At 46.2% G+C, this 69,447-nt stretch overlaps 4 protein-coding genes, 1 long non-coding RNA gene and 3 other non-coding genes across 17 annotated transcripts; 7 read left to right on the forward strand and 1 right to left on the reverse strand.

Moving 5' to 3' along the window:
* The first annotated feature begins 5,682 nt into the window (after positions 1-5,682).
* Positions 5,683-13,094, forward strand: LOC136518658 (uncharacterized). 10 transcript variants are annotated; one of them, XR_010774586.1, is made up of 11 exons: positions 5,683-6,064; positions 6,926-6,990; positions 7,123-7,184; positions 7,279-7,494; positions 10,223-10,354; positions 10,756-10,908; positions 10,990-11,627; positions 11,708-11,828; positions 11,930-11,971; positions 12,142-12,439; positions 12,754-13,094. It is a non-coding gene; the product is annotated as an uncharacterized lncRNA (long non-coding RNA). The 10 variants fall into 10 exon arrangements; XR_010774588.1 differs by having other exon boundaries at positions 7,296-7,494; XR_010774587.1 differs by having other exon boundaries at positions 5,683-6,990; positions 7,123-7,494; positions 12,142-12,253; positions 12,350-12,439.
* A 3,047-nt stretch (positions 13,095-16,141) lies between these two features.
* On the reverse strand, positions 16,142-22,251 carry LOC136517406 (protein STICHEL-like 4). The gene is made up of 6 exons (XM_066510961.1): positions 20,283-22,251; positions 19,295-19,514; positions 18,481-19,026; positions 17,745-18,387; positions 17,335-17,395; positions 16,142-16,464 (listed from the first exon to the last, which is right to left on the reverse strand). Exons 1-6 carry the CDS (start codon positions 21,960-21,962, stop codon positions 16,372-16,374), a joined length of 3,243 nt encoding a protein of 1,080 aa, XP_066367058.1. The 5' UTR covers positions 21,963-22,251; the 3' UTR covers positions 16,142-16,371.
* An 11,880-nt stretch (positions 22,252-34,131) lies between these two features.
* On the forward strand, positions 34,132-37,948 carry LOC136517062 (ER lumen protein-retaining receptor A-like). The gene is made up of 6 exons (XM_066510576.1): positions 34,132-34,350; positions 34,430-34,695; positions 36,274-36,389; positions 37,284-37,357; positions 37,443-37,506; positions 37,605-37,948. Exons 1-6 carry the CDS (start codon positions 34,260-34,262, stop codon positions 37,639-37,641), a joined length of 648 nt encoding a protein of 215 aa, XP_066366673.1. The 5' UTR covers positions 34,132-34,259; the 3' UTR covers positions 37,642-37,948.
* Positions 37,949-39,324: 1,376 nt separating this feature from the next.
* Positions 39,325-44,883, forward strand: LOC136516751 (enoyl-CoA delta isomerase 2, peroxisomal-like). The gene is made up of 2 exons (XM_066510235.1): positions 39,325-40,412; positions 44,661-44,883. The coding sequence occupies exon 1, from the start codon at positions 39,666-39,668 to the stop codon at positions 40,392-40,394; it is 729 nt and encodes a 242-aa protein (XP_066366332.1). The 5' UTR covers positions 39,325-39,665; the 3' UTR covers positions 40,395-40,412; positions 44,661-44,883.
* A 647-nt stretch (positions 44,884-45,530) lies between these two features.
* Positions 45,531-49,231, forward strand: LOC136516750 (protein LIKE COV 1-like). The gene is made up of 7 exons (XM_066510234.1): positions 45,531-45,882; positions 46,508-46,560; positions 47,418-47,527; positions 48,069-48,236; positions 48,308-48,405; positions 48,690-48,816; positions 48,928-49,231. Exons 1-7 carry the CDS (start codon positions 45,709-45,711, stop codon positions 49,023-49,025), a joined length of 828 nt encoding a protein of 275 aa, XP_066366331.1. The 5' UTR covers positions 45,531-45,708; the 3' UTR covers positions 49,026-49,231.
* Positions 49,232-51,634: 2,403 nt separating this feature from the next.
* On the forward strand, positions 51,635-51,731 carry LOC136519273 (small nucleolar RNA Z43). The gene has a single exon (XR_010774826.1). It is a non-coding gene; the product is annotated as a small nucleolar RNA Z43 (small nucleolar RNA).
* A 256-nt stretch (positions 51,732-51,987) lies between these two features.
* LOC136519277 (small nucleolar RNA U83) lies at positions 51,988-52,065 on the forward strand. The gene has a single exon (XR_010774828.1). It is a non-coding gene; the product is annotated as a small nucleolar RNA U83 (small nucleolar RNA).
* A 108-nt stretch (positions 52,066-52,173) lies between these two features.
* LOC136519249 (small nucleolar RNA snR60/Z15/Z230/Z193/J17) lies at positions 52,174-52,275 on the forward strand. The gene has a single exon (XR_010774804.1). It is a non-coding gene; the product is annotated as a small nucleolar RNA snR60/Z15/Z230/Z193/J17 (small nucleolar RNA).
* Positions 52,276-69,447: the final 17,172 nt, after the last annotated feature.

Consider the following 69,447-nt stretch of genomic DNA (forward strand, 5'->3'; position numbering starts at 1 on the left):
CCCGGCTCGTCGCGCTCGACCACCATGGTAGTGGAGACCACCCGATTGGTTGCCGCAATGTAAAGTAGAAGAGTTTCATCTTCTCTAGGAGCAGTGAGGATCGGTGGTGATGTAAGGTATTGTTTTAGCTGCATGAAGGCAGCGTCTACTTCATCCGACCACTCAAACTTCTCGGATGCTTTGAGTAGTTTGAAAAATGGTAGTCCTTTTTCTCTCAATCTTGATATGAAACGGCTGAGAGCAGCCATGCATCCAGTAAGCTTCTGGACATCCTTCACCTTTTTAGGGGGCTTTATGTCTAAGACAGCTTTGACTTTCTTTGGATTAGGGCGTATGCCATCGTAACTGACGACGTTGCCTAGCAATATACCAGAAGGAACACCAAAGATGCACTTCTTTGGGTTTAACTTCCATTGGAATGTATTGAGGGCTACAAAGGTGTGTTCTAGGTTGTCAACAAAGATATGTGCTTCCTTGGTTTTGACAACTACATCATCCACATAGGCCTCTACAAGGTCGTCTTTTATCTTGTCTGTGAGGCAGGCCTGAATGGCGCATTGGTATGTAGCCCCGACGTTCTTGAGCCCGAACGATATAGTCATGTAGCAGTAGGCACCAAAGGGCGTGATGAAAGACGTCTTGATCTGATCGTCCTTTTTTAGAGCGATCTGGTGATAACCAGAGTAGCAATCAAGAAAGGAAAGGAGCTCGCAACCGGCGGTTGAATCTACGACCTCGTCTATGCGAGGTAAGCCGAAGGGGTCCTTAGGGCAGTGTTTGTTGAGATCAGTGTAATCAATGCACATTCTCCATTCATTATTCTTTTTGCATACAAGAACCGGGTTGGCTAACCACTCCGGATGATACACTTCTTTGATAAATTCGGCTGCCAAAAGCCATGTAACTTCTACCCTAATCGCCTCCTTTTTATCGCGAGCGAACCATCGTAGCTTCTGCTTGATAGGTTTGGCCTTGCTGTTGACATTCAAGGAGTGCTCGATCAAGTTCCGAGGTACATCGGGCATGTTGGCAGGTTTCCATGCAAACACATCCACGTTGCTCCTCAAGAACCTGACGAGCGTGTCTTCCTATTTGGAATCCAGGTTGGCCCCGATAAGGGCCGTTTTGCTGGAATCACCGTCGACCAGCTGGATCACCTTGTGCTCCTTGGACTTGATGTTCTTGCGTGGTGCCTCGAGCTCTAGGATCTCTAGGTGGTCGGCTAAGGTCTTCTTAGCGTTGAGCATGGTCTCGGCCATGCGAATAGAGAGGTCGTGGGCCTCTGCTATTTTGAAACTGTCGTCTTTGCAGGTGTAAGCTATGTACATGTTACCTCGAAGGGTTAGGACTCCTTTCTTGGTAGGCATCTTGAGCACCAGATACCTGTAATGAGGTATGGCCATGAACTTGGTGAGCGACGGTCGACCAAGAATAGCATGGTAGGTGCCATCGAAGTCAACGACCACGAAGTTGACGTAGTCGGTGCGGAAGTGGTCCGGGGTCCCAAACTGCACAGGTAGCGTAATCTGCCCGAGAGGTGTAGAGCTTTGTCCAGGGAGAACACCCCAGAACTATGCCTCATACGGCTTGAGATCCGCCTGAGCTATTTTCAGGGTGGGCAGGCTGTTCTTGAACAGTATATCGATGGAGCTGCCACCGTCGATCAGTACCCTGTCGAACTGAACCTTGTTGATACAAGGATCGAGGACTAGGGGAAAACACCCTGCCTTAGGTATTGTGGCCCATTGGTCCTTTCTGCTGAAGTAGATTTCGTGGTGAGACCACGGAGGGAGCCACGGATCGGTGAGAAGGTTGTCGGTGTTTGCCACGTTCAAGCAAGCGTGGATGAGCAGCTTGCGTTCTCATTTGGTCTCGATGGACACTTTGCTGCCGATGATGGTGTGCACGCGATCAGTTGGCTTGACGTATTTATGACGAGGGTCTGCATCATCATCGTCGTTATCCTCATCGCGCTGTTCCCCTGCGTCGTTAGGCTTATCGGACGTATCTAGAGCCTGATGACGCGTGTAGATAGTCTTGAGGATGTGGCAATTCTCCATGGTATGGTTTGACTTAGGATGGAGCTGGTAGGGCCCCTTCAACACTTTGGCGTAGTCGTCTTCGTAGTTACGACGTCTGCTCCCCTTTTTAACGGTATTAACCTCGCCGTCGTCTTCCCGAGCACGCTTGCTCCTGTAATCGTCACGGCGGTTACGCCACTGATTACATTGGTCACGGTGGTCGCGGGAGTCGTTGCGCTGGTTGCGACGGTCAAAATTGTTGTTCTGACCATGATTGCCGCGGTAATCATCGCGGTGTGGGGGTGGTCGGAGCGTGGAACCCTTGCTGCTTCTTCAACAATTATCTTTTTAGCGTCGTCGGCATCCGCATATTTCTTAGCGGTGGACAAGAGCGCAGTGACTGATTTAGGTCTCTTGCGGAGGAGCTTGTCCCTTAGGGCGTCATGGAAGCGGAGGCCAGTGACGAAAGCCTCGATTGCCTCATTGTCGGAGATTGATGGGACCTTGATGCGCATCTCCGAGAAGCGCCGGACGTACTCGCGTAGTGGCTCATCCTTTTGATCTCGAATCCGTTGCAGATCGTATTTGTTGCCTGGCTGTTCACAAGTAGCAATGAAGTTGTCGATGAAGGCTTGCTTGAGCTCCTGCCAAGAGTCAAAGTAGTTCGCCGGCAAGCTGACCAGCCATTGGTGACCTGCATGGCCAACAGCAACTGGGAAATAGTTAGACATGCCATGTTCGTCAGCCATGGCTGATCTGCATGCAGTCTCATAGAGCATGACCCATAATTCAGGGTTTTCCTTGCCGTCGTACTTCTGAAGTTTCTCGAGCTTGAAATTCTTGGACCATATGACTTGGCGAAGGTGTGGAGTAAACTACTTCAAACCCGGCGGGCCATGGGCAGTGTCATATTCCATACGGCGATAACTTTCATGGGATGCTCGATCGTCGGCTCTCTGGTTGATGTGAGCGCGTAGATCACGTCCACCGAGGTAATGGCGGAGATCGTTATTGCCATCACGGCAATCTCGGTTGCCATCTGGATTAGCCCTGCGACCGTGGTTATCACGGTGAATGTCGTGATTGTCTCGGCGGTTATCGTCCCGAACGTCATGGCGATTGCCGTCCTGGCGGCAGTTGTCATCCTGGCCACCATCGTGGCCATCGTTTCCGCCTTGACGGTTGTCTGATGGGTCGTTGTTGCATGAGCCACGTTGGTTGAGTGGCTGTGAGTGACTTGGGTGCTGGCGGCTGTGGCTTGACTCGACTGAGATGGATGGAGCTCGAGCTTGGTTTACAATCTCCGCAGTCTGGGCCATAGCAGCCGTCAGATAGGCTTGTATTTCATCGCGAACTGCTTGGGTTTCCGAGGTGTTGGGTAGCCGTTGCATTGTCGCCATGGCGACGGCTACGTTGGCACTTGGGGTCTTGAAGACCTATTTGTCCCCCACCCTGTCGAAAGCATCGTTGAGGTCACGTGGCTGGACCCTTATGCGTCGTGCCTCCTGGTCTGCTTCAGCTTCTATTTGTCGGCGATTAAACCGGTCAATATTGCATGCTTCGCGTGTAGTCCTTTCTTGTTCTGTTTCACCAACTGCTAGGGGCTCGTCATTGCTGACAACATGGATCAAATCCCTTCGTCTTGGCGGGAAAGACGAAAATTGTGAGAAGCCCAGGGCGTGGTCTGGGAGATCTAGATCGTATTTGATGCCTTCATCTTCGTGATGCTGAAGCTTGGTGTGGACAGATGCATTAGATGCGATGCCAGATGAGGAGCTGGAGTCACCCTCTTGGACTGTATGGACGGATCCTTCTTGATAATCTTCAATCCGGACCATGTTGACGAAGTTGCATGGCTTCGGGCGAGGTCGGTGTATAGGACACAGATCCAAGCGGCGTTGTAGGTTATACGCGTAGCTGGAGGCAGCGTTTCACAGGCCGTAGGGCTAGACCTAGTGGTTCTCCATTGAGGCTTCATACTCGGAGAGTCAGAGACCCGTCGCGAAGGCTGGCCAGCGACGAGCGGAGCGCCCCTCAGGAGTAGATATGACCACGAGATCTGTACCAAGTCGTGTAGGATGACTGGTCCGAGCTGGTCGGGTAGATCTATTGTGGGGAGCGGTTACCTACTCATTAGGTTGACTTTGAATCGTACTTACCAGAGCTAGGGTTTCAGCGAGTTTGGTGCCGACCCAATCGATGGAGTCGAGCAGGTCGGTGTTGTCGATCTGCTTCCCTTTGTAGCGGGGAAGCGGATGACGGATTGTCGGCGTGGCTGAAGATGATGTAGGCGTGGTCAGAGCTAGATGTACCGTGGTCGGAGCCAGATCCATCGTGGTCGGAGCCGTATCTATCGTGGTCGGAGCCGTATCTGTCGTGGTCGGAGCCGTAGCTGATGCAGGTGAAGTAGTGGTCGGCGCAGACTGAATCCACGCCTCCTCCATGGTCATGGCGATGAAGTCGTCGGAGCCGGTGGTCCAGGTGATCTGGCCAACGATGAACGTGAGGCCGTTCGGCGTAGCCATGGAGCCGGAGATGATGACCATCTTGTTTGCTTGAAGAGCAGTACGCACACCCCCTACCTGGCGTGCCACTGTCGACGAAATATGGTCGGCAGTCTACCTAGGGGTATGCCCAAAGTAGTAGATTGTCAGCAGACAGATGCGCAAGCCACAAACAAGACGGTGACGCAAGACAGACATGAGGTTTTATCCAGGTTCGGCCGCCAAGAAGGCGTAATACCTACATCCTGCGTCTGATTTGTATTGCTGTATGTCAATGAGAGATGTTTTTTAGAGGGATCCCCTGCCCGCCTTATATAGTCCGGGGGGCAGGGTTACAGATCTGAAAACTAATCCTAGCCAGTTACAATTGTCATACGTGGCCGGATAAGGATTCCTATTCTAACCGACCAGGATCTTGCTTGATCGCCAAATCCGCCTTGACTCCTTGTGCGGGACTCCGATCAGGTTGGCTGGGCCGCACGTCGTCTTTTGGTGGACCGGACCCACCGATCCGGGCCGGCCCAAGCTTAGCCATAAGGGTATAGGGGTTAATACCCCCACAGTGCGTTAGTCGCACGCACCGTCTAAACAAGCCTTTACCATATATGTCAGCTTGAAGTATTTCAAGGATGATAAAAATCATTGTTTCAAGGAAGTGCTTAAGCTTTCGAGGAAGCGAATTAGGTTTAGGCCCTACTTGAAAGAGTTCATCTTCACAAAACGGCTTTGGCTTCTAGGGAATATTATGCGTTGTAGTAAGGTATCGCTTTTCTCCTCTTTCATTATTGAACTAGGAACCGATAAAACCACCACCGTAGGAGCCAGAGCCAAAAGAAACCTTGCCAAACAGAGTCTTAGGCAAAAGAAACCTTACCTACAAAGAGATTAAAATTCAAAATATCATAAAAAGTATCGCATGACGGATCAATGTTTGTCTTGTATTATATTGTAGAAAACATTTTTTGTTAATTACTCAATACTATAGGTTGGTGCTATAGAATATTGTATATGATTATCGTTCTATTTTTCTAGACCATTAGGGGCTTAGGGCCAATTTTGGTGTTTAGAATAGGGCCTTAACTTTTGCCTGCACGGCCCTGATGTTAGTATATCTTACCATGAAGAGGTATGCAATCAAATTCGAGACTGAGGTTAAAACTTCCCTGTGCAAACAAACATCATCACGACCACTATCAAATTCTGATGGATTATTAATCACTTTTCCTATACTACAGTCGCCTGATCTGTGTGAGTTCAGGCGACGCGATCGCACGCGCAGCCTCAAGGTCTCTGTTGGGTTGCATTCGATCCGGATGTGATTCAATTCAATAGAAATGAGACCCGTTACCCGGTCCTAATTGTGCCCACTGCCGACACCTCTTCGAATTCTTTTTTGTTTTCCTCAAACCGTGCGCCCTTCAGACACGAAAGGAATCCGAGGCGACTTCACCCAGGTCGTGGCGACAGGGCGATTTTTCCGGTGATTTGCCACATCGTCGCCGTGGCGAAGCGATTTTACCGGCGAAATCCCCATCTCTGGTGACGCTCTATGTTCTGTGGGGTGGCTGCATCTCCTTCCTCCGTGTTCATCGTTGCTGAATCACTTGTTGCTTGTGTGTACTCGATCCCATTTCCTGATTGGGTGTTGATTTCGTCTTCGATTGGTTGAAATCATAAGCAAAGGATACAGACGGAGTGGTGGAGAGGTGTGCTAATTTTTTTAGTGGTATTGGCCGGATGAGTGGTGGAGATGGAGAGGTGTGTTGGTGATGTATGCTTTGTGCAATCCATTCAACATTTTTTGGAGGCAAATGTTGGAGGTCATGCTTTGATTTCCTTCTTGCCCTTTGCAGTTAGATGTGCAAGTTGTATTATTAAATGCAGTGAATTACCCCTTCTGTTTGTGCCTCACTATGGGTGATTAGGCGTCAAGTATTGGAGTTGGCTGCGGCAACCAACAATTTAAAATTTTACCATAAATTTGCTTTTGATTATCGTTCACGTGAAAAGGGATGGCTGAACACTATATCTTTGGGTCAGTTCTGATGACCTGAGCCTGCATAAAGAATGTAAAAGATTCATGTACATTTCTTCCTTACCTGATATTTGTAAAAATATTTGAGGTGTTCTGCCTGTACACAACTCAGGCAGATGCCATGGATATAGATTGTCTTATAGCACAAGTTTCTGATAAGGTCCCTTCATAAGAAATTCATATTAGTTCATGAAATAAATTTGAGATTTCTATTGTTTTACTTTGCTCTTTCAGTTTTTTGTTGCCTTCGAGGAATCTGTTGTGGTTCTGATATTTTGTAGGATTAATAACAATATTCAAAAACTGTATGCACCTATATGGTTGAGTTCTTTCTTTGCTACGTTGCTCATAAACCTTAGTTTCAGGGATCACTTTACGCAGGAGACATATCTCATTCAAAAACTGTATGCACCTATATTGCCACGATGAGGTGAGGATGCTGTACAAATTTTCTTGCAGTCAGTGTTCATTTCAATCTCCTTTGAAAAATTCTAGCGTAGTTCGAGCTGCTCTGTTTATTGTCCTGTAGCTGTCTGACACAGACCTGCCTGTATTCTTTCAGCAACAATTTGGCTTGCGTGTTTGCAGCTCTCTCACCAGATGTTTCAGATAGCAGCGTCTTGGGTTTAGTACTTGTTCATCTGAATTATTTCAGTTTGCATTGATAGCTAGTGTCCTGTTAATTCCAATGTGCAACGGTTCCTTCTTTGGTTACTAGGAACTGCAACATTTCAGCTGCGCGGTGTTCCAGATATTCAATTCAGACAGAGACTGAAATAGCTATTGGGCAGTGTACTTGATTAGTCCGATAGGAAACCATGTGGTGCCGGCTCTTGCTTTCAGTCCACCGGGTTGAGTAAGACAACCGCAGCAACAATTTTGGCTCAGTTGGGAAGTAGTAGGACAGAGACAGCAGCTGCACTTCGACAATCAGGTAAGGAGGTAAGCAGTGCGTCTACAGCTGGCTGCTATTTCTGTTTGCTTGCACAGGCAGTCTGTTCAATGTTCAGATTAGAATCTTCAGAGTAGCAGCTCTGTGAGTTAAGTACTGCACCATGAGTTTTCGTTGTGACTGAAATCATTTTCTTGTCTTCTTGTCTACGGAGTAAGCACTAGTTCTTTTTGCCTTGATTTGCAACAACGTGCTGCCACTTTGTGTACAGTCACCATCATGCTATAGTGAAAAGAATTACCTGCTAATGATTACTACTTGAGCAAATTTGTTTGCATTAGGAGATTTACACGGCTGCTACTGTGAAAGTTTAGTGTGTTCAAAATTGAAAAACAGTGCGCAAAGTTTTTCTTGTGATCTTTAACTTCTTCCTGCATTTTCGCATGCTAATTAGAATTTTTTTGTTATCTGGTTAATTAGTGATTAATTAATTTGTTTGGGTTATAATTTGGGATATAGGCCTTAATTTCTCGCAAAGAATTGTAAAGGCTCCCATTCACCTATATAGTTTCAAGGATTAATAACAATATTCAAAAACTGTATGCACCTATATTAGCATGTTAAGTCCATGTAAGGCGCCTGTAGCTTGTCCCTCCCTGTGACAATATATAGCTTGATCCTCCTGTGACATTATAACATGCAAATTTTTGCATTCATCATTACAATAAAACTATAATATTTTGGTGTTGCCCACATATTTTGGGAACTCACATTCATTTCTTTTCTTTGTTGTTCTTGTCCATAGCAGTTGTAGGTCACTAGTGCTGTGGAACTCTCCTGTTCATGACAAACAAACAAATCAAACACAAATATCATTAGTTGCAATGAGTACTAGTGTAAATTGCAAGTATGTAGCACCGCAATTGTTGTTGTCATAATATGCAATAAGTTGATTTGTGCTAACACATCTTAAACTTTGTTAATTGTGATTTATAGCAACACACCTCTTTTTTATCCTTGTCCTTTCGTAGAAAAAAATTGTTTCTCGTGATTTGTGCTAACACACATTTTCATCTGTTTATTGTGATTTGTGCCTGCCCACACCAAGTTTTTGCCCTTGTCCTTTCAGAGAAAAAAATGCCTCTTGTGATTTGGGCTAGCTCACATTTTCCTTTGTTTATTGTGATTTGTGCTTGCCCAAGCCAAGTTTTTGTCCTTGTCTTTTCATAGAAAAAAAATTGTCTCTTGTGATTTGTGCTAACACTTTATGAACTTTGTTAATTCTGATTTATGAGAGTGAATCAGTAACTAGAGTTATGGCAGGAGACTTTGAAGTCCAAAGGTTTTAGACTCAGTAGAACTAAAACTGAGTATATGAGATGTGACTTCGGCACTACTACTCGGGAGGAGGAAGATATTAGTTTGGAAGGTCAGGTAGTGCCTAGGAAGGATACCTTTCGATATTTAGGATCAATGCTACAGAGAGACGGGGATATTGATGAAGATGTTAGCCATAGAATCAAAGCATGGTGGATGAAGTGGCGCCAAGCATCTGGTGTCCTTTGTGACAAAAGGGTACCACAGAAGCTAAAAGGCAAGTTTTATAGAACGGCGATTAGACCAACTATGTTGTATGGTGCAGAATGTTGGCCTACGAAAAAACAACATGTTCAACAGATAAGTGTCGTGGAAATGCGTATGTTGCGTTGGATTTGCGGTCATACAAGAAGGGATTGAGTTTGGAACGATGATATACATGATAGATTAGGGGTAGCACCATTTGAAGAAAAGCTTGTCCAACACCGGTTAAGATGGTTTAGACATGTCCAACGGAGATCTCCAGAGGCACCGGTGCCTAGTGGAATCCTAAGCCAGGATAGTAACGTGAAGAGAGGCAGAGGAAGATCGAAGTTGACTTGGGTAGAGGCAATAAAAGGAGACTTGAAATGATGGAATATACCCAAAGACTTAGCCTTAGATAGGAGTGCTTAGAAAACAATTGTTCACGTGCCTGAACCTTGATTGCTTTTGCTGAGTTTCAACTCTAACCTACCCCAACTTGTTTAGGACTTAAATGCTTTGTTGTTGTTGTTGTTGTGGTGGTGGTGGTGGTGCGAACACACATCTCATTTTTGTCATTGTCCTTACATAGAAAAAAATTGTTTATTATGATTTGTGCTAACACAAATTGAAGTTTATTTTTTGTGATTTGTGCTAGCACACACCATTTTTTGTTCATGTCATTTCATAGAAAAAAAATTGTCTCTTATGATTTGTGCTAACACACCCTTGCTCTGGATGATAGGGTTGATAATGGATTGTGGTTTCTCAATGACATTAGAAAATGATGATTGGTTAGGACGATGCACGTGAGCTGTACAATTGTTTTGATTTTTTTTCCTACGGAAGCTAAGTATTTTCCAATCTTTTTTCCTGTGTTAAGAATGTTTTTCTCTGAGCGCATAGAACAAATCAATAAATGTGTTAGCTGTTTACAGAACACCTATAGTCCTATATTTGTTTTATCTTTTGATATGTACCTATGTTATCAGTGATCACTTCACAAAATCACACATGCTGTAGATGTAGGAGCTTAACAATTTTGGTTTGCTATACTTATACTCTCTCTGTCTCCTACTTGATCAGTTGCTTGCTTTTGTTTTTACTCTGTACAATTCTGCATGCGTTGATGTTTGCAGGAAGTCTGTACAATTCTGCCTGCGTTGATGTTTGCAGGAAGTTGCTTTGATGTCACTGAATCTTTGTGCAGGTCGTTGCTGCCAGAATAATGGACTTCTCACAACAAGGCCCAAGGCCAGTGTGCATCATTTCAGCAACTGGAGTTGTTTCTACAACAATCCTTCTCCAAGATTCAGAGTCTGGTAGTGTGGGTACATATGAGGTATGTTGTTGATGGTTATCATTTGCCTAAAAACTACTTCATGTATGTGTTCTGTTCTTCTCTTGTTGCATATTTGAATACAAATGTTTGCCCACTGTCCAAATTAAACAAAAGGTTTAATGGTAGCATTTGCCTGGATAGTTGGATTGCTTACATGTTACAACTGAAGTATTGCTATCAAAGGTCAGAAAAAAAATCATAAAAGGAGGTATTTGTTTCCACACTTTCTCTTAGTTAGTTAAGTATGCTAAGGACGTCTGCTTTCAGTCCAAGGTTGGGGTTATATCCTTGTTTGAGGCTGCAGTACAGGCCATACTATACAAGATAATTTCTATTTTTTCATGGAATTGTTCATGTATACTTTGATTATTTTGTTCTTATTTAGTTTTGTACCCCTGAAGGGTGGGCCTGGTCCAAGCGGTAGAGTCTTACCGCCTATGACCGGAAGGTCCCGGGTTCGAGTCGCGGTCTCCTCGCATTGCATAGGCGAGGGTAAGGCTTGCCACTGACACCCTTCCTCAGACCCCATACAGAGCGGGAGCTCTCTGCACTGGGTACGTCCTTTTTTTAGTTTTGTACTCCTGTGCTTTATTGTTGATTTGGCAGGGTCGATTTGAGATCCTATGCCTTTCCAGATCGTACTTGGTGCTAGATGATGGTGGCACATGGACCCGAAGCAGAGGAATCAACAAGACCTCTTCTTGTTGTGTTGGTGTTGGTGCAGTACTATAGAAATAAGATGCATCGATAGTATACTACTGAATTTTGAAGTGCTATGTTCCTATTAATATCTGCCATTGATGAAAACCAAACAAATAAAACATTGATTACAAAATTGCAATGAGCAATAATGGAAATTGCTACTATCAGGCACCGCAATTGTAGTTCTGAGCATATGCAATATGTTGGTGTTGAACCATTTTGCCTCATGTTCTCGTTTTTCTGCTAGTTGATCTATATATTCTGCACGTATACACTATTTGCCTATTTAACTTTTAATTTGTGTTCTTTTTATGTATAAATGTTTGAACCTTGTGTATTTTGTCAACAAGCACAGTGGTTCTACAATCTACCATGCTCACAATTGTTTCTGTTCTAGAGCTCACCTTCTAGGGCGGCAAAAGGGGCTATATGACTTAAGCTTCACATTCTCCTTCCTGTTCACCTGTGAGATGCCTGGGCTATGATCCAATGTGCAATGCCCGTGGTATGGATGTAGAACCAAGTTGCCCAGAACAAGACACATAAGCTCATCCTGAACTACATTAATCAGGTGTGCTTAACTAACATTTAGTGCAGGGCGTTTCTGTACCACTTAGTACTCTACTTTGCTTAACTATTTCATTATGACAGCTTTGCGAGCGTCTATCTAGTCCCATGGGAGAATCAGCCATGGTCTGTGCCAGTCTTTGGGTCCATGCCTGACATTGTGTTCACTATTGGAGGCAAGAAGTTCAAGCTCAGACCAAAGCAGGTGTGATCCCTTCTCCGTTATCACACTCTGAGCTCTTGATCATGTGATTTCAAATAAATGTTCCTATACACAACTCTTAAGTCTTACCTCTATTTTTGCAGACTATGTGAGGGTGGTGAACTATTGCACCAAATTTTGGCCAAGTAAGGAGACAGGATGTCCATCTCTTTGTTTCTTGTATCTCAGTCTTTGTCATTAAAATTCTAGATTTTTGTGCTGTAAAATCATATTGCTTTATTTTGTTTGTCTGCTTCGTTTGATTTGTAGTTGCTGGTATAAGGTTCATTACTAAATGGTGTGTTCCTTTGGACAGAAAGAATAGTCGTTATAGTGAGAAAGATGCTGCAGCAGTTGTGCGCCAAATGCTGAAAGTGGCTGCAGAGTGTCATCTGCCTGGGTTAGTTCACCGAGATATGAAGCCTGAGGTAGAAATCAAACACTTTCAATCTCTTTGCACTCAGTAAGCATTTGGTGATATTTCACTGCTTCCTCTGAATCTGTCTGGAACCTGATATGACAAGTGTGCGATTCACAAAGCAATTCTTTCCAAGAAGGCTGGTATTATCAACTATCTTTTAGTGAACTCAGCAAATCCATTCATCCAAGATAAAGTGAGTACAAATCTTGTTTAGCATGCTTGTAAATAGTTTGTACAGAGCCTAATGCAAGCAAATTTTGTTTGGGCCTGTCTTCGTTACTTTAAGTTCCTTGGTGCCTTGTAAACAGCTTAATTGTTGAGACACAATGTAGTTTTGCCAAACAGAAGTAATTGCACTTTTAAGTACATAAAGTTGCACTAATTCAAATGTGCAATTTCCTTATCAATGAAGACATATTTCTATTGTTGCATTGTTTCCTTCACAGATGCTTTTGACTTCATTTTTATTATGTAATTTCTAATATGGTTTCCCTTGTATAACTACAGAGTGTTCATCAGAACCCTAAACCCAATCATGAAGCATAGACATATAGCAATGCAGACCAAATCCCTTTACACATTTTGAAGAACCAAGTTAGAGAAGTTTACAGAACAAAGGAGATGAAGTGAACACATGACAAAAAACAATAGATTAGTACCTTTTTCTTTGACAGATCTTGTCCAATCTTGTGTAATTTTCACTGATTTTTGCTCTCTTTCTCTTGTTATGTGCTTTCCCGATCTGTACTTTATTGGATCTGTTTCTTTTTTGTTGGAGGATGCAGTGACATATTTGTGCTTGTACGGCTGTTTTATTGGGCTAATAGTTGCATTCTGGCTCAAATGAGCACCCACTTCATGTAGCAGTATTCGGTTTATGCTCCCTGTAAAGTTTGACGGGCCTGGCAGGATCTAATGTTCCTAACAGTTTTTTCGCGGACCCGTTATGAGTGCGATGTACAGAAACAACTGTTAATAGATTTGGACCGTTCAAAACAATCTGATGCCCAGAAACCGTCGCCTGAATAGAACCAATATTTCAGGCATATGAAATATAGCAAATCCCATTATTAATCTATCTCGACAAATATGAAAAGCACAGAATTTAAAACATAGATGATGGGTTTATTTATGCTTCCGACATGAGAAATAAAGTAGAACTGTGTTAACAAAAAAAATGTAGATATATATAAGCAAATAGAGTAAATAAGTATGTCCGCTGAAATAGCGCAGCAATACCCATGGAAAGGATCTGCATACATGCTTTCCTTTGAGCAGGGGCATGGGATAACCAAAGCGGAAGTAGATTTATATGACCTGTCCAAAACCACGAGACCAGCTGCCAGACATCACGATCAAGTGACAAGAATCTTGTGGATGGATTGCATGCACCGCGTAAGACTCTGCAGACTCTATGGGTGCAAACGGTTTGGTGGTATGCTTCAGGATCCACTCATGTCCACCGACCACGGACCACCGTAGTCCTCAAGAGCCCAAATCGATAGACGACAATCATCTGCATCCCTGAGCACAGCATAGAAGCAGCCCTAAGACAGCCCGATGAACTCAAAATTCCACGGAGCAGGGATCGTTCTCCATGTCTTGCCGTCCATGTCCACCGTGACTATCGAAGGTGAAGAACCAGAGGTTGTCAGGTGCGAAGTGCCATTAAAGAAGGCGGCTCTTGTCTGCGGGGGGGGGGGGGGGGGGGGGGGGGGGGGGTGTTACTTCTGGGTCGAATCTCCACATCGGTTCTTTGTCCGGCAAATAGATCCAGTTTTCGGTAGTAGGGTTGTAGACGAAATAGCGAGATCCATGTCCATTGTGAAAATAGTGGTGGCTATCGAATAGGAGAAGACCATTGCAGTTGTCGACGATGCCAATCCCTACGCTTTCGAGTGGCAAGAAAGAGAAGAGAGGGCCCTCCATGAGCGGAAATCTTCTTCCCAATGCTGACGAAGCGGAAGTGGGCGGCAAAGTGTCTGCCAAAGAAGAGGCCGGAAAGAGTCTGGCGGATCATCACCTGCTCGCTCGATCATTTACGTGGCTTATAAGTCGGCTGATGTTGTTTTGGTGTGAGAGAAAAACACCGTATCATGACGGATAAACGTGGCTGATATGATCGAGCAAACAGGGTGATGCATATAGGGACAAGAGCAGAGGGCAAGCCATGACCGGGAGACACTTGAAGCCGCAGAGCGACCTGTAGAGAACCCGCGCAAGAGTCTCCGAGATGTGATCGTCGGTGAGCGGCGGCCCTGGCGCCCACCGCGGCGGCTGCAGCGGATGTTGCGAGCCGAGACGGATGATGGTATATATATGGAGAGAGTTTAATTACATGATTGGGCCAAGCCCGTGCACAAGTCGTAATCCTAACAAACTCTGTCGTCGTGATATATACTCAACTATCCAGTGAGTACAATGAGCAATTCTGCACAGCAAGTCAGCAGCACAAGTCCGACTACCTGCTGCACAGATAGCATGTACTGCTAATCCGCCGTTTGTGTTTTTGCAGAGTGTGCGTGCCGCACACAAATCACAGCAACTTAGGCTGGGTAGGGTGTGCTTACAAGAGGAGCACAACACGTACTGCTAATCAAACAGACAAGCACAAGCACAGGGGCCAAGGCCACACAAGCTACCGACTTCTTCAGGGCAAATTGCAAATTACTGCATACAGACATCTAAAAGACATTCAGAACAATAAATCTGTAGATGTAAGAAAATGCATAGAGTAACCAAATTTTGCTCATGGAAAATAAATAGAGTACCAAAGTAGGTTCATTCCAATAGTTAGGCAGTAGAGTACAGGTACACATCGAAACTCGGAAGGCTTGCATACATCCAGTTCACTTATATATCTCTGTGATGTGATGGTAACTTTAATGCCCTTCTAACGGCCAATCTGAGAAGCAAGGCACGTAAGGGTGTGCGGATAGATTGCTCTCTCCAAGAGTCCAGATAGAGAGACGAGGTGGGTGGAGGAGGACAAGGCGTGCGGTGGCTGAGTGTGAATATAAAGACCACCCATGAGCCACGGACAAGGCGGGGCCACATGTGTGTCGTGCGTCAAGCCTACGCACTGCCTAAGCAAGCCTTTACCATATATGTCATCTTTAAGTATTTCGAGGATGATAAAAAATCATTGTTTTCATTAATTAACCGAGCTGGCTTATTAATTAAAAATTCAAATGAGTCGAGCTCGAGTCGAACCACTAACGAGCGAGTCGAGCAAGCTAACGAGTTACGAGTTTTTCGTCAGGGCTATGCTTGAGGCAAGCAACTGAGGACTAGACTTAAGAGGTACACATTGTTACATATTTTCGACCATAGGCAAGGCGCTCGCTCTCAACCAGACGCCGACGCCCTTGCCCCGTGGTGGGAAACAGCTCACTGAGTGCCTCACGTTTGACAGAAGAGAGTGGCGAACGGATGGTTTCGTGGAATCTAACCGATGTACCGGCAAGCGACTGTTGCGTTGGAGCTTGTGCTATGCACTATAGTAAGGAGTCAATTTTTCACGCTCTTCCAGAAATGGACTAAAACTGATAAAACCATAATTCTTACTTCACCAGGCTCCTCCATAGGAGCCGGAACCAAAAGAAACCTTGCTAAACAAAGTCTTCAGCAAAAGAAACCTTGCCTACAAACAAATCAAAATTCAAAATCACATAAAAAGTATCGCATGACAGAACAATGTTAGGCCTTGGAGGTCTGCTATTATATATGATTATTATTGGTCCCAACAAAAACTATACCATGTTTTTTTAGAGAATATATATATGACGTAATTCGCCCTATGTATAAGAAAATACAGTGGCGCCTCGGAACGCTTGCTGGTGCTCGCAGCCGCAAGCATCGTAGTCTCCCATGCCCTATTTTTATCAACGACAACAGAGGATCAATAGGCCTTGGCTTGGCTTCGGATTAACGAATTATGGAGCAATTATTTCTGGTGTTTCACTGGAAAGAATGGGCTATGGTGTTTATCTGTCTCCACAATGTTACACAATATGTACTACAGAATGACACCTCTAGGTCGCTGCTACAATTACAGAGAATAAATTGTGGACGCCCTACTAAGTTAGCTACACGTAAAATCTGGGGCGATTGACTCCTAATGTTTCATCTTGGAGATCTCACTGAAATACACCTTCCGCACAAGGCGAGCCTTGATAAAGCTCGGGATCTTCGTGTCCTCATCTTCAGTGCAGACAGCTGCAGGGGAAATGATTGTGCCGGTCAGCAAGAGTGGAAAATGTCAGCACAAACACAAGAAAGGAAAATTATATGTCACGCAAGGGGTCCGACACCCTATTTAGCTAAAAGATCATGTTGTAATGTTTCAAAAAATCATCAAAAAATCATGTATGTATTACGCCTAAAGTTAAGTGTAGCCACAACAATTCAGTTTGAAATTCATCTTTGATGTTGAGATTAAAAAAAAAAAGTGTTACTGTCAGCATACGATGAACAGTGCCAGGTTGACTGCTTGTCTATTTTGTTTCTTGACATCTAGGATGAATTGCAAACTGAATTGTCGCAGCTTATTTAACTTTATGTGTGCTACATCCATGATTTTTATGATATTTTTACATTGCAACATGGTATTTTAGCTAACAAGGACGCTAGCGTCCCTGGGCACTAAAAATCTGCACTCCACAAGAAAAACATGTTGACAATGTTTACAAATAATCCATGACATACAACGTTTGCAGTCTAACTAAAAGAGATACAACTCTTTACAGTTACTGCAGTCTAACGAAAAAATTATCTTGACTATTTGGCACAGGTTTTTCATATGTATCAGAAGATCGACAATAGAGAAAGAATATACATGAACAATGAATACAATAATACTCTTCAAGAACAGTTAGTGCAGCAGGGACCAGCCAACAAGTATCAAACCACCCCGCATTTTTTTTGGCCATATAGCCAATTAACCATGTGACTTGTGACCATATTTTTTCATTTTATTATCATGGCACCCGATTAAGATATGATAAACGACACCTGGTCACTGGTTCTTTAAGGAGAGGAAAATAATAAAAAGATATGTTGGCCTGAGGATGGCTACAAAATCATTACCTTCCGTCTAGAAGTGCTTGAAGCTTTCCAACAAAGCAAACTGGATCTAGGCTCCAATCTCCTGCAAACAGATCAACATTCAAAAATTTCGTCAGAAGTCATCTTCTGATGATTGAAAACTATGTTGCTTCACATACATAATTTGGGTGCAGAATAGTAGTACTTGATAGTATTCCACATGGCATGGATATGTTTGCACATACAATGACTCTTGTGACATTATTCCACATAGCATGGATCAAAGTTAGGCCTCACTGGTCTAATACTTAATTACTGACTGTGTGGTATTTGTGGCCATTTTCATTTGCAAACTTGCATTACACACGTACTAGATACCAACCACAAGTGCAGTGGATGGATATCTATACCTACAAATAGCATAAGAGAGTTGAACAAACATGAATACTTACAAATTATCTTGCTCCAGCTTTTCTGCAATTGATATAGCTTTGTGTCTAGACCAGACACCTTGTTGGGAACAAGCATCTGCCTGGTTAATAACATGAGCAAGAGATACCTTGCCTCTCACAATGTTCTTTTGTCGACCATCTCCATTATTCACCATTTTTCCTCCTTGAGAAATTTCTTGATTCTGTGATGACAAACCTTCTCCCGAGACAGTCTCTTGTCTTCTGTTTGCCATAACAATGCCACTATCTGGTTCAGCACGCCAATCCATTTGAGATCCAATTTCAATAATTTCGCCTTCAGTCAATATATGTGGATCAGATTGCATCCAGCGTGTCTGATTTGAGCTACCAACCTGGACCACACTATCTTTCTGAAGCCTTCTAGTTAAGTTCTCGCCTCCCGAAGAAACTGAACTATGTTTAGTAAAAGACCTCCTTAATACCATATTTGAGGAACCATCCTCAGGGTAGGGAGTAATAACTGGAGCATGGCCTGCTGCCAGATCATCCTTTGATTCATATCGGATTTCAAGTATTATGGTAGAAGAAAGAACAGATTCAAATGCCTGCAGAATTTGGCCCCTATACTTCTCGGCTTTAGACTTATTTACTCGAGAGCTGAATATTAATTGTACAGTTGGAGCTGCATGACGACATGAAAGCAAATGTCAGAAGACATCTTTGAAATGTTACAGTCATAGAGGGCTAACTTTTTTAGTCAGTCTTAGTGTCTTACCTGTGCCTAGGCTGACGGATATCAGTCGACCCTCTCTAGCTAACAATCTTCTTAATGAATCTGACTGAACATTCTCTAGCACAGCCTGCCAAATCATTTCACTGTCAGTTTTGCCATACCTAGATCCTTCATTTACTCTGGTAGCACCTGTTGGCAACACATGGCTGTCTGGAGTATGTTCCCCAGGTCTCCTTCCAGCATGGCAATTGTTTGCCATGTTGTTGCTGGAACCAGCCACTAGATTAGCATCTCTGTACTGCTGATTTCCAAGGTCAGATGCTCTTGCCAAGCCATGGGCACCAGCATATATATCACTACGATCCATAGCAGAGTTCCTTGCTATGTCTCCCTCGGGGCGGGTAAACAGACCCTGATTAAGACTTGTACTCGGGGATGAACTCGGCAATACATATTGTTTATCAGGTGCAAGCTGAAGAAGAGCAGCTGTAAGCCATGTCATCTTGTCATTAGAGACCCTCAACTGTTTTTCAGCTTCAGAGAGTGTTTTCAAGGCTTGGCGTAGCTTTTCCATATCATCCTTTGATACTGAAATCAGAATATAAATCTTTTCACAATGATGTGGGGGATACAAATATTTACACTGGAAAGACTGATTGTAAGAAAGGAGAAACTTGATAGACAAAACTAGTGCAGCAGTGTTACTAACACTGTATTTCACTCTTGTTGCGAAGAAGAGATTTAACTAAACAGGTAAATTGGGGAAATATATTCTTAAACAAATAAACAATCTATTAGTAGTACTAGAAAAGGTTGGAGTATGAATTTGTTAATGAGCAATAGCAATGTTGCTTACAGGTTGGACGTTTGAAGAATTTTCTCCGAACTCTTTCTCGTGTGAATATATAGGTGCCAGCAAGGATGTCAGTGATTATTGTAGCAAGTTGAGACATCAGGGCCAGTGGCTCAACACCTGTTTCTGTGATATCTCGCAAGGTTTTCACTGTGTTCACTGTGTCAGCAGATAGTGCTAAATCAAGCAAATCAACCAATTTATCATCAGAAACCAAGCCAACCTGTGGAAAAGGAAACAATGTATTGCTTGCTGCTGTCAGGTAAATTTCAAATGAAGAATTCAAGATTGCATTATAATGCTTCCTGTTGTGACCCTGGTTTTTCTTCTATACGGGTGAGAACCCTTTATATAATCTTAAATGCATTCCTGGCAGTTATTCTGAAAATTGAAGAAAGACAGTTTTTTTCACTTTTGGGCCATTTGGATCCTTTCATTTTGGAGGAATAGGAATCTACTTAATGGACTAGACTATTTGGCTAGGAATTTGACATTCCACAACTTTCCAAAGTTCAGATATAAGCCTATCTTAAATTCATAGGGTGGAAGATGGAAATTGATTATATAGATCACCGTGCTAGGTTTCTACTCTACAACTTATAGCACGCTCTTTGGCTCGCTCTCCTAAAACAGAAATGCAGCACATAGGTATCTCCCTCATATGATCATTAGCTTAATTGAGCTGCGCCTAAATTATGATTATTAGAATGGATTTCAATTCCAAGGACCCAAACATGGCCTTAGTAAATTTGTCAAAATAGTCATGCACTCAAGCATGTCAAGCGGGTATGTGGGCCAATACCTCAAGTACATTCAAAACTATATCAAGCTATAGTTACCCCTAATTAAAGATTGTTGGGTTGTTTAGTAATTTAAAGTTCTTCCATGTTATAAATGTTTAGCAATGAAGAAAAAAAAAGAATTTCAGGGAACAAAGAAGTATACCAAGCTATAGTTACCCCTAATTAAATACTGTTGTTGGATAACTTACAAGTTCTTGAACAACTGACATCGAAATTCTCTGCCCAAGCAAGCTGAGTTGATCGAGAGTCATCTCGGCATCCCTCAGTGACCCATCTGACCGGGAAGCAATAAGTTTCAATGCATCTCTATCAACATCCAGGCCTTCACTAGTAGAAATCCATTGCAAAGTGTTGATAATGTCGCACTCCTTTAGTTTGGGGAAAAAGAACTTTTGGCACCTTGACACGATTATATGAGGGAGATCAAGATTGGGGCTGATGAGAACAAAAACCACACGCCTAGGTGCACGTTCGACGACCTTGGATATGACACTCCATGTATCAGGCGGCAATGTGTTGCAGTCATCAATTATAAACACCCTGTGCTGGGATGGCACCGGCGAGAGCATCACATTGTCAAGGATATCCACAATGCTATCAAGGTCTATATTACCAACTGGACCAATCTCCAACAAGCTCCTACTCTTGCCCAGATTGTGTGCAATACAAGAGGCACATGAATCACAGGGCCTCGGGTGCTCAGCTGAATGGCAATTCAAAGCCTTTGCAAATACCCTGGCACACGAGGTCTTGCCTGTGCCATGTGGCCCATAGAAGACATACACCAGCCCAATCTTCTTCCTCAGAATGGCATTGGACAGCGCCTGCACGACCAAGCTCTGCCCGACGACGTCTTTGAAAGTCCTTGGAGCATACTTCTGTGTCAAGCTCCGGTGTCTGACACGGTGCGAGCCCCGTGACTTCTGCCCCGACCGTGCCTCGGACGCGAGGTCAGAATCCAGCTCGCTACTCTTGGAGAAAATCCCGAGCTCCCCAGAGAAGCTACTAGAAATGTCGACGGCGTTGCGTATGCCGTCGACAAGCAGAGGCAGAGAGTCGGAGTCTGAACTGCTCGAGGAAGTGAGCCTCGCGGTGACCGGGAAATGCGGGTGCGAACGCGACCCGTTGGCGTGACCGCACGAGGCGGCGGAGGTGGCGGCTTCGGACCTCCGCGCCGCCGACGTCGACTTGGGGTCCGACAGGCCGCACGAGAGGCTCCGGCCGGCCATGTCGAGGATGGACTTGCCGCGGTGGTGGATGCGCGACCAGTTCCACGGGATGCCGCACACGTTGCGCGACTCCTGCGACACCTGCTGATGCTGCTGCATCAGCTCGTCGCCGTCGGCTGCTCCGCCGGCGCCGAAGAGGTACCTATTGCCGCAGACGGCCTCCTGGGAGCTGGAGTTGACGGAGACGCGGGGCGCGGCGGCGCGGCGATCTAAGGCGGCCGCGGGTTGCGCGGCGCCGGCGTGGCGGGCGGCCCCTCGCTTGAACCGGCGCCGGGGCCGGCGGCCCGGCTTGGGCTGCGGGTTCTCCGTGAGCTGGTCGAGGAGCGTCTTGAGAGCGCCGCCGCCGCGGGGGTGGTCGGGGTCGTCGGCGTCCGGGTCGGCGGCGACCCTGTTGTTGTTGTTGGAGGGGGCCGAGTCGACGGAGCGGCGGGTGGAGGGGTCCCGCAGCGAGCGCGAACGCTGCAGGGCCAGGAGGTCCCGCATCAGCGCGGCCGACGCCGACGCCGAGGACCCCGTCGGGCTGCGCCTCCGCCCGGACACGCCGTGCGGGCCGTGGTGGTGGCGCAGGTGGATGCAGTTGGTCAGGTGCGCATGGCCGCGGAGGTGGTCCCCGCCGCCGCCGCCTGCTGGCGCCGGCATTGCGCTGGTTCAAACTCTCCCTCCGCCCCTCCCTCCGTCTCCGGCTAAACCGTCATCTCGGTTGGGGACCCGTGTCGGGTAATCGTTTCGCGACAGGCGAGGGGGGAGAGGCGAGGAGAGGAGGCCGAGATGGGGGGAGTGGACAGTGGAGTGGAGCCGTGGTGGTGGTGGTGATCAAGTTGTGGGGGAAGGGTAAGGTGGGCGCGGCCTCCCTCGGGACGGGCTGTGCATGACAGGCGGAGACGTCGCGTCCGCGGCGTAGGCGGCGAGGGACAGCACGGCTGCCACGGCCGCCACGGCCGACCTGGCCCCTGGGGATGGCAGGGCCCCGGGCCGTTTGCCCGCTGGGTCTTTAAAGGATAGTAAATTAATAAATCAGCCAGCAATATTTCTACACGAAATCAGCAACGATATAAATAATATTTCTACACGAATCAGCAACGATACGAACGAACATCTGACAAACTTAGGGTTCCTGGAGTGTTCTCTGCTTGCAAGCGTGGTGCTAGACTGCTAGGCTGCTAGGGGCTAGGGCTCACAACTCACATGTGACAAACTGAGGGTTCCTGGCACGTTTCCATGCTTCCCACTTCCGAGTATCAGTGGGCGTAATGAGTGGTGCAGTTAGCTCTGCCTTTTGTCCATCCTGATCCATGCATGTAGCAGGAGCAAAACCGAATTGATGCGGCTCCAAAAAGGAACGGTGTCCTGCCGGCATGCCTTTATTTGATTCTACCGTGTGATTGTTTTTGTTTCCAAAGTTTGTCTCGTGCAACACTTGTTTAGGGTGCGTTTAGATCCAAAAATTTTTGGATTTTGGCTCACTGTAGCATTTCGTTTGTATTTGGTAATTAGTGTTTAATTATGGACTAATTAGGTTCAAAAGTTTCGTCACGCGATTTCTCGATCAACTGTGTAATTAGTTTTTTTTTCCGTCTACATTTAGTACTCCATGCATATACCGCAAGATTCGATGTGACAGTTACTATGCAAAATTTTTTGGCAACTAAACGGGGCCTTAATTGCCTCTTTCTCTGACCCCTCACATGGCAGGGGTATGGGCTGAAACCAGCATTTTATATCAGCGAATCACGAAGACGACAGACGCCGTACAAAGTTTCACGAAGAAGATCGCAGGTCCCTTTTAGGCTTTGTTGGGTTAGTCCGGATTTAGCCAGAAATCATTCCGGCTCATCAAATGTTATACAAATTAGACAAGTATCCGACTAGGATTTGTTCCGGGCCACCAGTCCCTGCGAAACACTGAACACGCCCTTAGGGCACGTTCGATTTGCACGGGCCAAGCATCATCAAGAACGGTTCCGGTCAGGATTGGGCCTAACCAAACGGGCCCTTACAGAGTTCCAGGGACCAATTCCTCAATCCATTTTGCATTCATTCTATGTACGTACTTTGTTAATTCTTGCGTTTGGTGTCTTCTCCTAACTTGCCTCTGCCGTGTCTATGCTCTTGTGATGCCATATACGGTCACGCCATTAACTTGCTGCATCTTAGGCCTGGTTTAGTTCCTAAAAATTTTCACCTCAAACTATCACATCAAATCTTGCGGTATATGTATGGAGTATTAAATATAGAAGAAAAAAAACTAATTATACAGTTTTGTTGGGAATCACGAGACGAATGTTTTAAGACTAATTAGTCCATGATTAGACATAAGTGCTACAGTAACTAACATGCGCTAGTGATGGATTAATTAGGCTTAATAAATTCGTCTCGCAGTTTTCAGGCTAGCTATGTAATTAGTTTTTTTTATTAGTATTCGAAAACCCCTTTCGATATCTTCGAAACATCCGATGTGACATCCAAAAGTTTTGATTTCGCGAACTAAACACCCCTTAACCGACCAGAGAGAGAACCAGCAGCGTCAGCGTCAGCGTCACCGTATGATTAATGGTCTGTTCCCCCATCACTGTGCTTGGGCAGCAGCCGCGCACAGTACCGCACGGCGCAGGGGAGTGTAGACTGTAGTGTACGGGGGGGCCTGCGGCCCGCAGATCTTCGTCGTACCCGTCCTCGCCCACGTGTCCCGTGTCTCCTTCCTCCCACGGGAATCGAACGGACCCCGGGGGATGCTCTCCGCTTCCGGCGGCGCAACCGTCCCATCGCCGCCCCCACCCAACGTTCCTAAAGAATGCCGACGGTCCCACGGGGCAGTGAGCGCATACGTTGCCGGTGGGCGCCGCGGAGCATATATGCGTGTCGAGTTGATGATGGACAGACACGCAAATGATCATCAGGCAAAGGCAGGCCCGCCCGGCGTGGCGCGCGCGTCCATCCGGTCATCCGGAGATGGCGACGGGCGCCGGGCGCCAGCGAGGAGGCGGCGCAGCCCACGTGTCGCGGGGCGGAACGGCTAGGAGGGGAGGGAAACGCTAGACCCACGCGACGTGGCTCAAGGATCTTTGGTCTTTGCGATAGTAGTACTATAGGTCTCTGACGAGTGACGAAGTGCTACGGCATACCATACCATAGGCCCATAGCCCAGGCGGCCAGGCCCCAGGAGTGACCAAATAATTAATGCATTAATATAGTGTTTCGTTTGTATTTGTGAATTATTATTTAAACATTGATTAATTAGGCTCAAAAAATTCGATTCGTAAAGTACAACCAAACTGTGTAATTAGTTTTTGATTTCGTCTACATTTAGTACTCAATGCATTTACCATAAGTTTGATATGACAGAAAATCTTCTGTATTTTTCAGAAATTTGGTGGGAACTAAAGAGGCCCCAGCGTGATTTGCGTCCGCCACTCCGCTAGGATGGCACAACGTGATCAATCAATCGTGTCGAGCCGTTGGGGGCGTGCAGCAAAAATTTCTGCCGGGGGCCAAGAGGATAGCGAAACGGTAGGATTCTGGCAGGAGCAGTAAAGGCCAGAGAGTGGGGCAGTAGCGTGCTCCCTGCCGGCTCTGCACGTCGTCTGGCATCGCTGGAATGGCGCAGACAACGAGGGACGTCACCACGCCGCTCTGGCCTCTGGCGCTCTCCCTCGCTCCGAGGGTGTTTGGTTCTAGGGCACCAGCTGCCACGCCACAGCTTGTTTGATTAGGCCCCGTTTAGATGCGAAAATTTTTAGCTTTTGACTACTATAGCACTTTTGTTTGTATTTAGTAAAAATTGTCTAATTATAGACTATTTAGGCTTAAAAGATTCGTCTTGTCAATTACGGGCAAACTGTGCAATTAGTTATTCTTTTTACCTACATTTAATGCTCTATGCATGTGCCGCAAGATTTGATGTGACGAGGAATCTTGAAAAATTTTGGATTTTGGAATGGAATCTAAACAGGCCCTCAGTCAATCGGAATCTTGCCCGGCGCAAGTGCGGCTCCCAGGCCATCCGATTTCGAGCACCTAGAATGGCTGCCTAGGCGCGAGGTTGCCTGGAAGGCCTCAATCCAAAACAGGGCCTCCAGGCTGCAGGCTGGCATCCAAACAGCCTCCACGGCGAAACCGTGGAATGCCAGCTGTTCGCGTACTCCGCGTGCCATAAGTTTGACTGATTTATAAAAAATATGAACAATATTTATATCTCTAAATAAATTTATTAAAAAAATTAGATTCAAAGATATTTTCAATGATATTAATTCTGTACCATAAATATTAATATTTTTTAATATATATTTAGTCAAAGTTATTTCTCGGAAAACAAAAACAACAGATATTTAGGGACATAGGGACCGCTTCGGGTCAACAGGAGAGCGATTGGATTGCATGGGTTTGTTGATGTCAAATAAATACCTAAATAAATCAAGGCTAATTGTTAACTAAGAGTTAGGAAAGCCCAATGGATGATTAGTCTTTATAAAAAAAACTACTTTATACTCTTAGCAAAAAAAAACCCTATTTATAATTAATATATATTTAAGTTATGAGAAAATTTCCTATTTAACACCGAGAAAAGTACTACTTTCTTATTTGGCACATAAACTTCAAATTCTTTCCTATTCATCACTGTCTCAAGTTTTTCTTTCTTATTTGTCATTTTTCCGTTAGCTCTGTTAGGTAGTACAGTTAAATCTTCTAATGGGACAACCGGAAAAGACTGAAATACCCTTTGAGCAAATAGATGACAGGCTGTGTCTCCGCGTCTCCGTCGACCTCGGCCTTGGCCTCTCTCACGGCCTTCACCTCGCTCTCGCTCCATGACGGCCCTACCGCTGGTGCAGCTTGTCCAGGCTGTGTCTCATCGAGCGTTCGTGACAGCACGGCGATGTGCAGGTTCTAGCTGCAATCGTCGTCCGTGGTCTACTCTTGAGCCATGACGTCATGATGATGCCATATACACTATTTTTTCCATTGAAAATTAAAGAAGAAATGTCTTAAAAATAGAAGTATACGTGCAAGTTATCCTGAGCCGTCCATCCTTTAATTTGTGGTATTAAACTCTACATAATTGTAAGTAATTATAAGATGATGTTGGTTCCTCCTTTATTCTACAGAAGCAATTAAAAAAGGAAAACATAACCGTTGAAAATAAAAGCATCCAGAAAAAGACACCAATAGGCAGCAAAAGGGAATGACATAACTTGGAAAAAAACTACATGGGTAAAATGGTCTTTTCCTCTAAGACTTAACATAATTATAACTCTAAACTAACAGAAGTGTAAGATAGGAAAGAAAAACTTGACGGTGACACATCGGAAACCATTTGAGTTTGGATGTCAAATAAGAAAACACTATTTTTCAAGTGACCAGTGTCAGATAGGAAATTTTCTCAGAAATTATTGTCTGACGGCACCCCTCGGGACACGCCCAACAGTACACGCTCGATGGAAATCTTAGGCTATCTTCAACAACAACACATAAAATACAAGACACATTCGTCTTTTGGGTAGCGCTACAGGTAAAATGTTCAATATATATTCGGCATCTTCTCCAACAACATGATCCAAAAGAGAATAATTTCTACAAATGAGTTTTCAGGAGAGAAGATGCTTATATTTGGATTGTGCCTCTTAGGCAACCCAAAATAGATATTCTATATAGATACTTTGTTGGATGCTGATTTTAGGTCTCTTGTTATTTTGATGTCCATATGTTCTTGTCGTAGACAGTCTTGGCTTCCACGTCTCCATCGGATGTCCAAATGAGCTCGCATAGTGATGTTGCAGACGATCGGAATAACTTGCAGAAGCAGCGATAGCCTGCTCTGACAAAAGGATAGAGAGCATCGTGAAACACGTGTTGTAACCATGTTCATCAGACTTTTGGGACCGAAAAGGTATTAGAAGATGAAATTTGACTTGCACTAATAGTCTGCGTCGAGAGAATTACGATATGGCCTTGTTTAGTTCTAAAATTTTTTTCTAAAAAGTGTTATAGTAGTCATCTCATCGAATCTTGCGATACGTACATGAAGTATTAAATGTAGACGAAAAAAACTAATTGCATAGTTTGGTTGGAAATTGCGAGACGAACGTTTTGAGCCTAATTAGTCCATGATTGAATACTAATTGCCAAATAAAAATGAAAGTGTTACAGTAGCTAAGGGCCTGTTTAGATGCCGAATTTTTTGGCAAAATGACACTGTAGCAGTTTCGATGTTATTTGGCAATTAGTGTCCAATCATAGTCTAATTAGGCTTAAAAGATTCGTCTCGTGGATTTCGTCTAAACTGTGTAATTAGTTTTATTTTTTATTTATATTTAATACTTCATGCATGCGTCCAAAGATTCGATGTGACGGGGAATCTTGAAAAATTTGATATTTTGGGAGGGAACTAAACTGGGCCTAAAATCTCAAACTTCATCCAACTAAACAAGCCCTATCTGTTGTTTGATGCACATGTCATTAGCGCGTGTTTAGTTTCCACCCCAAATTCCAAAAATGTGCTACAGTAGCCATCACATCGAATCTTGCGATACATGCATGGAGCACTAAATGTAGACGAAAAAAAACTAATTGCACAGTTTGGTTGAAAATTGCAAGACGAACGTTTTGAGTCTAATTAGTCCATAATTAAACACTATTTACCTAATAAAAATAAAAATGCTACAACAGCCAAATTTCTAACTTCCGCTCATCTAAACACGCGCTTACTTTTTGTTGAAACCACCAGCGTTCCACTGCGTTGCTCCTGCACGCAGAATTACGACCTCAGACGCTGCACGCAGATGCAGTGCAGAAACGTGCAGTGCAGCTGTCACATAGTACACGAAGCGTAGATGCCACACTACCGCCGCCGCAAGTACGAGGGCTAGCGGTTGCTCGTCCTTGTTGGACTAGTACGCTGTTAATCACTGTGACCTGCCCTGTCCCGAGTAGGCACGGTAGTACGAGTTCTAGTTAGCCGTTGTTTAGAGCTTCTAGGTGTCATTTCGGACGTTAGCAGGGGCGGATCCAGAACAGGGCCGCGCCCCGGGCTGAGCTGCTAATTCATGTTAAAACAGTCTGATCTTGCTTTCTAGGTTTCCTTTTGTCTAATTAAGATCATAGTTTTTAGGCTAAACACCACATATGTTACAGGGGCTACATGGACTCGCCCCGGGCTACAGCCCGGGCAGCCCGGGCCTTGGATCCGCCCCTGGACGTTAGGTGGAAACGGGGTGTTCGAATGCTAATAAAAAAATAAATTATAAAATCTATTAAAGTCTTTGGGTGGGAACTAAACAAGGGCTTAATACTCTCTCAAAGTCTCTAATGACTTTCACAACCCTCAAGCTGGCTGGCTCAAAAACTTTCAGATCCCTGGGATGTGTGCACAACACGGACCACGGTAACAGTCGTGTCCGAAAGATGCATCTGATCAGCCCGGTGGACGGAAGACTGATGAATACGCTTGGATTTATAGGGGTCATCAATTGGTAGTACTACTAGCAAACAACCGCCTAATAATAGCTCGGGCCGTACTTCGCAATGATCAGTCATGGTAAGAAACAGTTGGGTGGAGTGGAATCTCTGCCTATACCGTACTGTACCTCCTTGCTGATAACTGATAAGGGTCTGTCTGGATAGTAGGATTTTTGCAGGATTTTTGGAGGGTGCCGTTCCTAAGGAAAGGAAATACGTGGGTGCGTTTGGAACAAGCCAAAGGAGATTTTTGTTCCGAAGGAAAGGAAACGAGCTACGTGCATTTCACAGGGAAAAAAGCATCCGGTCAGAACCAATGGAAATCTCGCTGGCGCTTATCACGGCTGCATGCGCTCTTCCCGCCTTATGATTCCTATGTTATGAATTCCTGCGTTCTAAACAGCCTAAATTTTCTGTTTCTGTGTTTTGAAATTCCGTAATTTTTCACTTTTCATCATACCTTATTTCTGCGTTTTTTCCTATTCCTGCGTTTTGGATTTTTTTTTTCCAAACAGACCCTGAGTTGAGTATAATCGAAGTTCAGTTGTGCTTCCGTGCACAAAGCCAAACTAGATTAGTATACTACTAGTACTAGTACATACTACTTTAAAGCCTGTTTAGACGTCGGGAGTAATATACAGCCTGTTTGTTTGGCTATGGCTTGTTGTAAATGATCATAAATTTTCAGCCGGAATAATATTTTTCTCACACAAATCAGCCAGCAGTACTTCTTCACGAACCAGCAACGATACGAATCAGCCAACCGAACAGGCTTATACAGCCTGTTCGGCAGACTGAACTGCATGTATCTGGCTTGGCTTATCAGCCAGCCAACAGTGTTTTTCTTTCACACCAAACCAGCCAGCAGTACTTCAGTTATGGGCTTATAAGCCAATCCAGCCGAAACGAACAGGCTGATAGTCCAAGCCACATATACATGTTAACTTGTATTCTCTCAATTTAAAATTATAGGCCGCTTTGACTTTTCTAGATATACATATTTAGTTTTTACTATGTAATTAGAACATAGCAATTTACAATTTAGAATGGATGGGGTGATAAGTTCAGTAGTTGATAAAAGAGAAGTTAAAATGCACTAATGACATCCTTATATCCAAACAGTACAATACTAAATTGTAGTCATCACTTAATTTTTTTATGTGAATAGTAGTCATCACTTAATAATCAACTATACGCACTCTAGTGGACTAGTAACTAATCCCACGCGATCCAAACAAACCCCAGACGACTCTGCATCCCGCTCGACTCGGCTTCGCGTGCCTCGCGCCGTTCCTCACGTCCTGGAATACACCATCACGAATTCCGGCGTTCCATACACTTCGTCACCAGGAATGCAAATGCATAAATATTTCAGTACTAGCAGTACATCGCTACAGCGCCGTACAGTACAGTTTACTCTATCTGGTCACGTAATTAGAGCCAAATTTGTCATAACTTCCCTCTGCATCGAGATTGCTACGGCCTTTCTGCATGTTCCAGACGTTGTGAAAAACACGGGAGCTTCGCTCTAGAAAGCAGAGAAAGCGAACCAGCAGTGGCCAGCTATCATCATGTCCCAAGCCACTGTCGTCCATCCAGTTCTTCCGCTCAGATTTACCAGGTCATTTCGGCCGATCCGATCTCAGATCCGACACTAGCATACTTGAGGCAGGATTTGATTCTAAGAAGCCTTAGCCTAATCATGCGCGACCATGATTATTTAGTTTCTTTGGCGGCTTCACGTTAATCTTATCCTGCCAGCCTACTCTCTTTGGCAGCTTCCTGTTACTGTTGTTCTTGTCAGGGTCTTTCACCCCCAAAGAATTAAAAAAATGTCTTTCTTGCCAGGCATTTTTTTTTTCACCTGGAATTTCTTTGCGCCTTCGAGCAGCTGGGCTCGTTAATTTTCAGTACAGACAACGGCAACGATGCAAATTGGACATAAAAGCACTGTATTTTGCAAACAGGCACGTGTGTAGTCTTTCTCCAAGTGCAAAGGATGGACTGATGAAGTGATGATTACATAGATACCATGGTGGAAGGATATAGAGGTAGTCAAGAAGAAATCTGGATTCACAAACTGTTGGAAACTGAAGGATGCAATACTTTTCTTTAGTTGGCGGCAAGACCAACTTACAGCACATTTTTTGTCCGCAATTCACAAGCAAGATTGTGGATGCATGACTCTTTGCAGAACACGGAAAAGGAAAAGGCAAAATTAGTGTTCACAATTATCTACGTAGACTGAGCAAAGTTACCATTAATTGAACACACTATTTCTGTTGCTGAAGTTATGAAGCACAATAACGAAAAATTATTATGCAAATTTCCAATAGTGAGTATAAGTACTTGCATAGAGTATCATTAAGCCTTTCCTGAAATGTATCGGCTTAATAAAGTGCTTTAAACTAGATAAGGCGCTAGCTATCAAAAAATGCAAATTTGCTCAATCCATAAAAAAAGGTTATTTTGTTCTATGATGAGCATTACCGTCACTTCTGTTAGCCTGTTCGCTTGTTGGTTTCAGCTAGCCCAAACCAGCCAACCAACAGTGTTTTCCTCTCATAATAAACCAGCACTAGCCAGCCCAAACCAGCCCAGAAACCAACTAGCGAACAGGCCCTGTAACACCCCCGGTGTTACGTATCTGTTTAACAATAGTTTAAGGCTTAATAAAACCTAATAAATAAGTTTTCTATGCCTGGTGATAAATTCTTGCATGAAATAATATGATACATGTTTGTTTAAATCACCTTTGTGAATATAGTCAACATGTGTGATGTCAACCAACCTCAATTTTATGCTTAAACATCTCTAAATGAGTTTGCAAACAAAAGTTATTTAGGGTTCATGTTGGGAAAATGTGGAGAAAAAGATTAAAAATGCCAAAAACCTTACCTTGTTTTAATTGCTCAATAGCTTTTTAAAGAATAAATAAATAATTATTTTATATAAAAATTGTAAAATATGTTGGTATGAAAAACTTAGTTTAAGTTTTGTACTTTGTGGTAGAGTGCTTGTTCATGCCTAGTTTAATTGTTTGATAGGTTAATTAGTGCTTTAAAGTTTGAATAAAATATCATTTCTTGGGAGACTTGAAAAGTTTCCAAGTGATTAGTATTTTCACTGACACTGCTAACTTTGGCCCTAATTACCCGCTAATCCGCTGCTCTAATGACCTTGGTCCCTTAATAAGAATGGAAGTTTATCGTGAGGTGAAGATCTTTTGTTACAGTAGCCGACTCCGAATCTGGACGGAATATGCCAAACAGCCCTAATTACAGTAGCCACGCCCTTACCCTGCTCTGCCGTCGCCCACGCCCTGCTCTGTGCGCGCCAGTACGCCCAGGGCGCCATGCTGCGCCACGTCGCCTCTGCCCGCCCCTGCTCACGCCCAGCACCCATGCCGCGCTACTCCCTCACCCCGACCTTATCCTGCCGCGCTCACCCTTCTTTTTACCACTCCCTCCCCTTCGCTTCGCTGCTCATACCGCCCGCCATGCCCGAGCTCTAGAGCTCGCGGCCACACCGTTCGTTCTCGCTGCTGCGTTCGGTCGCAGGCCGAGTTGATATCGCCCCCACCTCCGCCTCGCTCCTCGCTGTGCCCCCCGCGCGCTCGTCGTAGCCCGCGTTGCGGGGAGCCGCCGTGTCCCATGCTTGGACCGCCGCCGCGCGAGCACGTGGCCTGCCCGTTGCACCCTGCCCCGGCACGAGCGGAGCCCAGCCGCGGGCGCGCTGTGGCCGCCCGGTTCCGCGCAGCTCGCCCTCGCCGCCCGTCGCGCCCCACAGCGCCGAAGCCGTCGCTCTACGAGCGGCCAAGCCGCACGCACACGTGGCCGGCCCTCCACACTCCTCCTTTGCCCGAGCTGCCGCCACTACCCTCGCCCTTGCCGGTGGCCTCTGCCGGCGAAATCGGTCCTACCGCGGCCCTCCTATGCTCGGTGAAGACGAGGAAGAAGAAGAGAAGGACCTCGCGCTGAAATAGAAGCTTTTCTAGGGTTCCGAATGTAAATCTCGTGACTCCCATGAATAGTGCTGCTAGACTGCGGGTTGTAAGCTTTACTCACTTGTTTATAATCCTGATGGAAACGTGGATTTTCGAGTTCTTCCGTTGGGTGTGCTCGACAGACTATCGGATTTTGCTTTAGTCTCTTGTGTACTTAGTGTCAAATGGCTGATAAGTACATTTGTGATTAGGTTAAATTGGGCGGTTCTGCCACAACTTCGCTGCTATCGAAATCTCATCTTTGCTTTATGTTAGGTACAAACAAAATAGCTTTTGTCCTGCTAGAAAATATAGCCATCACTTGGACACCTTTTTTTTATTAGAGTAAAAGGTTTTCCCACTTCATTTCATAGAAACAAAGCAGTTCAATTAAATACAGCATAGCATATTATAGGCGCGCCCGCCACAGTATTTGGCATCATATTACTTTGACACTTGGACACCTTTTTTTAGCCATGATAATGTTATCCCTCCACTAACCAAATACTATTTGGGATGCAAGAGTTTCTACTTTCTACCAGTACTGACTCCACTATACTGATAGCCTTACCAAAATTGGACAATTACATCGATGAAAATCCATAGTCTGTGACAAATTTGCTAAAGCAGTAGTTTGTGAAAATCATCGCAGCCATCCGTCAGAGACAATTTGCTAAATTTCCTCTTGATCAACACTTCGGCAACTGAATTCTTTTATGGCTCGTGAATTGATGCCTTAAAAGCTATGGGATGGGATTTAGCGTCATTTGCATCGACAATCAAGAAGAGTAAAGAACAGACGATTAATCCTACTATTAGCAGTGCCTTGGAACGGCTCAAATCGGATCTTAGCAGCTAACAGCTCGCAGCCAAAAGGAAACATATCGAGAACGCAAGCGTCAAAAAGATACCATCGACTTTGGGAGTGGATCCAGCGCAGCCCATGGCGGCGGCCGATCAGACGCTCATGGAACGGGCGTTCCAGAAGCTTCTGGAAGCGGAGCCGGATCTCGCGGCGGGAGAGGCGGGTGGAACGGGGAGGGTGGAACGGCGTTCCAGAAGCATCAGCGGCATGTGAGAGAGAGAGGCTGTGCAAAGTGCAAGCCAGAGGGAAAAAAAAGAGCCGGCGAGATGACGTCACCTCTGCTCGCTGCCCCTCGGCGGCGTCCACACCTCGCCATCTGTTACTGACACGTGGGACCCACAGCAAGTCCGCACCGAGGCCCACGCGTCGCTTGCGCACCTCCCTCTGGACCTCTCTTGCTGCACCAACTTTACTGGACCATGGGTCACTGCCATGTGGTCCCCGCACTCCAGACTCTGTCCACACCGTCCCACGAGGGTGCCACCTCCCTTCCCGTTTCTTCCGGTCCTGGTGTCCTCTGCCCACCTCTGATCCTCTCCGCCATTTCCCTGCGCATCTGGAGCTGTTGTTCTAAACCCCCAAACCCTAACGGCCTAACCTCTGCGCCGGCGCCGCCACCGCCGGAGCCGCAGCCATGAACGCCTTCCGGTTCCTCGGGGACATGACCCACCTCTTCTCGGTCCTCGTCCTCCTCCTCAAGATCTACGCCACCAAGTCCTGCTCAGGTAAGCCGTACCAGCGATAGGGTTTCGACCGCCTGTTAGGGGGGCCTCACCACTTACAGATCTGGGCGCCGCCGCGCAGGGGTGTCGAGGAAGACGCAGGAGCTGTACATGTTGGTGTTCGTCGCGAGGTACCTGGACCTCTTCACAGACTACGTCTCGCTCTACAACTCGGTGATGAAGGTGGTGTTCATCACCAGCTCGGCGGCGATCGTGTGGTTCATGCGCCGCCACCCGCATGTGCGGAGGACGTACGACAAGGAGCAGGACACCTTCCGCCATGCGGTGCTCGTCGCCGCATCATTGATGCTCGCGCTGATGTTCCACGAGCGGTTCACCTTCCGCGAGGTGATGCTTTCTCTCTGTTGGATCTGTCCTGTTTTACTTATTGCATTATTGAATTGACGATGGTGTTATGGGATCCGTGATGAAATTTTAAGCTGTGTTCTGGTAAAAAAGAGAGAGAAAATATATTATCTTTTGCATTGTTAGTTTGCCCTCCATTTTGTTACTGCTAGAATGGTAAAAGCTACCTATTAATTGAATAATGATTCCGTGTCTGACGAACTGTGCTAGTGATGTGACTGCTGTGTATGATTGTCATGGGTATGAAATTGGATCCACACCACTAGTTAAAGTTTGTTGACCCATCAAATAGGACCATACTTGATTCTTACTTGCATGAAGTCAAATGTGATCTGCCTCATAATTGAATAATGATTAGTAGGCAGCAGGAGATCGTATATGTGTTCATGACTAGTAGATATTATTTTATGTTGGTCAAATTTTCAGATTCATGTTGTATGTGTATCTATGTTACAGTAGAAAACTTGATGATTAGTTTACCGAAGGGCAATGCAATGCCTAGAATGTAAAACTGTAAAAGGGATGCGAAACTAAAACTGCATCTTACTCAACGAAGTTCATTTATAATTTTTCCAAATTTACAATCGTTTGCTCAGTTCACACCCATATACTTTGATCAGAATCTCTTCACACTTTTGCAAATCTATTAGTACAGTTCAATTGCTTTTACATACTTTATTTTTTTAGTAATTGCCTAAGAAGGATACCTTTCGGTATCTGGGATCGATGCTACAGAGGGATGGAGATATTGATGCGGACGTTAGCCATAGAATCAAAGTAGGGTGGATCAAGTGGCGACAAGCTTCTGGTATTCTCTGTGACAAGAGGATACCACAAAAGCTAAAAGGCAAGTTCTATAGAACGGCGATTAGACCGGCTATGTTGTATGGAGCAGAATGTTGGCCTACAAAGATTCGACATGTTCAACAACTGAGTGTTGTAGAAATGCGTATGTTGCGATGGATTTGCGGTCACACAAGAATGGACCGAGTTCGGAACGATGATATACGTGATCGCCTAGAGGTAGCACCAATTGAAGAAAAGCTTGTCCAACATCGGTTGAGGTGGTTTGGCCATGTCCAAAGGAGACCTCCAGAGGCACCAGTGCATTGTGGAGTCCTAAGCCAAGCTAATAATATGAGAAGAGGTTGAGGAAGACCGAAATTAACATGGGGGGAGGCAATAAAAAGAGATTTGAAAGCTTGGGATATACCTAGAGATCTATGTTTGAATAGGAGTACTTGGAGAGCAGCTATTGAAGTGCCTGAACCGTGACTTGGGGTTGTTGGTGGGTTTCAACTCTAGCCTACCCCAACTTGCTTGGGACTGAAAGGCTATGTTGTTGTTGTATTTTATTAGTAATTGCCTGTTTGGCTTGAATTGTCTTACCTTATCATAGTTGCTGTGATCATTAGCTACTAACATGGAAGTTAAATGATAGCATATCAGAATCCTCAAAATATTATAAGTTATGTGTATACTGAAGTGTTACTAATTGTTCCAAAGATTCATTGATGGAGACATAGTAGCCTAAAAGGCTAAAATACTGTTCCTTTGCAGATATGCTGGGCTTTTTCAATCTATTTGGAGGCAGTGGCCATTCTCCCACAGTTAGTGTTGCTCCAGAGAAGCAGAAATGTGGATAACTTAACTGGACAATATGTTTTCTTCCTTGGGTACATTTTTTTACTCCTTTGTCGGCAAATTTGCTATTTTTCTGAACACATCTGTTGTATTCATAGCCTGCTATCCAGTAAAGATGAAACAATTTATGGCATTGAACATGCTGCAGTCTTGAAATATACCAGCATTTAATAGATATGCATATCCTCAATAAGTGGCACAAACCAATATATAAGAATTTCAGACGCATATAGCGTAGTTAATATCTGATTGATGCTATAGAAATATAGTAATGGATCATCTCGTGTTATTTGGAGTTCATATTTTAGAGGGAGGGATAGTGTTGGCTTGTACAACCATGTCATTGTCAGTGCATCTTAAGTTGTACTTATAGTCTCGGAGTCCAAAAATCCAAAGAAACTTAACCTTTTATCCTGGGTTTCTAGCTTAATTTCAGGCATGCACTATATGCAACTATGTTTTTCTTTGTTTACCATTTTTGAATTATACTTGGATTGTCTTTTTTGGTTAGTTTTCAGTTTAGTACTACCTCCATATCTGAATAAATCAATTCTGTCTTAAGTCAAACTTTTCTAAGTTTGACCGAATTTATAGAAAAGAGCGCAAAGATTAATAGCACCAAATTAGTATCATTAGATACACCATAAAATATATTTTCATAATGTGCTTATTTGGTTCCATAAATATTTGTGGTCTTTTCTATAAATTTGATCAAACATAAAAAAAAGTTAAGACAACTCTAGGAATTGATTTATTCAGGTACGGAGGGAGTATATCTTTCCTAGAGTGGACAAAATAGGAGTATGACATATCAAGTTTGCATCATGAGACGAGAACAAATTCTCTAGAAGATTAAATTCTCTTCACACTTTTCAGTTCTCTAGCAACTTTGTCTCTTTATAGTAACACCATACTTGTTTTCTCAGGGCCTACCGTGCATTTTACATTCTAAACTGGATTTACCGTTATTTCACGGAGGGTCATCACAGCAGATGGATCCGTAAGTTGTCACTTTTGTATGGTATAGTGTTTTATCCCCCATGTTTTATCAGAATTGTTGTCCACTAATGGTCTATCTCTTTCAGCTTGGCTTGCTGGTTTGGTGCAAACAGCTCTGTATGCAGATTTCTTTTACTATTATTTCTTAAGGTAAACTGCATACCGTTGTAAAATGTCACATATCATTAACATCTATCATCATATTTCTTTGTTACTGAGTATTGACGCTTCCATGTCGATCATTGCAGTTGGAAGAACAATGTTAAGCTCGAGTTGCCTGCATGAACATGCTTCGTTGTTCCAGAAAGTGTGTATGCTGCGTGACTCAAGTTTTCTAGAAATTAGTTGATTATATGGGCATGGAGAGACTTGGTAATGATGTGAGCAGTTGCAGTTGATACCATACCCTTAATCTTGCCTGCGAAAATTGATATTTGTGTTTCCCATGGCGAAGGCGATACGATTCCAAAGCTAACAGTAGACTAGTTCCTTTTTGTACCTCAATACTTTTGATATGGAAAATCACATACAGTTCAGTTGGTCTGTTGTTTAACATGCTAGTTCAAATGCTAAAAATGTGATATCCAGTGTTCTTGCGAGTTCTCTGTAAAACTGATATACTTTTGACTGTCCTTAACTATCCAGTTTTTTATGTCTTGGTGCTATTTTGGCCTATACCCTGTTCGGCTGATGGTTTTTAGCTGATAAGCCGGGCATTCTCAACCGTCCATTTTTGAGCTTTCACCAGTTCTAAACTACACAGATATACAAATGGGAAATGTCGAGTATAACCATGCAAGGAGTACCCAATACTGAGCTTTTTATCCAGCTGGCTCCTACAGTTGAGTTGTATTATCTTTACTTCGGTGGTTGGAAGTTTAGCACTGCTCCATGCCCAACCTATATATATAGCCTATTCGGTTGGCTGATTCATATGGTTATTGGTTCGTTTATGTGAGAGAGAAGTAATTACGTGAATAGTGTTCATGGGGGGGGGTGGGTGGGGGGGGGGGGGGGGGGTGCTGATCAGCCGATCACGTTGATACTCAATACGTCCTACCATGTTAGATCGACCTGTTCACTTAACTTATCAGTTATGGTACTGTGTTTTTCTCTCACAATAAATCAGTTTCAACTGACTTATAAGCTAAAGAATCCATCAGCGGAATAGTTTCTCTTAAAGTCTCTATACCTGTCTACTATGCATGGGTGAAAACGGTACGGATATTTTTCGATCGTATTCGAGATCGAATCCGTTTAGACGGGTTCAGATATGTTCATATCTAAATCTTGATATTTAACCTCTGATATCGTATCCGTATTCGAATACTTAAATCGTATATTTATGATGTCAATGTCTAATCGTATCCTATCCAGCATGGTTGACACTATTCATATTCGAATCCAAATCTGGACAGAAATACAAAAACAAATATAATATCAATGATATCCGTCCGTATTCGATCCGTTTTCATCCCTGCTATATTGTTACACTAGCTGGAAGCCAACCTGTTCGTTTCGGTTGGATTAGCTTATAAGTCATGGGCTGGAAGTATTGTTGGCTGGTTTAATGTAAGGAAAATACTGTTGGCTGGCTAATAAGTAAGCCAGATACAGATAGTTACATGTTGCCGAACATGCTGAGGAACATACAAGGAACGCAGCAGCATGTTTGTGGAATCTGGACTCACGTTTATCTGCTGCTAAAAGGTACCCGTCTATGTTTAACACTCGCTGGAAGCCAGGAACATACAAAAAGGAATGCAGCAGTGGGATCTGGACTCACGTTTATCTGCAGCCGAAAGGTACCCGTCTATGTTAACACACGCTGGAAGATAGACAGATTAGCCTAGGAGTGACACATGAGAATAGTAATCCCCCTCGAGATCCCTAAAAAAACATGTTTAGTAATCTGGACCGCGATTACCTGCTGATAATACTTATCTATTTAGCTGTCCCCAAACGTTTGTGTGAACGTTGCGGCACCATCGTGGCAAACTCTTGCCTCTTCCGTTCCGTCACCATTTCAACCCCCTAGTAGAGTCAGAAGCTCCAATCCGTATCCGTAGCAAATTGAATAATCTCGCGTCGTTGGAGCGTACGTCTGCTGCCACTACGACCAATCTGGCTGCCTTGTGAGTTGCGACTTCATCCGCAGTTCATCGATCGGGCCGGCTAAAAAAATCGATCGCGCTCCTTCCTTCATCGCCTGCTCTGCTGCTGAAGAGCGAAGAGCCGAAGACCACACACACGGCCTCCACGCTCCGCACCTGCCGCGAGAGCCGCACCAATCCCCATCCGCCGGCACGATGTGCACCCTGCAGCAGCGCGGCCGCGTCTTCGTCCTGACCCTCACCGGCGACGGCGAGCACCGGCTGGGCCACGCCCTCATCTCCTCGCTCCGTTCCGCCGTCGCCTCCGCCGCGGAAGCCGCGGCCAAGGCGGGGCCCGGGGCCGCGCTCGTGACCGTCGGCGAGGGCCGCTTCTTCTCCAACGGCCTCGACATCGGGTGGGCGGGCACCTCCCGTGCGCGCCTCAGCGAGCTCGTCGCCGCGCTCCGCCCGCTCGCCGCTGACCTCCTCGCGCTCCCCATGCCCACCGTCGCCGCCGTCACGGGCCACGCTTCCGCCGGCGGGTGCCTCCTCGCGCTCTGCCACGACTACCGCGTCATGCGCGGGGACCGCGGGGTGCTCTACATGAGCGAGGTCGACATCGGCCTCCCGCTCCCGCCCTACTTCGTGGCCGTGCTCCGCGCCAAGATCACCGCCGCCAACGCGCTCCGCGACGTCGCGCTCAGGGGCAAGAAGGTCAGGGCCGCCGAGGGCAAGGAGATGGGCATCGTGGATGCCGTCTACCCCTCCGCGGACGAGACGGCGGCCGAGGCCTTCAAGTTGGCCGAGCAGCTCGCGGCCAGGAAGTGGGATGGGGGCGTCTACGCGTCCATAAGGATGTCCATGTACCCTGAGGCCTGCAGGTCAGTTGGAATTGTCGAGGAGAGCGATGAGGAGAAGCGGAAGCACTTCGCTTCTAAGCTCTAGCTTCGTGATTGGCGAGAGGTCAGTATCCGCGCAGATGCAGTCTCCTTGGAGTCCCTCTCTTGCTGATGAGAAAACATACGGTTTCATCTGTGCTGGTTTTACCGATAGTTTGACTGTGCTGTACCCATAATCCCATATCAAACCAGAATCAAATAATTTGGCTGATGTTGTTGGCTTCTAGTAAGAATATGCTTAGTTTCAGCTGCAATTGTGATCCAGTTCAGTCGAGGTTCATCTTTATCCATGGTTAGTGGATTCCAGGAACTTTTCCGAATTAACCAACTTTAGACATGTGCAAACAGTGGCAGAGCTAGGGGTAAAATAGAGGAGTAATTACATACTACACTGTCAGGACATTAGTAACTGAATGCAACTTTAGAGAAGAATAAATCCAACTATAAGATCAATCTAAGGGTTCACGGTTATTGTTTTAGTAATAACAACCGTAAATAACTGAAATATGGGGATTTGGCCTGGCCTTCTCCATCTCCCTGTCATGGTACTTGCTACAATTTTCAAATTGTTTGTGCTTTTCTATTTGATTCCATGAGATCTTTGTATTGTTTTTATATGCAACTGATTTTATGAGGATTTAGTTCAAGCTGGGAGCATGAGTCTAACAAGGCTTTGACCCACTGGTATCTATCATATTTTTTGCTATTCCGGACTCGTGGTTGTTTTCTTAGTAGAACTATTCCTCAAGAAAGACCCACAAGTTTGGATAACTACTACTCTGATATAATAACCTAAAGAGCAAGTAGTATAGGTGTATAGCCGACTTATTAGTATTTTTAATATCATGCTTGCCAATCATGATACAATCATATTTTTTTTATCATGATTGTGAATTATTGGTCCATCAGACCTTCATGAAGATGCCTATGTTCTCTTGTGAATTTGATTTGAAGGTGACCTGCAAACCTGCGATTTGCATCACTATGTAGATGTTCTCGTCACTTTTGACTATGCATTTCTTGAAAAGAATTCAGTTTATTTCTTCTGGTTTTGGTTAATTATGTAATTGCGCATTTATGATGGACCTAACCTATTCAGTATTTTAGTTTCACCATACCTCAGATAAAAAATCTACCTAATTTGAATATAGCTCTGGTCTCTGAGAGAACCAATTTTTTTGGGATTCATCTTGAGCCAGATGTTGCTACTTGCTAGTCCATCTGATGTCAATCAGCTAACTCTATTTGTGGTTTTATACAAAGTTAATCCAATGGCCAATTCAAATAAACAGCTATTAAGTTCATTTGAAGGTGGGTATAGCTGGTACTAAGTACTAACTACAGTTTTGACAATAAAAAGTTCAAAAGAAAGAAGCAGGCATTGATCCTGCCCTGTAATCATATGGTCTTAGCTACAATTTTCAATTTTTTAACACTTAACACGTTTGTCTATTGAGTAGTTTAGCATATGAATTAATATCTTATGACTCAGTTCCATCAACATGATACCAAGCCTTTCATACTTGCAGTAGAAAATAGGCGCTTTCGGGAAAATGAAATGCCTATTTTCTATTGCGCCGGATGTAAAATTCTTGGTGGACAAGGGTGAAGAAGTTAGAGTTGAAATGGAGTTGATCGAAATGATGCTGGCGTCGGTCTACTGACCGGACGCTGGGTCACTCAGCGACCGGACGCTCGCAAGCTCGGCGGGAGGGAGAGAGGGACCCCAAACCCATCTCAACCCTGCAAACACCACCTCCTTTGTAGTTGTGCCAACACCACCAAGTGTATCACCTTGTGCACAAGTGTTAGCATATTTTCACAAACATTTTTAAGAGTGTTAGCACTCCACTAGATCCTAAATGCATATGCAATGAGTTAGAGCATCTAGTGGCACTTTGATAACCGTATTCCGATACGAGTTTCACTCCTCTTAATAGTACGGCTATCTATCCTAAATGTGATCACACTCACTAAGTGTCTTGATCACTAAAATAAAATGGCTCCTACATTTTATACCTTTGCCTTGAGCCTTTTGTTTTTCTCCTTCTTCTTTTCCAAGTTTAAGCATTTGACCATCACCATTGTCATGATCTTCGCTATTGCTTCATCACTTGGAGTAGTGCTACCTATCTCATAATCATCTTGATAAACTAGGTTAGCACTTAGGGTTTCATCAATTAACCAAAACCAAACTAGAGCTTTCAACGTGTTGGATAGAGATGGAAGCAGACAGAACTGCATTGTAGAATAGTTCATTCATGTAGCAAAATTTTTGGCTAGCAATGCTTCTGATTTCATTCAGAGAATGGATAGTCACTGACTGCAAGGTACTTAAATCAACACGCCACACATTCACTACACTATAACAGAGCATGCAGCCCAATTCATGTAATTGCAGAGCATCGATACAGAGCATGCATCCCAAAAACAAAGCAGGCACCATACCTTGGGGGGCCTCTGCGGACGGCTGTTGGCGGGCCTCTGCGGTCGTCGGTGGGGGGCTGCGGCCGGCGGGGGATCTCCGACGGCGTGGGGTAGCGGCCGGCGTCGGGGCTTCTGCGGCAGGCGACGGGACTCGTGCAGACGTGGAGGGAGGCGGAGCTAGGCGGCCGGGCGGGGGATCTCCAGCATCGGGGCTGCTGCGGCCGGCATCGGGGCTTCTGCGGCAGGCGGCAGTCCTCGCAAAGACGTGGCGGGAGGTGGAGCTTCTGCGGCCGGGCGGGGGATCTCCGGCGTCGGGGCTTCTGCGGCAGGCCTCGTGCAGATGTGGCGGGAGACGGAGCTACGCGGCCTGACGGGGCTAGGAGAACGGCAGCAGGGCTTGGCCGGCCGACGGTGGGGGTGGACGGCGGCCGCCTGTCTGCCTGGCGGCGGCAGAAACCCTAACGGCGGCCTCGCGAGAAGAGGACAGAGGGAAAATGAGATGCGCGGGGGGGGGGGGGGGGGGGGGACTCGGAGAATAGAAGCGAATCGTTTTTTCTGTGTAACCAGTGGCATTGGTGGGTAATTATCCATCAACTCTACGAGGAGGTTCAAAAGAGAGGGTTCTGGAGCAGCAAAAGAGGTGCTCCAAAACTCCACCTCTATTTGCACTACAGCTCCATGAAGTTAGCAGCTCCATGGAGTTTTGGAGTTGGGGTGTTTGGCTTGATTTTTTGATGGAGTTACTGGAGTTTAGGAGTGGAGCCATGCCAAACAGGACCTTAATTTATCGATTTTTAGGGAAATTCGCATCTGTGCCACCAACCTAGAGCTCGTACACAATAGGGCATTGGTAGTGTATAAGGTCACCATAGACCTTAAGAAGGGGTGATGTGTCTAAGATCAATTTGCTGTTATGTATAAGGTCTAGATGGACTATAAGACGGGACCCACATATATATCAGTTAAAATAAACATGAGTCCTAACTTCTTTTCTTTCTCATACATGGCAGGCATCAGCAAGGATTACAGTCCTCCCACGCTCTCTCACTGTGTCAGCTTACTTTGTTGCAATTTTCTATTGTGCAAGACCAGGTCTTAGGCCAAAGGCCAGGTCTCATGCTTTTTGAGACTATAAGACTGGTGCCGTGGTGTATAGGGTGTCGTTTAAGCAGTCTGACTGGACCTTTAGGTCTCCATTTTCAGCACAGTATGGTGTCCAAATACCATCACTCAGAATCATTTCATGGTACCACCAAAATCACCTTCATGCGTTTACCTCTCATATCACAGATGGTTAATTTGTTTATTTGGTGCCAAAAATCCCATCCAGATCATTGTCTCCTATAACTTAGTTTGTAGTTTGCGTCAATACATAGATGATCTTAGGTCGCTGCCCGCTGGAGCTTAAAGCACGGAGGTTTTTTGGTCGTTTCTGTTATTTGTGTGGCGAGTCTGTAACTTAGTGTCCTGGGTGTGGGGTGTGTGAGTTGGGTCTCTTAGACCCTTGTAACATTTTTTCTACCTTAATGAAATGACGCGTAGTTCTCCTGCGCTGTTTGAGAAAAAAAAAACATAGATGATCTTACATAGCATCATTGTACGATGAAGTAACCACTTCCTTTTATGCATTTGTGACCTTTTAATCATCACTTATTGAGATTCACAAGTCATGTTGGAACAAAAAGTGCTGGCAAAACTCGAATTACCTCCTGGCATCTGATATGTGTATATGCTATGCTTTCTAAGATGTTACTTTGTTCATATTCCTGATTTGTGATGATATAAGCAGCTGTAGTTCTCCTGTCTGGCCTATTTGGAATTGCTACAAACTTACAAACCAACTCTGTTCGAGTTTCTGAACCAGCCCTTCTTTTCTGCTCTGCAGGGTTTCTGTGGAAGCATGGAGGAACCTGCACGTTCTGTATTTGTACGGCGTCCAACCATTGACGCTGTCGCTATGTATGAAATACACACCGTGTACTTGTGCAAACCTTGTAGTTCAATACTTGCCTGGTAGTGGGAAATAAACTGAAGCTCCTCTCCCTACCTTGCTTGAAGAATTTCATTGTGTCTGCTAGACTCTATATATTCCAATAACATTATTAATATGTGTTGTGTGTTCATATGTCGTGCCTGGGAGTTTCGAAGCTTGGAACGCACGTTGCAAATGGTTGACCGGTATCTTTGCAAGGGGCAACTCCATTGGGTGCAGCCCGCCGAGGATTACCTCCTTCCGGCTTTTGGTTGACCGGAAATTTTCCACGACGGAAAAGCCGCATCATGAGATGACGAGAGTGCCATCATGTCAGTGTCATGCTCGCTGTACTATTTAGGCTTGTTTCAAAGTAAAGAAATGTTGACATAAAATTTTGAGGAAGGCCATTTTCATCCAAGTTGCTTGCAAATTTGGACTGGAAGATCCTCTCCAACGAGATGGATGGAGACTCCCTACACACGTTGGTTGTGCACTGTTCAAATCAGTTTGGTGCTACTATTACCTTATTTCGGGAATTCAAACTTGCTGGAGGCTTCAGCCACTTTTTGTTAATTTGTTTAGAGCTCATTTGTTTATTTGGTGGAGCTAACTGTTTTGTTAGCAATCAAATCACACTCTGCTTCACCTGATTATCAATGACAGCACCCACCTCATTAACTGTCGCTTCGTCTCTCACGTACATGTGGGCCCCACGCCTCCATCCCACGGCGGGGCGGTGAGCGAGGAAGAGCGACTCGACAGATGCCCACGGGACAGCAGAAGAGGGGCAAACTCTCAAAAGACTCCAGAAAAAAAAATCGAAAAATAGAAAAAGTCTCTTACCCCAGCGGCCGTGCCGAGCCGGCATCCCCCCTTCCGTTCCTCCCAGCAGCGATCGCCACGACCCGAGCCGGCAAGGGTGACCGGTGGCTGACAGCCGCCGCGGCAGACGAGCCCCATGGGAGACAACAAGTCTCCGCTGAGCCTGAGCCCGATGGGCGGGCGCGACCGGGACCGGGACCGGGAGCTCCTCATCCCGGTCTCCGGCGGCGGCTCGGCGCCCGGCGACGGGGTCGAGGACGGCGACAGGGCCTCCTCCGCCTCCGCCGCGCTCTCCTCTTCCGGCCGCGAGGTACGCCCCCCTGCCCCCCTCCCTACTCGATTGCATAGTTTGTTTTTTTCTCTTCCCCCTTTTATTCAAGGGTCTGTTCGGTTAGTTTACGATTAATGTTGTTTCCGTTGTTTTAAACTCAGCTGCATCTTGTTGACTGTGATGTTTGTTAACGGCATGAACCGAGTAGCAGTTTATGTACTAGGAAATGCTTCAATGTCCCATTTGGGTCTTGTGGGTAAATGGTATTAGTACTGGATGGTGCATAGCTTCGATGTAGCTTAGTATTTCATTATTTTATCTGCTTAAAAATAGAAAGCTGAGAAGACTGTGACCCACTTGTTTTTGTGCGATGGCACACCTCTGGTATTACCAGTTGAACGAAATGATGTTCAAAATATTTTTTATTCTGAATTTCTATGGAATCTCTAAACTGCCTAGAGCGCTTAGGATGCTGAGCTGCAATTTGGAATGACAATACTTCACAACAACCGAAATACATTTTTTTCTTGCTCCTACTCTTGCAGTCTTGCTTTTCCTATCTGATACTTGCCTTGCTGAAACTGAGAAAGCATGTTCTGTGTTCAAGCTAGAACAGCTCATGTTGATTTTTTTTCATCCCCTTTTTCTTTTTCTTGAAATGCAGGCTTTCCATAAGGTCGTCCGCAGTTGGGCTTCAAAGAAGTTCATGACTGGATGGTAAAGAGTCTTGCGAAATTAATCTTCCCTCGCCTCTTGATTACTGTTTAGCATTTAGCAATGGAACTGTAATAGGGGAATTCCTAGTAGCTAATTCTAGGTTCTATTTACATGGGTTTCATGTATAGCCTGGTTGTTGGGGATATGTACCATGGTCCACGGCTTAGTAGCCAGTAGCCACTTAAAAAGTCAAATTTCTTGGTGCAGTGCTATATGGTTGTGTGCTAACATCCATTCCCCTTTACACATCAGGAAGTCATTTAGGCAGGTGAGCAATGTTATCAATAGGGTTATCTAACTAGTAGTTACTAGGAACAGTGGGATGCTTGTTTATTTGGTTCTTGGTGCTGTTCCTTTCAATAATAATAATAATTATAAAAAGATAACCTTGTATAAATCCTGAGAAATATCAGAAGGTTCATGGACTTATGGTTGGAATGGAGGATTTACATGTTGCCACTTGACTGATAGCCCCTTTGTGATAACCCAAACATTCAAAATACAGCCATATGGAACACGAATTTGGATTTTAGAAGAAATACTCCACAATGTTCCGACAGTAGGATTACCATAAAGTTCTAATCACAAGGAATTTCCTTAGTCCTTTTTGTTCAGTTAATTTCACACCCATATGTCCAGCCTCTAGTTTAGGCATTACAAAATTACTGTTGTTTCTCCTGATTCCTGTAGTGTCACTCTGGGATGTATATGAACCATGATAAGCGATGACTGTGACTTTATATGCATCATTTCTATGCAATTTGCAATGATGCTACATGAATTTATCTTTCCATGTCCCTGCCACATATACTAAGATGTTTTTTTCTGTTATCATTTTATTTGCTGGTATTCTCCAGTGTAATTCTCTTCCCCATAGCAATAACGTTCTACATCACCTGGTGGTTCATTCATTTTGTTGATGGATTCTTCTCTCCAATCTATGCTCAACTGGGAATCAACATATTCGGTATGTGAACTAACTTCTTTTTTGTATTGAAATATCAGAATCTAGAAAAATTGATACTTCCTTCGTTCAAAGTTATAGTTCACTTTAGCTTGTCCTAACTCCTAAGTCAAACTTCTTCGACTTTGACAAGTTCATAGGAAAAAACTACCAACCTCTACGACATCGAATTCTCCATGAAATATGTTTTGATAATGCATATATTGAGCTCGTAGATGTTACTATGTTTTTTCTACAAACTTGGTTAAAATTAGAAAAGTTTGACTTAGGACAAAAGTAAAGTGAACTATAACTTGGAGCAGAGGGAGTATTATGTAATATTGTAATGATTTCCTTTCATTCAGAAAACGGGTCACTTTCATTCTTCATTTAGTTCAGTATGCACCATGGGATTAGATTATCAGTTCTTTCAGAAATCTGAGAAAGTTAGCATGCAGGCCATTTAGGCAAAATTATTGTTATATGATAGCTTGCCATCAGTGAGAAGAACATTGTATTGCTTATCCAGCTTAAGTTTTCAGTTTGCACTCTGATGATTCTGCAGGTCTTGGCTTCATCACATCTGTTACTTTCATATTTTTGATTGGAGTCTTTATGTCATCTTGGGTTGGGGCATCTGTCCTTAGCCTTGGCGAGTGGATTATTAAGCGCATGCCTCTTGTTCGTCACATCTACAATGCATCGAAGCAAATTAGTGCTGCAATATCACCAGGTAATATCAATCATCAAACTGGTCAATCGAATTTGCTGAGGTGCTGAATAAATTCTGGTTGCTTTCTACAGATCAAAACAAACAGGCATTCAAGGAAGTGGTCATCATAAGGCATCCTCGTGTTGGAGAATATGCGTTTGGTTTCATTACATCGTCAGTATCCCTCCAGGTTTGCTCCAAATGAGGCTACTTTAGCTTTTTCATGCTAATGCTGTTTGTTTTATGCTTCTGCTTTTGTTACGCTACTGAGCAATTCAAGCTAAGTTTGATTTCTTGTATGGTTGAGACTTTACTGTCATGACATGGATGTGGGTAAAGTGAGATAATCTCACTGTTTCAGTTGCTGCACGAGAAGAATTATATTGATGACAGCATTTTTAGCTGTACTAATGTCATTTCTGATGTTAGCACATGGTTTTGTCTCTGTGCATCAATCGTGTTATTATTTTGCAGAGTTATTCTGGTCAAGAAGATCTTTACTGTGTCTATGTCCCAACGAACCATCTTTACATTGGTGATATCTTCATGGTGAATTCAAAGGATGTCATAAGGCCAAATCTTTCTGTGCGTGAAGGCATCGGTAAATTCTTACTCTCTGCCATTTCAGCACGGTTTGATATTCTGCTCAAGAAATAAGGATGGCTACTCCTGCAAAAAGAGACTTTAACATATTTGCACGCATGGTCTGCAGAAATTGTTGTATCTGGTGGTATGTCAATGCCCCAAATTCTGTCAACCCTCGACCCGCAGATGATCCTTGAGGACAGAACCGGACCAAGCAGAAGCTAAAGCTGCTAGGAGCCCTGTGTAACCTTTCTACTGGTTGCATACAGGCTACCACGAGTACGGCAAACTAGACTCCGAGCACAAGTATCTGTATATTATGTAGATTTAGGTGACTCACATGGTTTGATTGTTTGCTGGACTCTGTACCATGGTTTGTACTCTGTACTTCCCCTATGCAAGAAAGAAGCATCTCATCCCTGTCTGTGATATCCAACTGTTGTAACATTCCTATCCTCTGTGTGGTCCTTGGCTTTGCTTGCAGCTGATCTGACGTTGAATTGGGTTCTCGACTTGTGGAGGTCGATGGTTGCATTCTTTTCTTCGATCAGTCTATGCGGAACCAACTTATTGTGCATCCTTGGAGCAACACTCTTGCATAATTTTTTGCGTGTTGTGATGCTCTTGTATATGTAGCCAATTTCTTCGAGTGGCACGTGGCAGTAGCAATGTCCTCGCGGTGCCATGTGTGAAATTTCAGACTCCTTTGTGTTAGCTGATTTTCATGCATTGGGTATTCTAGAGGATGTTTGTGCTTTTGGCTATTTTTTAGAGGTTGCTAATTCTGTTAGGCTTTGGATGCATTTATATACATCTTAATCCCCGTATCATGTCTGTATGTTAGAGTGGATTGAGTTAGAAATTAAACTAAGTTTCATCCTGATTCGCTCCAACACAAGTGGATTGAGATGAATATGAATGCCTTTTTTTTCACAAAACAATGCAGATGCAAACTGACACTGTGCACATAAGAACATCTTTAACAGTTTTAAACATCCACTCTCAATTTTGCTTTTTTGGTAAAAACCTCACTCTAGCCGTCCCTTATCTAACTTACAATTTATCTACGATTGGGATCCATGCGAAAAGCAATGAAAATTTTGTTTTAAAGGTTCTAGGCGGAAGCTAGTGTCATGATGGCGAGTTCTCTGTTACGTGGTCGGCGGCTCTTCATGTACGGGAAGCGATATCGTGTATTTTTTTAATGAACAAATAATAGAGAACGGTCGGTAGAATGAGTTTTTTTATTCAATATTTTTTTAGAAAAGTTCCAACTAACCGTTGAAGATGCTCTAAACTCACTCTATAAATCATTATTTGAACGAAAACCACTCTCTGTTTTCACCCTCCAACAGTTTTTCTATATCTTATATGCACTCTAGAGAAACCAAACCTGTTCTTCGTTTTTGACTAGCGAGAAATTTGAAAGGGAGGATGGCAATATTTAGAGATTGAATTAAGTAAGTTGTTCTATTTCTACGAATAAGAAAAGATATAAAGAAGCTCTTAGAGTTGCTCTAAAGGTCCAAACATTTAGGCTAAAGGTTGAGCTAATTTTCAGCCATCATCCTAACTAATTGTTAGCCTATTAGCTCTTCAAAGTTCTTACCCAGGTAATTTGTCCGCCTCCTTGGCCTCTGACAAAGGGTTGGCTCTACCGCCGGCCGCCTCCGCGCGCCGCGACCCTCGTTGGCATGTGACCTAAGTGAAGAGAAGGGGAGGACACGGGCACCATGGGGCTGTTACCGTATGTGTGGTAGGTAGAAAAATGAAGGCGACCGGGTGGGATTGTGGAGAAAGAAAGAAAAATAAGTTAAAAGGTACTCTAGTATATTTAAATATTTAAATAGAGGAATTAGCTCATGATTTAAATAGATATGTACTAACAACTAGTTAACAACCTTTAGCTATGTCTAACAAGTAGTCAACTAATTTCATCCAAAGTGTAAGCAAGCTAGCACCTTGTTATGGGATCCATATTGGTGCAAAGTTCAATGTGCTCCTGTTCTATCTTTGGTTCTTTCTCTAGCACACCAAAAAATTACTTTGTATTCCCACTCAGCCGATGCAAAATCTAGCAGTAGCTCTAAACAATTTCGAGCTAGCACAAACTCCTCCAATGTATTGCACCCCTTTGTCACTTTCTCTTGTATCTTCGCACCCTCTAAATCAACGTTAGAGCTAGGTACTCATAACAGCCTCGTATATATCGTTGAAAACTTTAAATCTGCAGACTTTTGATGGGGAAGAAGTGCTCCCCGTGAGCCTTCACGGGGACGGGGACGGAGGAAATTTGTCTCCGCGGGAACAGGGATGGGACAGTAACCCCGACGGAGAATTTCCCGTTGACATTTGGAGCCATGTTGACACATGCCGGGTCTTTTTTTTTTTTTTTTTTTTTGAGCAGACACATGCCGGGCCTGAATTAATATTTTGGGCCTGGGCCCAAATTGCGGAAACGCGTCGTTTCTCGAGTGAAAGTTGGGCCTACTTGACATCGACGACAGACTTTGACGGACGGCTGGGATTGGCTTGACCCAGATAATCCAAGAACCCAGAAGCCCCGCCGCCCCCTTAAAACCCTAGTGCGCAAGGGGCCTCTATATAACAAACGCCCCCGCGACCTCCATCTCCCACGCCGCCGCCGCTGCCGCCTCTCAACTGGAGCATTTCCTTCTCTCTAGTTCTCCACGCCCATTCATTCCGGAGTTTGGATTTGGATCGGTGTTTGCGTTTTGCTTCTTTCTGGGTTTCTCTGCAATCGGCTTTTGATTTTCTGATTGGGGATTTGAGTTGCTTCTTTGACTGGGGATTTGAATTGCTTCTATGGTTGAGGACGATGAAGATTGTATCTAAGGTCTCGTTCGTCGTAACTGGCATCTGTTTGCCTTGCCGACCATCCTGATATATCACCACCCATATTCCGAGTCCGCTGCCATCAGTCAACAGTCTCCCTATCATGATTTTTATTTTCTTTTATCTTTTGGTGCTTGATTTGTTATTATGTTTTTTGGCCGATGATTAAATCAAAAAAATAGACAAGCATATGTCCGAATCCATCTATGTGGATAAGCCTAATCTTCTCTATGAGGTCGACCACATCTTATAATTTCACTGTTCTTTTAATTTCTTTTCTAACTAAGTTCTTTTCCTTTTGATTTGTGACTTGTGATTTTGATTCGTTTGGGGCCAAAGATGAAATCTGTGGATGTTATATTTGTATGATGTCTGATTACAAAACCATTACTGCCTTCCTTCTGAGGCCTCCGTTCATTTGGATCTTCATTTTGTATAGGAACTTGTTATCTTGTATATATGTATTACATCAGTCGGTCTGTTTTGCGATCTCAGTGATTTGGTGCTTTTTTGGTAATAAGGTCGGGTGATGAGCATAAGTGCATAGTTCAGATGATCAACCCTCGTGGTTTTGATTACCTTGAAATAATTAGTCTTTCGCTCCTATCTGACGACCTTATCATAGCCCAATCAGTTGTTTTTATTTTTACTTTGTTATTAAATCTTACGTGGACTGTTGTAGCAATTCTCTCTCTGTCTTCATCGTTCTTACTGGTAGAGCTGATATATGTTTTGTAATCCCGCTGATTGCAGTTTTGATAATCTCGGTTCTATCATGATTTCCGAGTCGTTCTTTTCTGGTTTGATTGATATGCACATGTAAAGAGGCCCCGAGTTTTGATCCTGAACACTCGGGCTCCTAACCTTGGTGTGCGAGAGTTTACATCAGGTGATTCACGCTTCTATGAGAGCGCAGATGCTTTCCCATCGTGCTCTCCCTGTGATTTGCCGCACATCTTTGCCAAATCTCGCCAAATCTCTACGTTTTTCGTGTTTGCATCAGTGCGTTTGCATCAGTGCGTTAAGTGGGCGTCTCCTGCTGAGAGGACGTTTGCTTAGCTCACTGTATCTGAGTTACAATAACAATTTAATACAAATTACAACTGCTTTAATAATGGTTTTAAGAACTGCAGCCTGCAAGTCTGTGCAATGAACTTGTTTTTTCTACTGATGACACCAAACGGAAGGAAATGTACAACAGAACAGACACAGCGGCTTCCAAGTTTGTGCAATGAACTGAATTTTCTGCTCATGACACCAAACGGAAGGAATGGTATAACAGAACAGACATGAGATACCTTGAGACACCAAGCGGAAGGAATGTTATAACAACAGACAGGACATACCTTGAAACAGATCTTGAAACACCAAGCGGAAGGAATGTTATAGCAGAATAGACATGAGATGACCTTAAATTCAGGGAAGGAAAAGTCCAGAAATGGATTGTTTATAACAGAACAGACATGAGGTGACCTGAAAATTTTTCCTGGACAATTCACTTAGATGTCATCCAAATTTCGTTTTTTCACTCTTCTTCGTCACATCAATTTTTAGCCGTTTGTATGAAGTATTAAATATAGGTAAAAAAAAATAAATAATTACACAGTTTAGTTGGAAATCACGAGATGAATCTTTTGAGCCTAGTTAGTCCATGATTAAACAATATTTGCCAAATAAGACGAAAGTGATACTACTCACCGGGTTCAAAAAATTTGCAAAGTGAACAAGCCCTTAGTAGAGAGGGAAGGAAAACTGCAAAAGTCCAGAAATGAGTTTAAAATTTTCCTATACACTTCACTTGACAAGGTATTGTACTGTCTTCGTTTGCGCTGCATCTCACGGTTTGCTCAACAGTGGAGCTGTCACGTGTGCCTATTGGTTCCCTCCTAAACTTTAGTTCTGTCACATCGAAGGTTTGATATATGTATAGAGTATTAAATATAGACTAATTATGAAACTAAATGCATAGATTGAGATTAATTTGCGAGATGAATTTTTTAAACATAATTAATCCATGATTTAACAATGTTGTGCTACAGTAAAAATATGTTAATGATAGATTACTTAGGTTTAATAAATTTGTCTCGCAGATTACTGATGACTTTCGATAAAGTCCAAGCGGAAGGAATGTTATAGCAGAATAGACATGAGATGACCTTAAATTGAGGGAAGGAAAAGTCCAGAAATGGATTGTTTATAACAGAACAGACATGCGGTGACCTGAAAATTTTCTGGACAATTCACTTGGTAGAGAGGGAAGGAAAACTGCAAAAGTCTAGAAATGAGTTTAAAATTTTTCGACATGAGGTTTATACTAGTTCGGGTAGAAAGTCCCTACGTCCAGTTCGTCGCTGTTGCTGGTGTTACTAGCACTGAAAGTTTGTAATATGATTACAAACAGGCGAGAGAGGGACAGGTCCCAGGTCTCTAGTGAAAAGGTGCTGAGAGCTCGATTGCTGCTCTTGTGTGTATCTAGATCTGATCGGTTCAGGGTCGGATCGGATCCCCTTCATGGGATGCCCTGTTTTCCCTTTTATAGGCCAAGGGAAAGCATGGGTTACAGCGGAGGAAAAGAGAAGAACGAGAGAGGAGTCCTTCAGGATCGCCGGATCCTTCGTATCCTTCATGCGGGTCCCGTCGATAATGTAGATGTCAACAGGGACGGCTTCACGTCGCAGCCCTGTCCGTCACTGGTGCCATGCGCAGGCGTCGTCTGCCGGTCATGGCGTTCTATTCCGTCACAGTGGATATCATGGCCAGCTGACGCGCCTGTCAGCGTCCGTACGGGGGTTAGGCAGAACAGCACCGGTACGCCCGACGCTGTTCTTAATGTGAATCCTTAGGTATGGCTTGTCGTGGCTATGTGTTACATCGGGGCATGCCGGTCTCTTCCTTGGTGTCATAGTTTTGACCCAGGCCCATACGTTTGGACTTGGAGTGGTTAGCGGTGGTATGGGTCTCCGTCGGATGAGATGGAGCCCACGACCTTGGGGTATGGTGAGGCGGAGCCCGTCCCCAGAGGTCAGGTGAGGCGAAACACGAACCCAAGGGTCGGGCGAGGCGGAGCGCAAACCCAAGGGTCGGGCGAGGCGAAGCCCGTGGCCTTGGGGTTGGGCGAGGCGGAGCTCGCGGCCTCGGGCGAGGCGGAGCTTGCGCGCCTGGGGGTCGGTTGGAGCTGTAGTCGCGCTCTTGACAGCTCGGATGAATCAATGTTGATGGTCATTAGCTCCTCTTCAGGTACTCTCGTATTGGTCCCTAACAGTAGCCCCCGAACCTACGGAGGAGTAGAATACTCCTTCGGAGGCTTTTTTGAACGGGAGGACTCTGAGGGTCTTGGCCTTCTTTTATCGTCCACGGCGTGACCTAGGGATGGTGATTCCCTTTCATCGTGATTGGACCCCTCTAGGGTATAGCCGTGAGATTTGGTGGGTCGAAAAAGGTTTTTTTTTCCTGATTTTGACCCCTACGGGTGTCTGTCGTTCTGCGACCGTACGTTCGGTCTTCGTTTGAGTCCAACTTTCCTCGAGCCCTCGCCCGTAGCAGGGGTTCAGTCGAGGGTCGGCTCGTCTTTGTGATCGTCTTCCCTCAAGTGTTTTTTCTGATAAAAATGAAGGGGCTAAGCCGTGCCATGATTTTCCTCTATAGACGAATCATGGTGCTCGATGAGCTGTTAACGGGCTAGTCCGAGTGGGGCCCTGACATCCTATTCGTGGGGATCCGGCTTGGGTCAGCTGGTGACCGACTCCAGATTCTCAGCAGTCAATCCATATAGTTCTCGGGTCTATTCGATCGATCCCGATGGCTCTCTGCCTTTCTTCGAGGAAAAACCATGGATCGTATCCGTCCAAGATTCAAACATGGTCCAGGATGCTAGCGGCGCTCGTGCACCTGGGTACTGGCCGCTAGCGGGCCTATCCCTTTCTACCCCTCACTTTAAAGGTGCCCGGAGCGGTTGTCGAACCCATCGGTGGGCCAACCTTCGAACTCCTAGGCCTAGACGGGCCATAGGAGTGTTTTTAGCTCCATATCCCTCTTACCTGTGACGGGTCATGGCCTGTTTAGGGAGGCGAAACATCCGGCGAGTTTTCTAAGGGGACGGTCATAGGTTGCGTGCTCATGCCCCGCGGTGAGACGTGGTGATAGGTCACGGTAGGCACGGAGATCTAGGCAGGCGGTTGGTTTCGTCGCTCCCGTTGCGTCTATAAAACCAAAGGGTTAGCCCTCCGAGTTCCATACGTTGCATCCTTGCCTCTGTAGCCACGCCGTCGCCACCATCGCTTAGGTTTCCTGCCTCTACATCTCCGTTGCTGTTGAGCCTGCATCCATCCGCCCCACCTCCAATGGATCTATGGTGCTGTTCCGAAATCACCTTCCAGCGCATGGAGGGCCTCGTCCATCGTGGTCTTCTCTGCGTGTGGACCTCGACCGAGGAGTGGTTGCTGCCCAGAGATGAGGATTTGCCACCACCGCCCGAAGAGCGTCGTTTGCCCACTTCCATGAGCGTCGTTTGCCCACTTCCATGAGCGTGGGCTTGCGACCCCCGCCCATAAATTCTTTCGAGGGTTGCTGCACTACTACAAGATTGAGCTGTAGCATCTCAATCCCAACAGGATCTAGCACATGGCGGTGTTCATCGCGCTGTGCAATGGATTCTTGGGGATTAGCCCCCACTTTGACTTGTGGAGGCATTTCTTTGCTGTCAACCTCCAGTAGAAGAGGGAGAAAAGCGATAGGTTGGAGCTACACATGCCGATGGGGTGCGTTGGAATCCAACTTTGGAACAATCGGGTCGGCGAGTACCCGTCCATGCGGCTCTCGACGTCCAACAAGGGGTGGCACTCATAGTGGTTCTACCTCAAGAATGACGCCACCACCTCTCTGTCGGAGTTCACCGGGCGCCTGATCGAAGAGGCCCTAGAGTAGTGGAGGAAGTGATGCGTCCTAGAGAAGGACAAAAATAAGATCCAAGACCACATCACCGGCATCCACATCCTGAAGGAAAATGGCCTAAAGGAGTCGGGTGTCATCGGGCCTTACCATGCAAGGAGGGTGGCGCCATTGATGACGTGGGTGCTCCCACTATACGCAATGGTGCCTAAGGCGTCGTTCGATGGAGCGACGCTCACTGAGGCAACACTCCCCAACTATGAGATCACACAACACATCAAGGAGGCAATTGAGCTTTTGTGGGACTATGCGGGTGTCGCCCTCGACGTCATCTACTTGGTGCCGGGGCATCCTTTGATGCGGCCAGAGCCAGGCTACGTCGTCTTTGTAAGTTTCCCTTTATCTTGCCTTCTCTTCAATTGATTTTCTGACCTCGTGATACTAACTTTAAGAGGGGAGGGACCAGCCGAGGGATCTCATCCTCATGGACCACCCGGTGCTGCTGCCAAGGGATTCAGCCGTGAGGACGGTGAATTGCACCGAGGGCGAGCGACTGAGGAAGGCGAAGGAGGACAAGAAGAGGAAGAACTAGCGGAAGCTGTAGGCATGAGAACGAGGGGAGGACACTAATGATGATGATGATGATGACGATAGTGATGATGATGAGGTGATGGAGGGAGAAGAGATGGTAGCCGACGATATTGAGTGGGACAACCTCGAGAACGAGGATGCGCTGACAGGCGTCGGTTCATCCTTTTAGGCGTCGGGACCCTTCCTGTTCCATGGAGGGAAGGGCACGTCTGGGGAGCCGATGGAGGCGGGCCATACTATCGACACCCCCTAGGAACTAGTGGAGGCAGGGCGTACCGTTGGCCTGCTCTAGGAGCCAATAAAGGCGGACAGCTCTGCCATCACGATCGAGGTGCCAGAGGAGGTGGGCGGCTCCACCATCGCGCCTCAAAAGCTAAGGGGAGCGAGCCCCTCTACCTAGGAGCAGGGGTGGGGTTGAAATGGCGTCGTCCTGATGAGGCGGAGCGAGGGTCGGGGGGTTCGCCCCCCAAACGCATCTACCACCCGACGACGCTAAGGTGGGTTATTAGTTCCTCTGTTTTGTTCCTGTTTTAGTCAGATTTCATCGTGACTTATGTTTTTGTCCCTTGTAGCATCGGCAGGCAGTGGAATCCTTTGGCGCTGGCGCTGAAGAAGAGCATCACCGTCTAATCAAGGCAGCAGCCGTCGGCTGGTGTCACGCCCATTTTGGGCGGGAATGGCGCCAGTGTGATCGCGTCATTGGCCGGTTGGGTGCCACCCATGGTGGCACCCATGCCCTCTACGAGATGGGTGGATGCGGGCACTCAAGGGGTGCCCTTAGAGGTTGCAGAGCAGCTGGTGATGGCCGTGATACCGCTGCTGACGGTGGGGCGGACGGGGCTACCGATCACGCTCGTGGCACCGATCGTGGCGGGCGCGATGCAGCTGGTCATGACCCCACCGACGTAGGAGGAGGTGGCGGTGGCCATGACAGACGGGTCATAGCTGGGCATAACCGCAGCGGTGCCTGAGGCACCGGTGCAACCCATGCCATTGGTGCCCCAAGTGACAGTGGCTGGCATGGGCTGGATGGAGGGGGACGTGGCGAAGGGGTCCCCAGGAGACATGGTGCTGGGAGAGAGGTTGGTGTCCATACCGCTAACCCATTCCATTGCCGGAGGGGCCATCTCGGCGAGGACATCATAGTGAGAGGGGTTAGTGGCGCTTGGAGCTGGTGGGGAGTCATCCCTAGCCCTGACATTGGTGGGCAATGGGTCACCCACATGGGGTGAGCCCCTGCTCGAGTGGGTGGATCCGTAGGATCCAATGTTGATGCTTTTCACCCTCAATGATGCCGCAGAGAGCAAGGAGCGAGAGAGCCTCGATGTAGGGATTGCGTCCATGCACGAAGCCCTAAACCATGCTACGGGTGCATTGCACGATGTTGTTGTTCCCTCTGGCTGGTTATTGTTTGGTCCTGCTTCTTGCGCTTATCTTCCTTTACATACTTTTTGTATCATGTCCATCGTCTTTCTGTAGTCTCTTATAGCTCGTAGCCAGGGGAAATCTTGGTTCCTTCATCAACAGAAGGAAACCTGGGACCTCCTCACTAAGGAGGCACAGCTACGCGGGGAGGGATAGCTCATCTTGTTGCCGCCCAACAGAGGGTGGCCGAGCTAACTCCCCTCACCAAGGAGGCTGCCAATCTTTAGTCATGGGTGGCCGAGGCCCATCGGGATGCTGACGAGGCTAAGAAGGCATTTGAGGCCCTGTCAGTGAGGTCATGGAAGGATGATGAAGAAGCTGCTAGGGTCTTGAAGGAGCGAGATGAGTTGCTCTACATGGACGCCGAGACCTGCCCGTGGATCCTTGACCTTTTGGGTGAAATTGAGAAGGAGAGGGATCTAAAGCTATGGGCCAAGGAGAAGCTCGTGGCCCTAGAGAAGAGGTTGAGGCTAGATGCCTCGATGATCGCTCGGCTGCGTAAGGAGCGGGATGAACTAATCCAAACCACGGAGAGGCTCCGCTCGGAACATGGTGCGGCTCGCGAGGAGCATGACTAGGCTTTTTGAGAGCATGACCAGGCCTGCCAAGAGCATGATGACATGCAGCAAAGGGTCAGCTCCCTCCAGGCCGAGCTCAAAAGTGCGACGACCCAGAGGCTAGAGGCCAGGAGCGTTTCTGCTAGGCTAGCTATGGATCTTGCTGAGGTGAGGAGGAATCTTGAGGCGGAGAGTGACAAGCTCGGTATCCTAAGCGCCACCCTCAGAGTGGTCTACGACGACCTTGAGGTGGTGCATTCAGAGGGGACCAGCTCGCTCATAGCCTGTGTTGTCGAGATCACGGCTTAGGTGTGCCAGCTCAAGAGGATTGCCCTTCGTGCTGGGGTCAATCAGTCCTTCATGATTGCTCGTTCTCATTATGGGTCCAACATCGATCTAGAGGTGATGAGCCATGGCTACACGCTCGGTTATGAAGTCCATGAGCTAGAGGAGATGGAAACGGTGGTGGCTCCCCTTTCACAGGACCTAGTGGACAGGATAGAAGGCATAGGTCTCTATCAGAGGGGCTAGTCAGTTAAATAGGTGAACCAATCATTTTTGTAATAATCGGACAAGTTCCGACCCTGGCGTTTAGTTCAAAAAAGTCTGTTCTTTTATTTCGGTTGAACAAGTATATTGTTTTTCTCTTTTTATGTGTGAAAAGGGGTTAATGTGTTCCGACCCTTCCATTTGTTAAGACCGTAGAGTTTGAGGTGTTGGCAGGAAACTTTGATCACACTAATAAGCAAGAGTGCCATAGCCACTAGGGCGTGGGTTTCTTGCAGTCCGACCAGCCTTACTTAGTCGTTAGTTTCCGCAAATCTTGCCACTAGGTTTTTTAACGTGAGGAAGGGGTCGGGCACGACGATTATTTCAGAAAGGGTATATATATACCCTTATTAGCCCCCGAATGAGACCCAACCCCTTGCCATTGCTGGGGTCGGGTGTCACTAAAGATGGAGGAGAGGATAGCAAAACTAGTATGAGAGAGCGTCTCTTGTTTTAGAAACATTATTCTTAGTTTTCGCACATACCCCCTCCCTAGGATCTGAGCCATCGTTCTGCGACCACACATTTAGTCTCCTTATGAGTCCAACTTTCCTTGAGCCCCCACATATAGCAGGAGTCCGGTCGAGGGTCGGCTCGTCTTTGTGATCGTCACCCCGTCTATGGTTTTCGCAACCGGAGGGGTTGAGCTAACGTCACTTGCCTCGATGGCTCAAGTGATGCGCTCGGTGAGCTCGCTAATGGGCATGTCCGAGTGGAATCTAGGTCCATCATTCATGACGGGGTCAGCATAGCCCTCATGTGGCATTCCACTACTCCTTAACCCGTCTCTCGGCAGATGCCCGAGTCATTCCAGAGATCGACTCAGGTGGCCCATTGGCCTTCCCTCGATGGAGATTCTATGGGCGTGGCTCAAGGTTAGGATCGAATGAGAACATCGAGATGACCCTGTTTGCTTTTGAGCAGGTCGGGCAAAGGCCACTAGGGCTCATCTATGTTTTCTCTCCTGGCTCTATTTGACGTGAGGTGGCCTCGAGCCCTTCGCGGTCCAGCCTTTGAACCTTGGTCATTCGGATTCCTGAGTTGGGGTCGAGTGGCTCGAGCCCCCAAGCTCTGTTGGGCTCGGTAGGGGTTGGCAGAGTTTTATGCATTGCCCCATCCGTGGTTTCCGCAATCGGAGGGGTTGAGCTAATGACGCTTGCCTCGATGGCTCGAGTATCGTGCTCGGCGAGCTCATTAACGGGTATGTCTAAGTGGAATCTGGATCCATTGTTCGTGATGGGGTTGACATAGCCCTCATGTGGCATTCCACTGCTCCTTAACCCGCCTTCCAACAGATGCCCGAGTCATTCCAAAGACTGACTCAGGTGGCCCGTTGGCCTCCCCTCGATGGAGATTCTATGGGCTTGGCTCAAGGTTAGGATCGAATGAGAAGGTCAAGATGACCCTGTCTGCTTTAGAGCGGGTCGAGCAAAGGCCACTGGGGCTCATCTTCATTTTCTCCCCTAGCTCTATTTGACATGAGGCAGCCTCGAGCCCTTCATGGGCTGGCTTTCGAACCTTGATCGGTCGCCGCTCATATCGAATGAGATGACTACTGCTTCGTGACGCAATGTGAAGCATTGTGACGCAATAATTACATATGCGATGCTTGGATGTATGAGATGAATGTATGAATGCATGTATGAGAATGGATGAATGAATGCTCATGCACTGGAGAAGTAAACTAGGGGTTGGTAAAGTTATCTCGATGGCTCGACTGATGGGTTCGAGGAGCTCTTACCGGATATGTTTGTGTAAAATATGGGTCCATTGTTTGTGACAGAGTCAACATAACCTGCACGGGCATCCTGCTGCTCCCTACCCGTCTCTCGACAGCGGCCTCAGCCGTCTGATTGACTTGGGTGACCTGTTGGCCTCTCCTCGATGGAGATTCCATAGGTGGGCCCCTCTAAATCCTTCCTAGGAAGGTGGAGGCTAAAGCTCGGGGTGTGGGGACAAAAACTCTGATCACGCTGGTGGGCAAAAATACCGTTGCCGCTAGGGCGTAGGTTTCTTGCAGTCCAACCAGTTTTACTCAGCATTTGTTTCTACATACCTTGCCTTTCGGTTTTAGCATGAGAAAGGGGTTGGGCATAGAGAATGTCTACCGAATAGACACTCTTGCCAGCCCCTGAGTGAGGCCCGACCTCTTGCCGTTGCTAGGGTCAGGTGTCACTTAGAGATGACCCGTCTCTTGGTAGCGGCCCGAGCCGTTCGATCGACTTAGGTGACCTACTGGCCTCTCCTCGATGGAGATTCTGCTGGTGGGCACCGCCAAACCCTTCCTGGGAAAGCGGAGGCTAAAGTTCAGGGTGTGGGGACAAAAACTTTGATCACGCTGGTGAGCAAAAATGCCATAGCCGCTAGGGCATAGGTTTCTTATGGTCTAACTAGTTTTACTCAGTGTTTGTTTTCGCACACCTTGCCTTTAGGTTTTAGTGTGAGAAAGGGGTCGAGCATAGAGAATGTCTACCGAATAGACACTCTTGTCAGCCCCCGAGGGAGGCCCGACCCCTTGCTGTTGCTAGGGTCAGGTATCACTTAGAGATGACCCATCTCTCGATAGCATTCCGAGCCATCCGATCGACTTGGGTGACCCATAGGCACATGACTTACCTTGATGGCTCGAGTGACGGGTTTGGGGATCTCTTACCGAATATGTTCGTGTGAAATCTGAGTCCATCGTTCATGACAGAGTCGGCATAACCCGCATGGGGCATCGTACTGCTCCCTACCCATCTCTCGACAGCGGCCTGAGCCGTTCGATCGACTTGGGCAACCTACTGGCCTCTCCTCGATGGATATTCCATAGGTGGGCTCCTCCAAATCCTTCCTAGGAAGGCAGAGGCTAAAGCTCAGGGTGCGGGGACAAAAAACTCTAATCACGCTGGTGAGCAAAAATGCCATAGCCGCTGTGGCGTAGGTTTCTTGTAGTCCAACCAGTTTTAGTTAGTGTTTGTTTCTGCACACCTTACCTTTAGGTTTTAGCGTGAGAAAGGGGTTGGGCATAGAGAATGTCTACCGAATAGACACTCTTGCCAGCCCCCGAGTGAGGCCTAACCTCTTACTGTTGCTAGGGTCAGGTGTCACTTAGAGATGACCTATTTCTCGGTAGTGGCCCGAGCCATCCGATTGACTTAGGCGACCTGCTGGCCTCTCCTCGATGGAGATTCTACTGGTGGGCCCTGCCAAACCCTTCCTAGGAAGGCGGAGGCTAAAGCTTGGGGTGCGAAGACAAAAACACTGATCACGCTGGTGAGCAAAAATATTGTAGCCGCTGGGGCATAGGTTTCTTGCAATCCGACCAGTTTTACTCAGTGTTTGTTTCCGCACACCTTGCCTTTAGGTTTTAGCGTGAGAAAAGGGTTGGGCATAGAGAATATCTACCGAATAGACACTCTTGCCAGCCCCTGAGTGAGGCCTGACCCCTTCCTATTGCTAGGGTCGGGTGTCACTTAGAGATGACCCATCTCTCAGTAGCGGTCTGAGCCGTCCGATCGACTTGGGTGACCTGCTAGCATAGGACTTACCTTGATGGCTCGAGTGATGGGTTCAGAGAGCTCTTACCGGACATGTCCAAGTAGAATCCGGGTCCATCGTTTGTGACAGAGTCAGCATAACCCGCATGGGGCATCCTACTGCTCCTTACCCATCTCTCGGCAGCGACCAAGCCATTCGATCGACTTGTGTGACCCGCTAGCACAGGACTTACCTGCAGAGATAGAGGATGAGATCATCTCGCCCAAGAAATTAGTTACACAGATAAGCCAGGTGGTGAACTTATAATAAATGGACAAGCTCTTAAATTTAGTTATGGCCAAACAACTTTTTAGCCCTTCTCCCCTTTTTGTATAAAAAGATTAGTGCGTTCCGACCCTTTTCATCGTTGAGGTCATAAAGCTCAGGGTGAGGGTGAACAAACTCTGATCACACTGGTGAGCAAAAATGCCATAGCCACTAGGGCATAGGTTTCTTGCAGTCTGACCTATTTTACTCAGCGTCCATTTCCGCAATCCTAGCTTCTAGGTCTCAACGTGAGAGAGGGTCAGGCACAAAGAATGTTTGCCAGGTGAATATACTCTTAGGTGCATACCGACTCTTTCCGTAGTTAAGGCTAAAAAGCTCGAGGTGTGGGAAAAACTCTGATCACGCTGGTGAGCAAAAGCGCCATAGCCGCTGGGGCGTAGGTTTCTTGCAGTCCGACCAATTTTACTTAGCGTTTGTTTCCGCAACCCTTGTTTCTAGGTCTCAACATGAGAAAGGGTCGAGCGTATAGAATGTCTATCGGATAGATATGCTCTTATTAGCCCCCGAGTAAGGCCCAACCCCTTGCCATTGCAGGGGTCAGGTGTCACTAAAGATTGGAGAGTCGATAGCAAAACTGATAAGAGAAAGTGTATGTATATTAAGGGTAAAAACGACGTAGCTGCTTGATGTTCTAGGCATTGATGAAGACTTTGTCGTCAATGGTCTTGAGCTTGTAGGTGCCTGGTCGGAGCACCTCCGCGATGATGTATGGTCCCTCCTATGGTGAAGAGAGCTTGTGGCGGTTCTTGTTGCTCTAGATGAGGCGAAGCACCAGGTCCTTGATGTTGAAGGCCCGACCTTGGACTCGATGGCTGTGGTACCGGCGTAATGCTTGTAGGTACTTGGCTGAGCGGAGGAGGGCAACATCGCGCGCTTCATCTATCTGGTCCATGGCATCCTCGAGGGACACCTCGGCTCCTTGGTCATTGTACGCCCTGACCCTTGGTGCTCCATAGTCGAGGTTGGTTGGGAGGACAGCCTCAGAACCATAGACCATGAAGAATGATGTGTAGCCGGTGGCTCGGCTGGGGGTCGTCCTTAGGCTCTAGAGCATCACGGGAAGTTCTGCGACCCATAGTCTACCAAACTTGTTCAACCGGTTGAAGATCCTAGGCTTAAGGCCTTGTAGGACCATGCCGTTCATGCGCTCGACCTGCCCATTCATGCAGGGGTGTGTCACAATGGCCCAATCGACTTGAATGTGGTATTCATCATAGAATTGGAGGAACTTCTTTCCAGTGAACTACGTGCCGTTGTCCATGACAATTGAGTTCGGGACTCCAAAGCGATGGACGATGTCAAGGAAGAATAGCACGGCTTGCTCGGACTTCATCGTGGAGATTGGTCGAGCCTCTACCCACTTTGTAAATTTGTCTACGGTGACAAGCAAGTGTGTATAGCCCCCGGGCACCCTCTTGAGAGGTCCAACTAGATCGAGCCCTAGACCGTGAACGGCCACGTGATGGGGATTATCTGGAGTGCTCGGGCCAGTAGGTGGGTTCGCCGAACATAGTATTGACACCCTTCATAGGTGCGTACAATATATTTAGCGTCGGCTACCATGGTCGGCTAGTAGAAGCCTTGTCGAAACACGTTTCTGACTAGGGTTCTAGGCGCGGCATGGTGACCGTAGACCCCACCATGGATATTGCTCAGCAACCGCTTCCCTTGTTCGATGGGGATGCAACGCTACAGGACCCTAGTGTGGCTTCGCCTATAGAGCTCACCATCAATAACAGCAAAGGACTTGGCATGACGTGTGAGCCACTGAGCCTCCATTTTGTCCATCGGCAGCGCCTCGCGGAGGAGGTAGTTGAGGTAAGGCGCCCTCCAGTCGGCCAGAGGGTCAGGCTCTATCGTTGGATCCTCGTCAAGCTCCATGACTTTGAGGTTGGATGGAGCTAATGGCTGGTTAGCCCCTGAGCCTAGGGTAGGTGGCCCATCACTAGCTTGTTCTAGCTCCTCGTCAAGCTCTTGGGCGGACGCCGCTTTCGCTAGCGTGTCGGCCGCCTCATTGAGACGCCTCGGGATGTGATTGAGCTCAAGACCCTCAAATTTGTCCTCTAGCTGGTGGACTTCTCAGTAATATGCAACCATCTTGGCATTATGGCAGCTTGATTCCTTCATGACTAAGTTGATGACTAGCTGGGAGTCGCCCCGGACGTCAAGCCATCAGATACCCAACTCGATGGCGATGCGCAGGCCATTGATGAGCACCTCATATTTGGCCACATTGTTGGAGGAGGGGAAATGGATGCGAACCATGTACCTCATGCATACCCTGAGGGGCGAAACAAAGACCAGCCCCACGCCGATGCCTTTCTTCATCAGCGATCCATCGAAGTACATCGTCTAGTACTCCTGGTAGATGATTGTTGGTGGCATTTAGACCTCGGTCCACTCTACAATGAAATCAGCCAGCACTTGGGACTTGATGGCCATCCGGGGGGCATATGAAATGCCTTGACCCATTAGCTCGAGTGCCCACTTGGTGATTCTTCCCGTGGCATCCCTATTTTGGACGACCTCGCCGAGAGGGAAGGACATCACGACTGTCACTGGATGCAACTCAAAGTAGTGACGTAACTTCCTTTTGGCGATGAGGATGGCATATAGGAGCTTCTGGATTTGGGGGTAGCGGGTCTTGGAACCAGACAAGACCTCGCTAATGTAGTATATGGGATGCTGCACTTTGAGGGTGTGTCCCTCTTCTTCTCGCTCTACCACTAGGGCGGCACTGACCACTTGCACGGTGGCCATGATGTAGAGCAGAAGCGGTTCCCCATCAGTTAGGGGGACTAGGATCGGGGCCTTCATCAGAAGTTGCTTGACCATGTCAAGTGCCTCCTAGGCCTCGGGCGTCCATTCGAAATGGTCGGCCTTCTTCAGGAGCCGATAGAGGGGGAGACCTCGTTCACCGAGACGTCAGATAAAGCAGCTGAGCACGGCAAGGTACCCTATAACTCGCTCTACCCCCTTTATCTTCTAAATCAGGCCCATCCTCGTGATGGCCGATATCTTCTCTAGGTTGGCTTCTATGCCACGCTTGGAAATGATAAAACCTAGCAGCATACCCCTTGGGACCCCAAAAATACACTTCTCAGGGTTGAGCTTGATGTTGTTTGCTCGGAGTTTCGTGAAGGTCTGTTCTAGGTCGGCTACAACCTGGTCAGCCCGTTTGGATTTAACCACAATGTCATCCACATAGGCCTCAATGGTTTGCCCGATGAGGTTCCCAAAACACTTGAGCATGCAACGCTGGTATGTAGCCCCCACATTTTTTAGACTGGACGACATTGTGACGTAGCAGATCAATCCGAATGGGGTGATGAAAGATGTCATGAGCTAGTCAGACTCTTTCATCATGATTTGATGGTACTCGATGTACGCATGAAGGAAGCAAAGGGTTTCGCACCCTGAGGTTGAGTCGACTACTTGGTCTATGCATGGCAAAGGAAACGGATCCGTTGGACATGCTTTGCTGAGACCCATGTAGTCAACACACATTCTCCATTTCCCACTCTTTTTCGTACAAGAATGGGATTGACTAAGCACTTGGGGTGGTATACTTCCTTGATGAACCCGGCCACCAAAAGCTTCACAATCTCCTCACCGATCGCCCTACATTTTTCCTTATCAAAGTGACACAGGCGCTGCTTCACCGGCTTGGAGCCTGGCCTGATCTTCAAGACGTGCTCGGTGACTTCTCTTGGAATGCCTAGCATGTCCGAGGGTTTCCATGCAAAGATGTCTCTGTTGGCGCAGAGGAAGTCGACGAGCACGCTTTCCTATTCAGAGGAAAGTGTGGTGCCGATGCGCACCACTTTGCTCTTGGAGCCGTTGGGTTCTATGAGGACCTCCTTGGCGCCCTCTATAGGTTCAAAAGACCTGGCCGACCACTTGGGGTTGGGTGCTTCTTCGACAACCTCCTTCCAAGACGGATCCCCTTCATGGGATGCCATGTTTTCCCTTTTATAGGCCAAGGGAAAGCAGGGGTTATAGCGGAGGAAAAGAGAAGAACAAGAGAGAGGAGTCCTTCAGGATCGCTAGATCATTCTTATCCTTCATGTGGGTCCCGCTAACCCTGTAGATGTCAACATGGACAGCTCCACATCGCGGCCCTGTCCGTCACTGGCGCCAAGCGCAGGCGTCATCTACCGGTCTTGGCGTTCCATTTCATCGCAACAGACGTCGTGGTGAGCTGACGCGCCGGTCAGTGTCCGTACGAGGGTTAGACAAAACAGCACCAATACGCTCGACGCTGTTCCTGATGTGAATCCTTAGGTATGGCCCGTTGTGGCTACGTGTTACATCAGGGCATGCCGGTCTCTCCCTTAGTGTCAGAGTTTTAACACAGACCCATACGCTTGGACCTGGATTGATTGACGGCGGTATGGGTCTCAGTCGGGCGAGACGGAGCCCACGACCTTGGGGTCGGGCGAGGCGAAGCCCGCCCCTAGAGGTTGGGTGAGGCGGAGCACGAACCCAAGGGTCGGGCAAGGCGGAGCCCGCGGCCTCGGGGTTGGGCGAGGCGGAGTGCAAACCCAAGGGTCGGGCGAGGCGGAGACCGCGACCTTAGGGTCAGGCGAGGCGGTGCCCGTGGCCTCGAGTTCGGACGATGCGGAGCCCACGGCCTCGGGGTCGGGCGAGGCGGAGCCCGTCGCCAGAGGTCGGGCGAGGCGGAGCTTGCACACCTGGGGGTCGGTTGGAGCTGTAGTCACGCTCTTGACTGCTCGGATGAATCAATGTTGATGGTCATTAGCTCCTCCTCTTCGGGTACCCTAGTATTAGTCCCCGATAATAGACTAATTATAAAACTAAATGCATAGATTGAGACTAATTTGCGAGATGAATTTTTTAAACATAATTAATCTATGATTTGACAATGATGTGCTACAGTAAAATGTGCTTATGATGACTTATTTAGGTTTAATAAATTCGCCTCGCAGATTACTAAGGACTTTATCCAAACACTCAATGTGACATCCGATGTGATGCCCCTAAACTAACAACCGATGTGACACCCTAAACTTTAGTGACCTTCAACCTCTTTGCAATAATACTTTGTGGGGAAAATTAGATCTTTGTGAGGCATTAATACTTTGTGGTTGGACGAAAGGACGAGTGCCTCACTGGAAGCCTCTTTGCAAGCATAATACTGTGAGGCCTCTGGAGCAAACATGTAGAGGCAATGTTTACAGAGGACTATGACTGCACAAAGGAAGTGATAGCAAAACAATTCAACAAATTATTTTAAAATTTGAGGAAGGTCGAATCTCTGGTTTTATGAATGAGGAGAATCAGGCCATGCCTTTGAATAAACAGAGGCAATGTCTGGAGACTCATTGCACAATGCAAGTGATATTGGAGCAAACCAATAACCTTTGAAGAAACAGAGGCGACTCACTGCACAATGCAAGTGGCATTAAAGCAATGCTACAAATTACTTTAAAAGTTAGGAAGGTTAATTTTTAGGGAGGAAATCAGACCATAGCGAAAATTGGTTTTATAAATGAGCGAAATCGGATAACTAAGTTTTGAGCTTTAAAAAGGAAAATTTTCCTAGATCTTTAATGGATATGGGCCTTTGAAAAAGGTCTTCCTTAGTTTTTTTATGGATATGGGCCTTGTGAGTTTATTTAATCTGTTGCCATGAAGCCCATTTAAAAATAGAGTTGAATCTGTTGCCATCAATCCCATTCAAAATCACACAGCCCAAATCAATAAAGGACAATTGTAATATCTATATTGATATGAACCGGGCGTCTGGACATATTAATCCCGCGTGTCTACTCATTATCCCATCTCGTGACCCCTCCGCTCCCCTGGGCCCATTAGCGGCTGCTCCGCCCACCCACTCTCCCCCGCACGCACTCGCTGCCGCTCTGCCCGCCCACTCTCCGCCCCCCCACCCCACGGACGGACACCGCGCCTGCCTGCCCGTGCTCCCTCCATCCCTTCCCCCTCCGTGACCT

This window comes from Miscanthus floridulus, chromosome 17 (genome assembly GCF_019320115.1).
Source record: "Miscanthus floridulus cultivar M001 chromosome 17, ASM1932011v1, whole genome shotgun sequence".
In the NCBI taxonomy this organism is placed as follows: Eukaryota; Viridiplantae; Streptophyta; class Magnoliopsida; order Poales; family Poaceae; genus Miscanthus; species Miscanthus floridulus.

What these genes read in the sequence shown, in the direction of transcription:
- LOC136517406 (XM_066510961.1), bottom strand. Translation starts at nt 21,962, where the DNA reads ATGCCGGCGCCAGCAGGCGGCGGCGGCGGGGACCACCTCCGCGGCCAT. An exon ending in ATTCTTCAAACGTCCAACCT is followed by an intron (nt 19,027 to 19,294) that starts GTAAGCAACATT and finishes TTCTGATTTCAG; the next exon opens with TATCAAAGGATGATATGGAA. An exon ending in CAAGCACTTCTAGACGGAAG is followed by an intron (nt 16,465 to 17,334) that starts GTAATGATTTTG and finishes TTTCCCCTGCAG; the next exon opens with CTGTCTGCACTGAAGATGAG.
- LOC136517062 (XM_066510576.1), top strand. Translation starts at nt 34,260, where the DNA reads ATGAACGCCTTCCGGTTCCTCGGGGACATGACCCACCTCTTCTCGGTC. An exon ending in CGCCACCAAGTCCTGCTCAG is followed by an intron (nt 34,351 to 34,429) that starts GTAAGCCGTACC and finishes GCCGCCGCGCAG; the next exon opens with GGGTGTCGAGGAAGACGCAG. An exon ending in CAATATGTTTTCTTCCTTGG is followed by an intron (nt 36,390 to 37,283) that starts GTACATTTTTTT and finishes TTGTTTTCTCAG; the next exon opens with GGCCTACCGTGCATTTTACA.
- LOC136516751 (XM_066510235.1), top strand. Translation starts at nt 39,666, where the DNA reads ATGTGCACCCTGCAGCAGCGCGGCCGCGTCTTCGTCCTGACCCTCACC.
- LOC136516750 (XM_066510234.1), top strand. Translation starts at nt 45,709, where the DNA reads ATGGGAGACAACAAGTCTCCGCTGAGCCTGAGCCCGATGGGCGGGCGC. An exon ending in TAGTGCTGCAATATCACCAG is followed by an intron (nt 48,237 to 48,307) that starts GTAATATCAATC and finishes TGCTTTCTACAG; the next exon opens with ATCAAAACAAACAGGCATTC. An exon ending in TTCTGTGCGTGAAGGCATCG is followed by an intron (nt 48,817 to 48,927) that starts GTAAATTCTTAC and finishes CATGGTCTGCAG; the next exon opens with AAATTGTTGTATCTGGTGGT.